Source organism: Tinamus guttatus, unplaced genomic scaffold (genome assembly GCF_059628265.1).
Source record: "Tinamus guttatus ecotype Peru unplaced genomic scaffold, ASM5962826v1 Tinamus_guttatus_pri_ptg000492l, whole genome shotgun sequence".
NCBI lineage: Eukaryota > Metazoa > Chordata > Aves > Tinamiformes > Tinamidae > Tinamus > Tinamus guttatus.
The window spans coordinates 3,446,029-3,513,361 of NW_028289026.1; the positions used below are offsets into that span (position 1 = coordinate 3,446,029).

Below are 67,333 nucleotides of genomic sequence, written 5' to 3' on the forward strand. Positions count from 1 at the left end.
TGAGGACCATAGTCCTCACCACAATGCTCCAGGGGGTTGTTCCTAGATATATTAGATACCAACATTCTTAGCTAGGGACAGGCTCAACAACTATCTGAAAAGCCTCTGTACCCAGGAAAGGCACAACAGATGATTATCCCAAATGGAAATTTCTTCACAAAATAGTATCATCACCAGACTGAGGAACAGATTGCAATACCATTTGATTCTCTTGAAGCCTATGCAAAATCACGCACGTCCTTGTTCCGTATTATCTCATTTGTTTACAAATTGTCACAAACACTTGTCGGTAACAATTTTCTAGTATTCAGCAAAACCAGCCTCATTTCACGCTGAATTTTAAGCGTTTAGTATTAAAGGTGTTCTCCAAAATGATGGGGAGGAAGGAACTTTCTCCTACAGTCCATCCCGCAGCCTGACATGCTAAGCAAAGGAGTGAACTGGCACGCAGAGAACCTCGGCCTCTGCCTTGCTTGCCAAAGGATTCCCACGCTGAAGCAGCTGGTCCCTCAGAGCCTCTAAGGACACACACAGAAGTCTTTGTTACAAATGAGAAAAGTATTCATACGACAGAAGTTTCCTGGCAAGTCCTTAATTTCTAGGGCTTGGATATTCCTGAAGCATTTTTAAGAATTATTTGCAAGTAAATGCAAGTGTTCCCCTTTCTCTGGTAAGATCAAGTTTGCAATCAGTAATGTTTAGGAGGCCACTTTCAAAGCCTGACCCTTGCAGTTCCTCCTGGTATCAAAAGATTTGGCAATCCTTAATTTCCTTTGAACTTGGGTTTAATTTCAGGCAGATATCTGAAGTAATCAGGTTCCTTAGGCCACTAAGCACTTTTGAAAATCCAAACCTGACCCCAAGTGAGCCTCCCACAAGACACATTCACAGCAATTTCCAACTGCCTCGTCCTCCTCCCTGTTTGAGACCGTGACCCTTCCCTTGCTCTATCTCCAGCTCCAGCGCACGGCGAAGGCTTCCCCCAGGACCAGCTTGAGGCCAACAACCCCTGTTCTCACTGGCTGGGCCTCAGCCCAAACGACAAGAGCCCTTCCTGAGCAAAGATCACCCATCCCTGGAGCTGCCAGGCAAGGAAATGCAAAGGGATCACCCAAAGGTCTCTCCTGCTCACCTGCATCATCCTGCAGCCAGTTCATGGTTTTTAGTACCCTCCGCATTCAGGCTCCCTGCACAATTTGTGCCAGGTTTGGGCCCTGTTATAGGGAATTCACGGTGCCTCTTGAGAAGGCCCCTAAGTCCTAATCATGTGAGAAACTTGAAATCTAGGACCTGAAGACAGCCAGCTGGGGAGAGAGTGAAAAAGCACATTGTGCATCGTGTCACCCCCTGGTTTGCCCAGGGTCACCCTGGCTTTGGGTGAGGGTTTCCCCAGAACTAGTCAGCTCAGCTGTCGGGTGCCTCCCCTGCACCGATGCACCACATAAGCATTACACAGAAGCAAAGGAATAAAAAGCAAAATTATTCCAGATAATCAGGGACAATTTGCAGTTAAGTTTTTATTTGTTCCAATGATTTTAATCTAGGAGCTTTAAAATCTCTTTGTGTTCAAGACATGTGTTTCTTATCAAATATTCACATTAAGCTGATGACGTGTAGCAGCAGTTATATAAAAAACACTCTCCACTTTTTTGATTTACAGTAATAAATATATTCAGTAGGAAATTCTCTTCTCCAGCTGCAATCCCACAACCCACTCACACATTAATTATATTGTTAGAATGCTTGGAACCCAATATTACTATTTAACAGATGTTATTTTATAAGATCCTATTGCTAACATCTTTTTGACCTACATTACAAGTAGTACCAGTCTTTACCTTATACCCACCTCCAGGCAACCGTAAATTATATCTCTTCCCAGCTGCACTTTAAACTATAATTTAACACTGACGCTTTTTGAACGTGGTGAAAATAAAATTCTTTAGCTTTCTTGCCTCTTCCCTCCAGACAACAAGCAATGCCCACTCCTGTTGCTGTTGTCTGCATAGCAGAGAGAAACCACAGTCTGCCAAGCTGAAGGGACTAATATTCTCCAGCACTGATTAGAAAACAACTGTTCTCAGGAGGAGAACAGCCAGAGGGCAGGGATAAGGTTAGGTGGCTTCAATGAGATCAACCTGATTTGCAGGAGGAGAGTTACTTTGCCCCAAGCCCTGCAAGCTATAGGAGGATCAGGCTGCTTTTCTTGCATGTGCTCCAAGTAACTCGTTCCGCAGAGAGCAGCTTTTTGGCTGGCAGACCCTGCAGCTGTTGTAAGCCCAGCCTGCTCACAGAGAGGGCTGACGTGGAAAGCAAACAGTGTATGAGATACACATTAAAAAAAAAAAAAAGGGAAGGAGAGACACAAATAAGCAGCAAATCAGGGATGCATTTAACAAATAACAGAGACACCAGTCCCGTTTACTGCAGAAGAGGCACAGCAGCTCAGCAAGCTCTTCTAGGAAACCCCTCCAGATGTGCCATGTCACATACACACATAACTACAGTGCGCACGGCGTGCTATTTTCAGAAGCTTTTCTCTCAAAGGTCACTAGGGGAGACAGTGTCAACAGCTTGCTAAGAACAAGTTCAACAACATCCCCTTGTCCGCCAAGCTAGTCATCGCACTGCAGTTTACCCAAATTCAGTTAGAATTGTTGTGAAGTGGCACATATGTAGCACAAGGTCAATGGTTACCATCTTAAATTTCAATTAATCATGTTTCTTGAATTGTAACCCAATTTGTATGCTCATCTAAAGTAATGTATAGTCATGTTTCCCTTACTAAGAACTAATGTAACGCCCAAGTGGAGTATTGCATTATGAAGAGTCAGGTGAGAGGCTGCTCTTCTCCATGCCTCTCCAGGAAGAGTACACTAAGTGGAGCTTCAAGAGGTGTCACCAAGAGAAAAATGCTCTTCTCTTCTGTGAAAGGTGTATACCACAGCCATTCATGTGCTCACTTGACCTTGTAGATTCTTGCCTTGAATTCATCATCTAGGTTAAGACTGCTCCCTTAATTAAGTAGATTAAATATGAGCTCTGAAATAGGCATGCTAATGAAAATGGTCCCATTTGAAATCAGTTGGAAGTGGAATTTGTTAATTTCTATCAAAAAAAAGGCTGCCTGCCTTAATGTCTGTAAAGCTTTTAATATAATATAGTTGGTTTAATATAATATAGTTGGTTCATTTGATAAGATTCTGAAGCATCACTTCTTATCTCCTCTCAGTTCCTTAGAATTAAATTCCTAATCCACCTTCATTCCCTTACCTTCTCTCCTATTGACTCCTCTTTTTTTCACCAACAAACACCATTTTTAACACCCAAATCTTTTTTATTCTCACACACTTTCCTCCTTTGAATCCGGCCCCCGCTCCACCACTGGCCTGTTACCCTTGTTAATTTTGCCAGGTGACGACTTCTGCAAACATTCCCCCCTCCCTCCTACTGCACTCAGCATTCACTGAAAGCAGCTGGACTCAGCACAGTGCTGAAATGGCACCTATTTTCTTGTCAGCTGCCAAACTGATTTTTAAAAGCATCACAGCTCCCCCTTGCTGGTGTGAACCCAAATATCTCTTGGCGCCAGACTTGGCTGCAATCAGCCCCTGACCATCACTGACGCTGACAGCTCCCAGTATGAACAGGTTTCTCCAGCAAACCCCTTCACTCCTATAATTACAGGCTAAACCACCTGATTAATGAGGGGATCTGCAACCATGAGAGGACACCTGAGTGCACCAGGTTGGCAGGAAACACACGGCAAGATAACAGAGAAGGAAACCTCATATGGTCTCAATATCATATGATTAAGAAGGAACTGCATTGGAATCTATCATGTTTCTGATAGAAAAGCCATCTTTCCTATGTTGTAAGAGAGAGCCTTCTGTCTACCCTTGATGCATAGCCATGCATTCATATATGTGCTTCTCACATTGTACAGAACGACACCAACAGCCACTGGCCTGAGGCTCTGTCATTTTTTCAAAGATTTTCACAGAAGTGTTGAAAGAGTTTTCATTGTTAATGTGCTTGGATACAAGCAGCCAGATCTGCTTCAAAGTGCTCAGAAGACTTGACATGCCATTACCCATATCTGTCCCAACCTGGTGTCCCAAGCTGTGCAGAGCAAAGACTGTGACAGCAGCTTAGCAAAGAACCTGAGCTGCTTTTCCTAAAGTCACTTTAAAAACACTGGGACAAATCCCCAGCATAGATGATGCCCCATGTTATTTCAGGCCAAGAATGCAGCAAGTTCCCTCCTTCTCCAGTGAAAGACAGCAGCTTTTTTGCTGCTCGCCAACAAAAATATAAGACTGCAAATCTCATAGCACAACCAGAAATAATGCCCTTATTTTTATTTTAATAGTGTCTAGCCTTGAAGGTAAAAGACATTATTATAGTTTTAGGTTTGCTCCAAATGTAAAAAAGAGTAATGTTAAAATAAACTGTCTCATTTATCACTACATTCATCTCTTCACCATCAGCACTGCAGGTCATGAATCTTCCTCAGGTATCAAGATGATGGTCTTGATAAGATAGTCTTGATAAAACAAAGAACGACAGCAGTTAAGGAAGAGGAAGCAGGACAGCCCTAGGAGGTATCAGCAGATCTGCAGACGCCCAGTTCACTGGGCTGGGTCACAGCATGACCCACAGGAATGACCTTTGCTGGCTCCTTTCGTCCCAGGATTCACGTTTCCCGGCAGCAATCCTTGGGACACAGCACCACAGCAATCACGCACTGCATCATGAAGGCACCATCCAGTTTCAAGAAGCTAGAAAGCTGGCCATAAAAGGCCAAAAATTGGCAAGTTTGGATCTTCCCTTCCTACACCTGCAGTCTAGAGGTTAGTGCAGAGCTTAAAGTTAGTTAAACTCCCTCTCTACAAGTGAAGAGACACAAATACCTTCTGGCAAAGTCTGGCTCTCTTTCTCAGTGGCTCAGAGAAATAATTTATAGAGAGCCACAGTTAAGAGAGACAAGTCAAAACCTTCAAACAGATTGACAAGCTGATGTGCTGCAGGTTCTTCAGCAAAGTGAAGTGATGAAAATGCCAGTTTCTATAAATTGGTTCACTATTCTGTGGTCAGCAAAACCAGGCAGTTTCCTCTTGTGGGTTGAACATGTAACAGTTCTTGAAAATCATGCAAAAATGCTAGAAAGGACAAAAAAAAAAAAAAAAAAAAAAAGGGAAGAGACAATAAAATAAATACCAATGTTAAGATACAAGCAAATACACTTTTTCCTCAACTATTACTACCACTTCTGCTAATACCAGGATGCTAAAAGAAGAAATTGAAAGGGGTTAGGAGAAATTCAAACATTTTAAATTAAAATTAAAATCTAATTGTACACATAAGACAAATCAGAAATAACTACTTAGTGTTAGAAGTCAGTAAGACTGGAAGCAGCATGGCAAGAGAAAATGAAGAATATTTGCACTGTGCAGTAAGGGAAAAGTAGAAGCAGTAAAATTCTCCTATTCAGTATAGCTGTCTTGTGGCATTACTTGCCATACTCCAGCCTGTGATGACGTGCAGCTCTCACTGCAGCACAGGCTATGCCTGTGCTTTCTGGCAGGCACAACTCTTCGTTAACTGGTTCCCAATTCACAGCTGGGCTGTGGTTTAGCTGTTGACTGGGAGCCAGTTATGTCGGAGCAGCTGAAGTGCAGCCCTTGTCAGCAAAGAGAGCTTCCATGGGCAGAGATAGTGCCACAAACTTCATTTCAATGTCATGTCTAACCCGCTGCTCATCACTGTGTGATGAATGTACATGCTCTATTTTCAGTAGCATGTACATTCATCACACAGAGTGCTATGGCACTATGAAAAGCTGACGACTTTGCTCTGTGTTATACCCAGCCTTACTGATTACACATGGGCACCACAGTCGCAAATAATTAACTCATGGAGCTGGGCCGGATGATTTAAATACAGTTCATCTCCACCATTTCTGTAACAAACTACATGAAAAAGGTCTCTGCCATAGCACTTAGACTCCTCCACCCCCAACATGTGTAAAATCAATGCCAGTATCAGAAAGCAAGAGCAGGCTGCATGCTCAGTTCAGGGAGAGGCAGCTATAGGAATAAATATGAAACCAGCGTGCGCACAGTGCACAAAACTGCATGAAGAACCAGCTGCTGCACTGTCTTAACAGCCTTTATCCCCCTACGAATGATAGTCCCCCTACATGTGATATTAGTTCAAAAACTTGCTGAGTATCGTTTTAGCACATAGTAATAAAAATATACTCCATCGTTTTCAATAACCATTTACAGTGACAAGTACAAAAACAGAAACAGCAACTGTTGCTCTGTCACAGGCTGACTGCACATATGGGGATGGCCAGAATTTACCAAACAAGAAAATATAATGATCAAGAAAAGATATGTGCAAAATTCATCATTTCTATTTTCTGCCTTGTCAGCCTAAATTAGAGTGAAGTCAGTATAGGACATGCTCCAAAGTGATTTTCATCAGCTGGAACATGGAATAACCACTTTTCATCTTAAATGGGATTGCTAGGATGAAAGATACTGGTTTAGATTGAAAAAAAATGCTTTTGTACTTTTTTCAATATTTTAACGAAATTAATAACTGTTCTTGTACCTCTGCAAGAGAGCGTTCCTCTCCTTTCCAACCTCCCTTCTTCCACAATTACAGCAATTACATCCATCGCCATCTCACTGCACGTGTCCCACAACGGCAGGAGAACCCCACATGACTGAGGGAGGAGGAGTCGCAGCTAAGAACGGCCCCAGAGGGGCAACTGCAGAAAACTCACCCAAATCTTCATGTTTCTTTAGGCCAGAACTTTCAGCACCTTCAATAATTTCGATTTCACTATTTGCCACTCAGAACCACACACCACTGGCCTTTCTTCGGGCCCACCTTATATCACAGCAATATTCAACACCACCAAGCCAACAGGATTTAATAACTCGGTAGTTAGAAGCACACTACATGTTTTTGTTGGCTGTAGCTCACACGGCTCAGGGAAACAGTTCGCTTTAAGTTTCTGTTCTTCAGGCAAAATAAGTCACAGCAGAGAGCCAAAGAGCCCTGCTGTTGTGTCACTTGTGACCTCACATTCTGTGTCACAGCAGCTAAAAGAAAAACAAAAAGTTGTAATTTGCTGCCCACGTGCAGTGTCACGGAGAACAATCACCAGAATTAAGGGATTCTTCCCTGCTGGAATGTTTCTACGGAAGTCATTTGTTTGCCTGTCATCCCGCTCACTACCAGGCTACTCCACTTCCAATTAAAGTTCTCGGCTTTCTTTACAGCAGTAAACAGTTTTACCAGTCCAGCTAGCTATATTTCACTTCCAAATAAGCCTTCTAATTTCATGCCTACTCTAATTTCCACAAGTAACTATTGCAAAGGTGACAAACAGCAGGCTGGGGAATCAAAAATTGCACAACCCTTGAGCAGAGACAGGGAGGGAAACTACAACGCACCCCAAAGTGTCAGCATGGCACACAGAATGTGAGAGAACAGTAAGGATTAACATAAACACTGTACTTTTGGCCCAGAGACGGTAAGCTGGTCACATCCTGACCTTAGCATCAGCTAAGAGAGAAGGGAGGAGATAGAGGAAAATTGCTGATCCTTTTTTGTTTCCTGGCATTCTCTTCTACTTAAATATTAAGTAAAACATAGCACAAAAGTGCCAGCCAACCAACTACAGAAGTCTCAAAAATTCCACCTGATGCTCAAAGAGGCGAGAGTTGAGTTCATCTCACCTACTGTTACAAATCTATATTCTATTCCTCGGACTCTAAGCTACTAAATCCAAGCTTCAATTTTAGCAAGCGGAGATACATTGGTGTTTGCAGAGTGCGACCAATCTCTTCCTGAAATGGAGAGCCCAAATACATTACAAAAGTAAGTGCTGGACACAGAGGGGTCATGGGTTATGTAATGAGGATGAAGATGTCCAGTTACAGCAACTCAATTCCCAAAACATCTGTGAAAACAGCCCTGAAGTCCACAGCATGGCCTGTAGAAACACCCTGTGAAATTAAATTTTGGGCTGGCAAGGACTTTGTAATCTTCAAGCTTGGAGAGAAGCCACAGATGTCCTGCTGAGGTTAGTGGATAGTTATCCTAAGAGATGCTATGGTTTCCAGTGCGGACGTGAGCAGTGAGGAGCCCCCGCCTCACTGCAAAGCAGCTGAAGGAATTTGCAAATCAAGATCACACTGCCTCACACAGCATCACTGGTATTTTCACTGGGGTATTTTCTACAAGAAATGGCCCAGCTCCCTGTCCTGCAATTCCAGCGCTCTCGCAGGGGGACAAGGGGTTCGAGTAGGAAAAGCAACATTCTTGGCGGTTCCCACGTCAAGTGAGGCAAGCAGTTATCAAGGGAAAACCAGGCAACAGATAGAATCACTTGCAGAACTGCATTAAAATCTATACTGAAACTTCACAGAAACAGGATGTTTCCCTTTCCCTTTTAAGATATAACCTTTGATAACTAGACAGTTCTATTGCAAAGATGAACCACCTGCGATAATTCTCCATCCATTCAAGGGTATTCAAAAAACCGACTATTTCGCTAACATTATCCTCCAAGAGTTGCCTCTAGGTGAGGATTATTGATGGCTCAATAGCCAAGAGGCATCGAAAAGCCAAGCTGGGAGAGGGAGTCCACACCAGCTCGTTCTTCCAGTCTCCTAGAACATTAAAAGAACTTGGAGGAAAAGAGAACAGCAGCAAAGCAGAACAAATACAAACCTCAAATCCTGCTTTTTCTTTTTTAACTGATATTCCATGCAGTCCCACAAAGGGAAAATGAGACAAGAGCACCACTCCTCTCCCTTTCCTCCTTGTTCGTGCTAGGATGTAACCACACGCTGCTTCCAGCAAAAACAGCAGCACCGCTCTGCAAACAGATCACCAAGGCAAATCCAAGCGGAGCAGTGGGCAGACAAGAACATGCTCCATGGCCTTGCACACCCACCAGGAAAAAGCATAAGGCCCTTCTCAGAATCAAGGCTATAAACTAGCCACTTTCTGAAAAGCACAAAATGAAGAAAACAAAATGGAGTGACAACACATTAGATTAAAATCTCAATTTAAAACGTGTATGACTTTTCATAGCAGCTTAGACTTCGCATGCTACTTCTTGCAGTAATAACCATTAACAGCCACAAAGAGGTGTTAGACATGACGGTACAACCTGCAGCAGGAAGCTATTAAATGGGACTTGATGGATGGACACAGGAAGAGCTCGGTGTCCATCTAGTGCCCTTCTCCTCAGGCATGAAACTATGCAAAACTCTGTTCATTAACTGTCAGTGTAAAGTGAAAGTGGATGCCAGATGCATTCTCAGTGAAATTACTATTAAATCCTGAATTTTAAGACTCCACCTTGAAAATGAACAGCACACTTGACTTCTTGAAAAGAAAAGCCACTCACCAAACGCTAACTAGCTGTTTTTAACATTTGCAGTTGGAGACAACTCTAGCCTGGACCATAAGTAGATTCTGAAACGGAAGAACAACACAAGCAAACAGATCCAGGTTTCAAGTCAAGTCTTTGTGACTCCAAGAACAGGGTCAGAAAGGACATGCCCAAGCTTCTGGGTGGCAGAGCTCAGAGGGTGGTGACAAGCGGTGCAGAGTCTAGTTGGAGGCCTGTAGCTAGCGGGGCCCCCAGGGGTCAGTCCTTGGTCAAGTCCTGTTCAATTTAGTCATCAATGACCTGGATGAAGGCACAGAGTGCTCCCTCAGCAAGTTTGCTGATGATACCAAACTGGGAGGAGTAGCCGATACCCCAGAGGGCTGCGCTGCCATCCAGAGGCACCTGGACAGACTGGACAACTGGGCGGTGAAAAACCTCATGCAATTCAACAAGGCCAAGTGCAAGGTCCTGCACCTGGGGAGGAGTAACCCCAGACACCAGTACAGGCTGGGGACCGACCTTGTGGAGAGCAGCTCTGCAGAGAAAGACTTGGGTGTCATGGTGGATGACAAGTTGACCATGAGGCAGCAGTGTGCCCTCGTGGCCAAGAAGGCCAATGGGATCCTGGGGTGCATTAAGAAGAGCGTCTCCAGCAGGTCGAGGGAGGTGATCCTGCCCCTCTACTCAGCCCTGGTGAGGCCGCATCTGGAGTATTGTGTCCAGTTCTGGGCTCCACAGTACAAGAGGGATGTGGAGCTGCTGGAGAGAGTCCAGCGCAGGGCCACAAGGATGATCAGGGGCCTGGAACATCTGCCCTATGAGGAGAGACTGAGGGAGCTGGGCCTGTTCAGCCTGGAGAAGAGAAGGCTGAGAGGGGATCTGATCAGTGTCTATAAGTACCTCAAGGGAGGCAGTGAGGAGGATGGTGCTGGCCTCTTGTCACTGGTGGCCACCGACAGAACTAGAGGAAACGGCCACAAACTGAAGCACCAAAAGTTCCACAGGAACTTAAAGAAAAATTTTTTAACAGTGAGGGTGACAGAGCACTGGAACAGGCTGCCCAGAGAGGCTGTGGAGTCTCCTTGCCTGGAGATCTTCAAAACCTGCTTGGATGCCACCCTGTGCCACGTGCTCTAGGTGACCCTGCGTGTGCAGGGGGGTTAGACTAGATGACCTCTAGAGGTCCCTTCCAGCCTTAAGCATTCTATGATTCCATGATTTTAATGTAGCTACAGCCATAGCATCATCTAGATGATTGTTTTTGCCAGAAAGGAGAGACTTCTCAAGTATCTTTGTTAAAAATATGGTCTCTTATCATGAAACTGCCAGACAACCAAAGGAGAACCCACTGGCTCCTTTTCAAATGGTGTACCAGACATCAAAGGAAGACACTCCCTTATATTGTAGGAGTTTAATTCCCAACATAGTAAAAAAGTCTGATACAAATCAAAGCCTTCACAAGACTCAGTCCCAGGGACAGCTGAGCCATTAACAGTATCTTTGGATCTCTCCTTTCCAAAGGTCTCTGCCAGAGTAAAATTCAGAACCAATCCAGGCAACAAACTAAAAAGTCCACTATCATTTATTCCTGAATGTACAGGGCATCCCTGAAGGTACATGCTGTTGTAGGGAAATATAGCTTAAATGAGTACAATTTGATTTATACAGAGGCAGCACAAGGCAACTTCAACAATTTCTATTGCTTTTATAAGCTCCCTGGGGACAGTGAGCAATATTAGGCTCAATCAGGAGTTTCCCATTCTTCTAATTCCTATAGCCAGCTTCACTTGGAGAAGACCAAGAAAGACTTTAGCTAGACTTGCCCAGAACAGTCAAAACAAAAAGGAATGCTATTATGCTTTTAACTCGCGAATGCAAGGGTAGACTGTACCCTAACAGCACAGGTCAGGAGAGCTCACTTCTTACAAAAACAAAACCACATTTATCACACTGAGGCTTTTGTCTCCTCTTCCAAATTCTTCAAGGAAGAACATGGGGAAAGGCTGGTCAGAAAGCAAACTAATCATTCCCCCTTTTTTTTTCGGTACCATCAAAGCTGTTTAACTGAAGAAACACTATGGAAATAAAATGTCATTAATCACCCCTCCTCTCTCCAAACTTGCTGTGGGAAGGCTCTAGGAAATCCAGGTGCATAAGAAAGACCCATTTCTGGCCATCTACCTATGCTGAAGTTGATACCAAATCACCTGAGCCTTTAAACTGGTAATCATTAACTAGTACCGCTAGCTACCACGCTTGGCGAGCATGGCAATTAGGAGGAAACAGGCAGCACCATCGTCACGAAGGCCGGTGGGAGTTCTCATCTTCACAGCCATCTGTAGCTGTAATTAAGAGCACACAAAATGCTGTGGGTCACACTTGGGTCAGAGTTTAATCAGGTGAATCCATTTCTTTTTTGCTGCAAGAGGCCCTACTTTAGCATCATCTATTTATGGGACCATGCTACGTGCCAGCACTCCTCACAGTCTGCTGCTACTCAAGACTACCGGGCCAGATTACACATGTGAGGCTCAAAGATTGCTCTGCTCACCTCCTAATGACCACATCGCTCAGCATGGATGACAGGGAAAGGCGGGCATGGGAAAACACAGTTCTGTCCAGCCAGTGGGTAGGATTTGAATAGGAGGGTGCATTTAACTTGGCTTTTAAATTCCTGTTTGCTCAAAACCCTTGTTTCCCTCCACACAAGGCTGTGTTGAAGCTCCATTCCAAATACCAGCAGTCCTGGCAAGACCTCAATAAACAATAAATAAACAATTTAAAACAGGAGCTTGAAGTGGTGTTAAGAGCATAACTGCAACACTGGACAAGCTCTAACTAGTCTCTTAACATTTCAAGCTAAAGTGTTACAGAGCGATGAGGTTGCTCTCAGAGCAAGACAGTAATTCTTCAATTCTATTAAGGCCTGTAGTTTAGAGAGTGTCCTGCTGCCAACTAATCATCAGAGCACATAAACCATGAGACAGGGAAGGCAGCACGTTGGCAGCAACAGACCATTTGAACGGCACTTATGGAGAGTTCTCCTATCCAGTGCAGTCACAACAGGGGAAAAATAAAGGTCAACAGCCCCATGTTGTCAGAAAGAGGTTAGACCATCACTGCAATACTGAGATGCTTTACTCAACTCTTCTTTATGAACACCCATCCATGAAACGGTTTGAACGAGCCCCCAAAGTTCGCAGGGAGTTCCAGAAGCCTTAGTTGGGATACAAAACACAGTTATTACACACTACTAAGTGCAGGTGGACTTCTGACTAATATTAATCACAAATGCTGTCATTTTTACCATGCAAACATTTTAATTGTTCAAGTTGTTCCTCTTCCAAGCATGGAGAGAATTACATTACCAGAAGGACTATTCCACAGTGGTACCGCATACGAAATGACCAGTGACTTCCTATAGCTTCTGTAATAAATGTCTGTTTTGTTAACTGAGGTTAAATACCCACAGGATATTATTAACATTTGCCCTCCAGCAACTGGTCTAATAAAGAAACACAGAATATATTTGCTGTAGTACAAAAGTTTACAGAAAGTTGGACAATTTAATTGAAGACAATACAAAATATGTTGTCTGAATTCAAATAATTTATGCAAAAGTACATGAATGATGAAAACATTGGTGAGAAGATTTGGGGATCCACATTATCAGATGCATGTTCTTTACTTTCTTTCCCTGCCTAGAGTTCACATACAGTCAAAATACATTTATATTTTAAGTTACAGTAAAAGACAGCATTGCAAAAATAAACACAATTTCAGGTATATCAGCCCTTTAACATGAATATTTCCTGTTAATACAGGACGTACTTGATAGAAAAATCCAAGTGCAGTAATACTGAAGTCTCTGAATAAGCCTGGTCGTGTTTGGTTTTTCCTTTTATTGGGTAGGGAGAACAGTCAACAGAAAGCAAAGAGAATTTTAGTGCTCAATTTTTCAATTTCGTGTTTTAAATAGCATATCCAGAGCATGGGTTGCTTTCACCTATTTACCCGTGGAAAAAACAAACAAACAAAAAAACCACCGACCACCTTCCTTGCCTGGAGACTCAGGGTATGGAAGAGGCACAGATCTCCCACAGGAAGCGTTGCCACATCCATACAAAGGTGGATCCTGCAGACAAAATGAGCTACCCCAGCTGTATTCCGGATGGCACCTTGGCCCCAGCAAGCACTTTCTCCCAGCCTCCAGCATAGGCACAATTCCACTCAAATCAGGGGTTACTTCCTTATGCTTGTCAAATACTGACACCCAAAGAGTCACTTTCATGACTAAGACATCAAGCAACAGGCTGAAACACCCAAGATTCCTTACCACATGTCACTTGCCCTCCACATTTTTGTGGTCAGCTAAACGGTTAACAAGGAAACACATGATTAATTTCTTTAAAGATATTTTAGTTGTTTCTTATTAAAAGCATTGGTTGCAGTACAATAGTTTGACATACAATAACAAAAACATACTCGGTTTACATGCACAAGCCATCAAACAATAACAGTGTCTGTCCTATAGGCGTTCTAAAACAGACCCTACTATGACAGCTGACACTCAGCTCTCTGATTGTTCATATGAGTTCTCAAAACGTGATGAAAAGAGTGTTCCAGTTAACAGAACAGCAAAGAACAGAGGTTTGGCCATTGCTGGAAGATTCCATAAAGATGCCAGTATCATAATGGGAGGCAGTGTCGGTATTACTATATCTACAACTACAAAAAAAAAGGTGTGCAAAGTTGTTTTAATGTTTATCCCAGCTTAAAAAAATGCATGGGAAATACTTACAGCTTTGAATAGAAACATATCGGAAAACAAGAATACATACGCAGCAGAGGAAAAGTTAGAGTTTAAGGCAAGACAAACACATGCAGTGCTTCAGTAATTAGGTTTTTAAAGAATCCATAAGAGCAGCAGTCAGCAATTCATTGGGGTGCATTATTTTCCAGCAGGATTTTTTTTAAAAGCTTCCAAATTTGAAAATGCTAGTGTTCATGTTCCACTCTTTCTTGCCTAGATGAGAATTTTTTAAACTTTACAGTTTGGTCCAGATTGTCATGGTTTAACTTACAAAGATCAGTATTTGCTATTAGGACTACTCACTGCAAGTTTACAAAATCTGCTTTTCAGAAAACAGATGCAAGTGTCACCTTTATTAAAGATGTTGAAGTTTCTGTACTGCTGTTATGGTGCTTCTAGAAATGATGGCAGTGAGATTTATGAGAACTCAGATTTATGACTGAGATCCGCTCTGTTAAACAAGTGCTGGGATTTTAAAAACAACATTTCTTTCTAGGTTTCAAAAGAGTTAATAGCTCTAACGATAAGACTCTCAAAGTGCCCTAGCTGTGCACTTGCTTCTGCTTTTCAGTGGCTTTTCCAAGTGGTATTCAGACAGGCAAGAAAGCCTCTCGTCTCTAATCACCAACCATCAGTTTAAAATTATACTATTGGCAAGTCAGATCTGGAAATAATATGAATATTCAACATGATAGTTATAATCCTAATTCATTCATGATTATATAAAAAAGCACAATTATATGCGACCTCACTGTCAGATCTATGATATACCAAGTAAGACTGCAAAAATAAAAGGCAAAAAAGGAAAAAGGCCCCGAGTCTCCATTTCTTTTCTTTCCAAAATTTCTCACAGCAAAAATGTAGCAAAGATTTAATCTTGAATACAAAGTTATAGTCTGAAAATCAGGTCCTCTAATCCAGACTGCTGGTACTTTTTACTGTATTATCATTTCAACTGAGCCACTTATTATAAACTCTCAATGCCTGCACTTATTTATACCCTGTGTTCCCCAGCCTTGTCCACCTATATCAATTATTCACACTTTATTTTACATAGAAGAATAAATAATGCTGTGGTTTCTGTTTCTGAATAGGAAGAGGTCTCAATTATTGTAAACCATGTTACAAAAAAAAAAAGAAAAAGCTCAGGAAGAATAACTAAGGATGCTTCAACTGAATTATCATTGTTCACAATGGGAAAAAAAGGTATGGACATGATGGAATAGGAGGTATTAAGACACCAATCTGGTTTTGTCAAAAACAAACCTGTTGAAGAGACTACACTGGAAACACTTACCTTGTAAAAGCATTTAAATGATGATCTCAGAATTAGTAAGAATTGTAAAGAAAAATGAAAACTAAACTGTAATTCATAGGTGAAATATCCATTTTAAAGGCAGTGAAAAATGGTGGCTGGTGAGGGGGCAACCAGTCATCTTGCTGGCTTCAAATCGTCCTCCACTGACCCCCTCAATACTCTGCATTAAAGGACCTGATGAACAGCAGTGAAATTTCTGCCATGCAATTACAACTGCTAAGCAACTAATAGACAACTCAAGAGTGATACTGTCATCTATGGTAGATCATTAAAATAAAAATCCATTAAAGAACAAGGTCAAAAGGGGAAGTGGTAAACATTTGCTGCCATAAGTGAAAACACTTCAAAAATTTACATTAAATAAAAAGCTAAATGGTTTCTTATAAAAAGAAGTACTGAACACGACAAAGCCACAATAAATTAGTGTTTCCATAAAACGACATGCTGAAGGTTTTGATCCCAAGTCTATACATTTTTTTTTTTTACTGTCTGGTAATTCCTAAATGTTGACGGCATAATTGAATAATTGAGGTACATTAGTTTACATTTGTATATGTCTTGTAAAAACGTTAATTTTTTTCTTCCAGTTTTTCTTCCTCATCGGCAAAGAACAACAAAGGAAACATTCCTAAAATGCAGCCAATGGTCACTCCAATAGCTTTACCCTAGAGAAAGGGGGAAAAAGAGAACAAGTTTCTCACTGATCATTTGTTACTTATTTTCTGTGTAGTAGCACCACAACCAGAAACACAGACCCTTCTTTCTAGCTTTTGGTTGGGAGCCACATTTTACTCAGCATGCAGAGTACAAACACAAGGGAGGCACAGGTAGTTATATGGAAAAGTGACAGGATCAGAAACAGCATATGCTATGATAAAAGACAGTTGCAAATAAAGATGATGGAGATGATGGGCACGACCCACTGAGAGTTGATTAAGAAAAAAGAAAAAAAAAATCCACCTCCAGAAAAACAATCACTTAAGGTGTTTGTTGTTTAGAAATAGATTAGAAAAGATTTCACAACTGAATGTAGATGTAAAGGTGAAAAGAAACAAGAAAAGCAGCATCCAAACCACACCTCTACCAGCAGTAGGTGGATGGCATTGAAAAGCTTAAGATAGGCTAGGGGGTAAATATTTAAAAGACGAAAGAAAAAAAAAGTATTAAATAAATAAATAAAAGGGTCATACGGGCTAAGCCACTCAAAAGTCCTTACAACAGAGGCCTCTCCCCTGCTCCCTGCCTTGCTATAGCACTGCTAAAAGCAAACTTTTTCCCTGAGCCTTTCCTGAGCAAATGCTATTTCTCTTTCTCCAAACCTGCAAAGAGATTTTTTTCTCCCCCTAGAAATTTTCACTCTTGGAAAGTGAAAGAAATACCTCAGCACTAGACATCATAGTGTTTATTTAACCACAAGTGACTTGGTATAAAAATAAACCACCACGCTCATTGCTGAAGTGGGACTGTTCAAATGTTTAAATGTTAAGGAAGCAATCATCCTGAAAATGTATCCACAAGATGAATATCCCATAAATAAGCAAGTTGCTATAGATCTTGGTAGTATTGAATATTAATTTATCCAGATAAAAGTTAATTTAATTCCAAGCTAATTATAAAATATTAGAAATGAATATATACTAGTACTGATATATTGCTAATAAGTACTTGATGAAGAATATATAGGATTAAAACTGCCAAGGGTGATAAGAGATACATACTGTCATAACTTTCAAATTCACTACCTGTCCACTGTAGCTAAAGTTCAACCAAGGGATCTGCACAGCGTATGTCAAGTCAGGGCAGAGATAATCCACACTGCCAGTTACTCATGGCTTGTCTGAGACAAAGCCACCCATGTCCAGAACAGACCAGTCTCATAATGCTCCCTGAATAAGCTCATAGCCAAACCTGCCAGCAAATCTTCAAAATTTTAGTGGTCTTAAGTATTTGAGGGCAAAAAGAACGACAGCAAAAAATCACTAGGTATAAACAATAATAGATAATAATAAAAAGGAGCAAAAAAGCATAGCTCCACATAAATAATCCTGAAAAGACATTTACCAAATGTGCACTGAGACGCGTTTGCCACATGTCAGCTTGTTTGGGTGTCAGGTCAGGAATTGACAGACCCAGCCTTGAAGCTAAAGCTTCTACATAACCTGCAAGACTGGAAAGACAACAAAACAAGAACATATGATTTAGGATCTGAAAATGACTTAAAGTAAAAATTGTTAACTGTTTGAAGCACTGAACTTCAATAATCAATAGCTTTTCCTTCAGCATGCACAATGATCAAGCCATCAAAAGGCAAATACAGGAATGTATGCAAAATATGACTGAAGGCTGAAATGTAATTTAAATGTAAATTAATTTTCTCACTAATTTAGTATGCAATACTTCCAGAAGAACTTTATGCAGTATGACAAAACTGGCCTGAATGCCACTGCTTTAGCACTGCTTGCAGTAGCTTTCCGCATAGCAAACATCCTATCACACACACACACACACACACACACACTCTTCAGCAATAAGCTTTGCTACAGGCAGAAAAAGTTGAGAGAGAGTAGAAACAATGCAAACAAACCAAAATAATCTACTGCATTCCTTTTTACTTAAAAAAAAAAAAAAAAAAGAGAGAGAGCTCAAGTGTCACATATTTGCTCTTTAGCGCTATATGCTCTCCTAGGGTCCGAGCTTGACGTTTAAAGGAAAGTTATATCCTCTGTTAGGTGCTTTCTTGAAAAGGTATTGAACTACAGTAGGAAGCTGAACTGAATTTCTCTTATCTGAGCACAGGTTTTCACCCTCTACTCAGAGACATTTAGCACATTGATATCAACTCGGTGCCTTCAGAGCTGAGCTTTCAGGTGATGTTCTCTCCTTCACAAACGTGCAAAATAAATGCATACAAGTGGCTCACCTCCTTTTAACAAACGCACTTTTTAAATGACAAATTCCCAGTGCTTCTTTAAGAGCAACCAATACCTACTGAGTACATTGACTCAGATTAAATGCCATTGCCACTTTTATCAATTAAAACATGTAAATTCCCCAATATATTTGTGAGAATATATTGGAATACTGAGAGAACTATTCTGTTTCAAAACTATGCCACTGTAATTTTCATCTCAACAATGAATATATTTCAACATTTTCTTTGCAAAGACAGAAATCTACAGTCACACGGTTTACTGATTGAGAGCTGGGAAAAAAACAGAGCAATTTCAACAGCTTATATGAAACTAGTCTGTTAGCTCCCACTAGCAGTATTACTTTGTTTTCAAAGCAGCAAGAAATCAATATACGCTTAAAAATAAATAAATAAATATAGAGACATACCCCAGTCCAGCTAAATCTGAAACAAGGTTTCCCAAAGCAGCAGCTGGAGGGAGGAAAGGGAAGAGAAGGGGAAAGGAAACAAGTATTATTTTAATAACATAACCAAAAAACAAAACAAGACAAAAAAACACACACACAGAATCAACCCCCAAGTGACTTATTTTTACCAGCTTATGAGGCATAAAAGACTAAAAGTTTCTTTTTTACAGCTAATCTTCTAACTTTATTGCAATTTGTAATAACTGCAATATGACTAACAATAGTAGGAAGTGCAACTATTTTTCTGAACTTGTATTGAGAAGTGACACTTGGGGATCAGTATAAGAGCTTTTCAGATCAAAGACAACAACAGCCACCCAGAGTTGCCAGTTTTGTACATTTAACACTGGACACCAAAGAAAACCTTCCAGTGTCTGAAGAGACACAAAATCACTGGAATTGGAAAGAACTGCTACGGGCATATATAACTTTGATAAATATTTTAAAAGCAGATGAGCTCTGTCAATTTAGGGGTAAGTACTGCACATGCAGTTAAGTATGTAATGTATGAGTATGTAATACTTTAAAGTTATATTGTTAAAATAAGTGATTTCATAGCCAATTTTAAGATAGTCGCAGTGACTGTCTTACACTGCAGAGGTTGTAAAACTTCCAAATCATTCATCTGTTCTGCAATACAAACCTTCATTTAGCAATTATAGACCTTCAGATCAGTACTACACCTGCAGCTGGAGTACTGGTTGTGCAAGAAGCACAAAATTTCTTAGCCAACAATGTTTTGGTCTTTTTCCCCCATTAAACTTTGTCCCAGCATCAATGATGCAGGGAGGACATAGTACAAATTCTACTCATTTACATAGCTATGCAAAATATTATATTCTCATTTTATTACACTATTTCTTTCACATTTGAGAGTTCCTGTTGCAGGGGAACACAGTCACTCACTCACTAGCAAAGACCACAAAAACCTATTTCCTAGCAATAAGCATTTCTGTTGCCCATGAGCCACTTGTCTCACATATTAAGCCTTCCTTTCCTGCAGATGCAGCAAAGCTGTTGAGCTGGCTCAGGACACGGTGGGGCAGGGCTCTTTCTGGGCCATCGCAGGGTATCACACCAAGGCAAAGAAGCCACGAGAATGTGGGACAATGAGGTCAAGTGGCACAGGATTTGTATTTATGAATTAAAAAACAAAGGCAGAACAAAAAAACCCACACCACAACAAAAGCCAGCATTTCAAAAGCAATTTAAATTGAAATTCCATTGGATTCTATATAGATGGAATACAACCTTCAGCCAAGGGTTGCTTTTTTGTTAAGATTGTCAGCTCCAATAAGACCAGAGCTATTTCAAGCCCATTTCCAGACTAAAATATAGGCATCAGCCATATTAGTCTACATTTGTTAAACTTTTATTACTTGCCTGCCATAGTTGAAATTCCTAGAACAACTCCAATTGACAGTTCTATTTGGGTTCCCTGAAAAAAAAGATTTTTTTTGTTACTTGATAGATTTGGAGTTAAAAATAGATGATAGCACTTCAACTGACCTAGGTAATGCTTACTGCTTGTTTATGTTAAAACTGAAAGGCAAATGAATGTTATTTCTAATGTATCTGAACAAATCCTATCCTTTCAGCATACGCATCTCTCCTTAGAACAGGGCCTACTTCAGATACTGTTTTAATATATCATCTCATAATACATCATTTTGTCCCACCTAGGGGGCAAAACAGTAATCCCTATCTCTGCACACCTCCTTCCCACTACAGTTTCTACCTGAATGCACAGTTCAGAAAGGAAACTTTCTGCAAGTGCTGAGCAAACTAATAAAAATGCAGCATCATACCTCCTTATCTCTTCAGTTAAAGAAATGGAAAACCACAGGATGATACACAGGAGGATGAGAACACTGGGCGTAAGTCTAAACGAGAGAGGTGCCAGGAGCATATAAGGAATATTTTTTTCACCATGAGAGCAGTCGAACACATGGAATAGGTTGCTCAAACATGATGTGAACTCTCTACCCTTTGAGTTTTTTATGGTCCCAAACCCAGGTCTGGCCTTATTGTGGACCTGCTTTAAGCAGGACATTGGACTACAGACCTCCTGAAGGTCCTTCCAACCTGAATTATTCCAGATTTAAGATGAGGACATCAGTAACTATTTGGCACAAGAAACAGCATCTTTGGCTCTTACTCCTCTTCCTGTCCCATGAACCCACTTCATCTTCCAAACGAAAAAGAAAATATTTAAGTGTTGTTTAGCCAAGCCAGGCTACGCAAATCCAAATGAGCACCACTACTAACCATATCTGCAGCACCCAGAACAGAGGAACATAATAATGAGGAAGACCTAATTATCAAAGGATTATAATTATATTTGGCTACCAGTAAAAAGAAACAAGAGAGTATTGATTATGCAATCATGAATGTGTCTTACAGGGCAAATTAGAAGAGGAAAGCAAGTTTTTTGTCAATCTAGTAAAAGTTATTACAGTGCTTGCCTTCAGGAGGAATGACACTCCTTTGAAAACATTCTGCTAAATCTGAACATAGCACGGAAATTTTCTACTGGAAAATTAAAATAGAAATTAGTATGTTAAGGCAGAGGAAAAGGACTCTTCCCAATGCTCTCATTTGCTCAGCACAAGGAACACTTGAAGAAGATGAAGCATGTTGACTTGAGGAATTAAAAAATGAACTTACCGCAGCAATCATAATTGCGTTATCCAAAAATCCAAACCCTACAAAAGGTAATGCATTGTGGAAGAACACTAAAAGAAATAAGTAACAAAGAGATAATAAACATCTATTTGAGTTTACTAGTTTACATGAACAACTGACATACCAGTTTAGTGAGCAGATATTGCCTTTAAGAGAAACTGAAAACACAGAAAATCCCTTTCCTACTATTTCTGTTAGTGACCTGTTCTTACTTGCAGCAGGTCTGGTAAACCCTTTGCTACATCTAAGTGCTATTAAAGGCTTCTGAAAAAAGTTAAACCAACTTGTAACGATTTGGATGGAAGCCACTAAGCCTGCTAGTGCATAAGAAATATTTAAAACTACACAAATTTTAATGCTACTTACAATCCTTCCAACTGACGCTGCAGTATCACAGGAGACTGCCAAACTCTGTCTCAGACTCTTTGCCTTCTTCTCTCATTCTAGGAAGCAGCTTGAAATAAAGCCCTTACTTTCTCTGCAATTCCCTCTCTATCCCAGTGCAAGAGATCCATCTTCTTCAAACATTCCTAAAAATTCATTTATTTTATAAGAGTATAACCTAGATCTATGCAGTTTTTAATCATATAAAGCAGATCACACCCAAAGACTCCTTCAGCAAGGCCTGCAAATGCTCCTAAGGTGGTTTTCACTAATGTGTTAATTACTTCTCTATTCAACCCAAACTTCTATATCTTGACTTTCTTGGGGCATGGTGTTGAATACGATTAGACTTAAAGAGGCTCCTCAACTTATTGCTTAAAGAATCACACGCTATCTTTTCATTCTTGAAACTCCAAATGAATTCTGTTTGAAATATTTTCTTTTGCAGCAACTAGGAACGTGCTGGTCTGAATAATTTCTGACTAAAAGCATAACAATACTGTATCTGTCTCTTTTCTCTCAAGTTTTAGCTGAAAAACTTACTATGGAATTTGCATGGCATTGCTTCCAGCTGAGTCTTAAGGTGCTACCATCGTAATGCTATAAACAATACTAAGGACAGACTACTGGACTAAAATTTCACCTTAGAAAATCAGTTCATTGCACTTTTTAAACTTTTAAAATATACCAGCTATTTGGGGCTTTTCCACTTCAGATGTGATCATCAACCACATTTTATAAACGTACACAGACATAAACATACGAGAAGGAAGGGAGAAGAATGTGTAGGAACTTCAGTCATGAAAAGAAAGGGGTAGCTCTTCCTTTTGGCTCTACTTTCCACAGGCAGCATGAATACAGGATCTCATAAAAAAGCAAAATCTTCAAGAGATCTTTCATGCTCAGATGCCGAAACATGTCTGGCCTTTGCGAGCTACTTCTTCAGAGTACAAGCACGTTCTTAAATGTAAAGATGTAAAGCAAAATGCAAAAATGTAAAGCATGTAATTTGGGAATCTTTTTTTCAAAAACTGTAACAAGACAAAACAAACAAACAACCCACCTCTCCCCGCCCACAACACACACACACACGCAGAAGAACAAAAAGCAAAAAGGGACACAAAAAGATGCTCCTGGTTTCCAGATCTGTTTGCCTAACTGTGGATCTGCAGAGGGGACTCAGATTCTTACCAAAGTTGACAGAATTTTGGAGCCCAAGAAATAAACAGAACTTCAGTCACACACACACACACACACACACACACACACACCAGATACCCAGAAGATCTGCATAACTGCTCGCTGACAGAGCTTAAAAAATATTAAAATACACTGATTCGGAAACTAAGTCAGAATTTAGCATTATAAAGGAGGACAAACCTATTTCCAAGTTCTCTGTAATTTTATTTCACTTTTCAGCCCATTTAATGTTTATGTGACAAGAGGAAAGTTAGTGGTTTTAAGCCGCACACAGATCAGTGCAGCGTGGCTTAGAAAAAGTAATTTTGTTACTGGCTTTGAAAAATGTTCTTTCCTTTGGGCTTTCAGTCTTAGTCCCATTCTCCCTCCAACTGACGCATTATGAAATAAAGATGACACGGTGATTGCAGGTGCTTGATTTTGCTCATTTCTGTACTATAGGAATGAGGACAGAGACACTTTTTGGAGAAAAAGATGAAGCAAATCAAATGCAAAGACTGCACAAGTACTGAATTACATTTAACAGACATTCTTGTTTTACCATGTCTCAGTTGTCCTGGAGATGGTGGCGCAACCTCCAACTTCTCTAGAGAAGTCAAAATGAAATGAAAATGTTAGCAGTTCATGACAAATTAAGTTTATTCTAATACATTAAGCTTACAGAATTACCAGCAGGCAAAAAAAGGTAGTTATGCTGATTAATAACTTTAAAAAATGAGGAACAGAAGTTTTATATATATTATTTTTATATTAGATAACATGGTATTACAAGACAAAAAGTCTCCCAGATTGATATTACAAGATTAAAATTATAAACAGAAGTGATTATGCAAAATAACAACTTATACACTGGAACAGTGTATAGCCATCTTTGTTACTGGATTAAATAAATTAGGAAAAAAAAACACACTAAAATTAGGGAAAAAAAAGAGGACATCTAATTAATATAGTCATTTACTGTTTGTTTTTAGAGATATTGTAAGCAGACAGCAGACAACCTTCATTCCTCCAGGCAGTTTGCAAAAAAAAGAAATCCCTACCATTTCTGTCCTGCCAGCAGACATCTGTTTTTAGCTAGTGCAAGGATAAAAGAGAAATACTACGACATTAGAGACGTGGGGCTTCAGTCACAGCAGATCAAGTTTGGTCACTTGCTGCACGTTGGGTATCCTGGGCTCAGACCCTTGAGAGCTCAGGGTAAGGACCCCCTTCCCGGATTTCTGGAGCAGAGAAAATCTTTATGCAGAGGTTCTCCTGTAAATTTGGTGGTGCTACCACAGCAGCGAGTGTAGGAAGATGACGCTACCAGCGCAGGCCGTCAGTCGCACAGGCACCGTGTGCGGCCCGTGTCAACCGCACGCCTCAGGGAGCCTCCCGTGGCAACCGGGGGTGCTGCTGTAAGCGAAGCTACAGTCAAGGGGCCACCTGTAAGTCCACCTAAACTGACGGTTTTGTTTGGCAAAGGGAAGACCAGCCGATCCGCAGATGAGAGCCCCCTAAGAACCAGTTTGTGCCCAACAGCCAGGGGAAGCGATGCTGAAACACTCACGTCGTAGCCACCTCCCACCCAAACCTCCTCATAGGTAACTCCCAAGTCAAATATTTTGGGTGCTAACACAGAAGACTGAGGCCTATTCAGTTTTACTGCACAAAGTTGCAGTAAAATTGACACAACTCATGCGCTAAAATTGATCCTGCGTTTGACGGCACCTGCCATTCCACATAATTATATTCTATTCAGAATAGCCAAAAACTGTTAAAAAACCCAAACTTTGTAAGTACGCAATTTTAGAAACTTATCACTAGAAGGAGGAATTGAGGACAAACACTTGGTGGGAGTACAAATAAATAAATACTGTATGAATAATGCGAGTTTCAACAGTTGCATTAACTGGAAGGGATATAAACCTCCCATTTCAGTATATAAATCAAAGACTATCTTGGAAAGTTTTTAATAGGATGCAAGCAGTGCAACACTATTTTGGAGGCAAAAGGGAGATGAATTGGTGCAAGTTAGAAGAAAATAAGGAATCAAAGCAAGAAATCAAATACAACTTTCCCAAAGCAAAAATTATTCCATCTTTGGTGTAAACTGAGTAATGTAGAACATCTGTTTCACGAAGCAAGGCACCCAAGATGAGCACTTCCTTAAATAACACTAGTCAAATAAGTGTTTAAGAGCGATCGTAGAACTGTGGTTAATGGTTGGAAAGACCTTCAAGATCATCGAGATCCCTAGGGACAACATCACGGAAGGCAGGGGCAGCCCGCTGCACAGACCACCTCCCTTATCTAAACATCGGCCAGAGGAAAAGCTTGTTTGGGTAGAGGTGTCCTCCTGCTGCGTTCATAAAAACCTTGCTTTGTAGAGGAGTCTTGCTTCAACTCTTCCAGAAATGTACCCCAAAATACAGCTTCTCTCACTGCTGAGATAAGAATTAACCTGGAAAAAAAGCAATTGGGGATCACTGACGAGATGGGGTAGGAGTTCACGTAACCCAGCACAGGTCTGCCCTGTGAGCACTCCGGAGAGGGACTCCCTGGTCCTCTTTACCCGAGCCAGGGACACAGGAGCCATGGAGCAGGGCCGAGGCTGGAGAAGACCTCTAGGCTCAAGGCAGGGTCAGCCTAGAGCAAGTTGCTCAGGACCTTGCCCACAGGGTCAAGGGGAAGCCTGGTCACTGCAGAGAGCTCCAGCCAGCCCTCATGCTTACCCAAAGCACCGACCACCAAAGGGGATCTCGCGCGGGAACCTGCGGTGCGGGGCAGGTTACAGGCACAGAGCTGCAAGGGCTCACTCAGCTCTGCCCTCCGAGCCCAGGGCTTAGCTTAAACCGGGCAGACTGGAGAGGGAAAAAAAGAAAGTTTAAGGAGGAAAGAATTAAGAAACACCATGGCATGAAAGCCAATAGCGCTTTAATACAAACACTTCCAATATCATCTCTTTAAAGCCTTACACCTTTAACACCCTGTGAGATATGCAGTCACAAGAGGATATTTTTCAGGAAGAATGAGGAAAATAAAAAGAACTTTAAAACAAATTAATTATTTAATTTTAAACTCTACATACACTATTCCCAAGCACACTTCACAATTTATTCAGGGGATGCTATTCTGGCTTTTGAATTTTTAAGGCTTAGCAAAGAAAGAAAGAAAAATACTTCAGAGAGCATAGCAAAGGAAACATGTCCTTCACTTGCGTTACTGGAGGAAAGAAAAAAGAAAACAAAAAATAAAACCAAGTGCAAAACCTAGTTTGAAGAATTGAATTCACTCAGAATTCAACACATCAGAGTTTAAAAGAACAGAAAACAAAGTATCCCAGTATCGCATTTCAAGACAGACATTTACCAGCTCTTCAAAGTCCAGCCCCCAGAATTCAACTCACAGCACAAGTGCTAAAGTGAAATTAGAGAACAAGGAATACTTTTATTTTAAACTTGCATACCCAATCCTAAATTAAGTTGGAAACCAAGGATAAGTGCAATGCAGTCTACAAGCCCTGAATTATCAAAGTCTAGGAAGCAGAAAAATAAATTAGAATTGGTTCTTAAATGTCTTCTTGAGCCTTTGAGTTTATAGTATCACTTTTCGTTAACTACACATTTCCTCTCCATTTTTCTTTTACTAGCAGATGAGATAAAACGCAAAGGGGAATATGAAACTGTCAACATAAATAATAATGTTATCCACAACTTGGGCCAAATCCAGCAAGTCAAATTAGCTCTGCCAAACGTAGCCAATTTACACTCCGAGAGTATTTAAATTTAGTTTCAAGTTTATTATTTTTAACAATGAATATGAAGAAGGTAAGGGCAGAAGAACATGAAAAATACAAATAAACTGCATCCACTACAGCCCTCCTGAAAAGTCTGGATGAACAACTCTCATCTGGGAGTTAAAGGAGGCTTCACCTCAAATCCATCCTCGCAGAACATTACCTCTGTCCAACCTCCTGTGCAGGCAATTCCAGCAACTCGCTCTGATATTCGTCAGAAAGACAACGGCTTCATATACATGAATGAGGAATCAAAGTATTTTTTGTTTCTATAAAATAGCTACACTCCTTTCCAGATGTCTTCATAAAAGGATAAAAGTCTGTGGAGACAAATGCTGGACTGGAGCACAGAAAAGAGAGGGGTGCTATTGCTTTCTGCAGTATCTACTGATGGATCTTTAAGAGTGAATTCTGATTATGAGGCAAGAGTTTATTCATGGAATAAGCTCATAAGATGCATCCTCATCCCTCTTCATTCCTCTTTTTTCTCCTCAGAGCTTTAGTAGAAGCTGCAAAAACCTCAGCACGAACAGCAAAACAAAGCTGAATAACTATGTCCATTGATTTTCAATTGCCTTCCCTTAATATTCCATACAGCAAGAGCCGAGTCACGAGCTGACAGCAGAAGGAAAAAAAAAATCTCCATCACTTGTTATAACTCACGGCCCGTTTCCTGTTACTACGGCAAGGAAGGGCTGCTGACTCGTGCAGTGCTAAATATAGGTGCTACTGTTGGCCGCTTCAGTCACATGCACAGAGGGAAAATAAAGCTTAGCAGAGCACCAAGGAGCGATGCATAAACAGAGGACACGACGGAGTAATTCTTCTCTACCACTAGTGAAGAGATAAATGTGTCCAGCAAAAGTGGGAAATCCAGACGGGAAGTCTAAGAGAAAGCATCAAACTGGTATCTAGTCACCCAAATCACTATCTTCATCACTAAGAAACTTTTCCTGATCCATTCCAAATTTGTTTCACTTAAAGCTTATTAACTTCGAGCTCAACATTCCATTCCCATCCACGCAGATTCATGCCAAAACGTTATCTGTAGTGGTTCGTTTTGCAAGATAGCAAACTGCAGTTGCAAAATATTAGAAATAAAGTGACTGCTACAAGATTCAAAGGAGTTAATTCAGCTAAAATGAGGACAATGTAGAAGGACTTTGGGGTTTACAACAGAGATGCAGGGTAATGATAGAACTATGGCATTTGAGCTGCTTAGTTGAGAGACATGTCAGAAAGAAACAGCTGAAGTGTTTACAGAGAAATGCCAGGGATCCAAACATGAACAATAACATGGTCTTCTAATCTGTGCATTCGGACACAAATGGATGCACATTACCAGCAGAAATCAAAAACAAGGTGCTAGGGCAATGCAGAAAAGTCACTTGGCTGCAGCAGCTGCCCAACAAGCGAGTCCTTCACCAAGTCGAGACCACCTCAGAAAGGCAAACTCGTAATCCCCGTAGTCACGGATGGAGATGGGCTCTTCCCTCCCTCCTCGCCCCCTGCCCTCGAATGCTCGGGGACCGCAGAGAACGCAGACGAATCCCAGGCCGGGGGTGGCAGAGACCCCACTCATGCAACAAACTCCTCTGTCTTAGCACGAACAAACCTGCCCTGGGGATTAGGACTGCCCTCCCCATTAGCTGGGAAGCTAGACTAGATTTAAGGCTAACATCAGAGTGGAGATAATATCATCTAAACATACACTGGGAGCTGTGTTTCAGTCATAGGAGGTGTTAACACTTCCCTGTCAGCACTGAATTCCCTTGGGCATCTCTGGTTTTGGTGAGTATCTGTCAGTGAACTCACTGGTTTCCAGGAGAGCACAGAAGCAGTTCAGCCACAGTGCAGGGACTAGAAGCGGAGAAAAACAGCCTGTATTTTATCACAGTCCGAGGTGAGGTTTTGTGATTTCCTTTGTAGTAGTTTCACATAGAGAAGACAAGGAAAACAGGTCTGAGTGTCACCACAAGGACCTCGCTAACAAGGTTCATCGCAGTCAAAGAGATCTTGTCTGCGCTGCCTCCCTCTCCTGGAGGGGGACTAACAAGCACAGCTGGTGCCACCTTTGAGTGCTCATGGAATAGCTAGGGAGGAATACGATTAGGACCCTTTATTTCACAGGGTTCCCACCAGGTCCTGCTTTTAAAAAGAAACCTGAGAGGGTGATAGATACGTTTGTTTCCCACCCTGCCTCTCCCTCACACCTTTTTCTCACCTGCCCATAAACACATTTGTCTCCCTAGAAACGGGGGAAAAATGGCAGTTTGTGAAGAACAGAGCTGGCTTCCAGATACAAGGGGAGCGTGCCATATTCCCAGGCAGCTCCAGCACCCACGCTCAGGCACACAGCAACACCCGTCCCTGCAACACCCCCTCCAACAGCCAACACCTCGCACAGGCGGCTACCGCTGGGCCGGGACAACCAGCCAGCAAGTTTCAAGGTTTTAGTTTGGGTTGAGATTTTTTGTTGTTTTTAAGAGAACTGTATAAAAACTAAAGGCAAACTGCTATTCAACAACATGCTGGGAATATTGGGCTTTTCTTGCACTGACAAGCCCTGAAGTTTATAGCCATGGAAAATTCCATTCCCTGCCGGAGGAGGAGCTCGGACGCGAGACTGCAGAAATCAGTCTCCGTGAAGCACTTTTAAAGACCGAACGCATGGAGATGTCACTGCTTTCTGAGACAGCATCCCAGAAGGATGGAGCAGATAAATCCAGCGATGCCCAAACTCTCAGTCACAGACTTGCAATAAGTGTAACTAAGCTCCCATTCAACTCTTGTGGCCACGAAGACAAGGACTTGAGGGCTGCACGTGCATTTAAGAAACTGTTAAAATACCCATCAGCAAAAAAATAACATATCAATCACTTCTAAAGTTAAGTTCCAGTGATAAATTACACAATTAATTTTTACCTCTATGTGTTAGATAACTAATGAGTAAAAAAAGTTCATTAGTTAGTGAGCATTGCTACTAATGAACTCAGTAGCAAAGAAGCTTTTCTCAACTCTTAACCCTATGTTAGCAGTAGCTGGATACCTTTCCTCTTCTGTTCAGCATGTAATTTATCAAGCTGTCTTGCTACAGCTGTGGAACTAGTCAGATTTTAATCCTTGACTCTTTCCAGAGGGGGAAGAAAAACCAAGATGCAATAGCAGCTTTGTCAAACAGCTGAAGGAATGAATGTTATACAGGATAATCCAACAATAGGTAAGAGAGATTTCATGTGGAACTCGACCTCAAAATGTTTTCTTCTGGCTTTTAATTTACAAAAACACAAATACTTGCTGGGTTGTTATGCAGCTGCATTATTTTGTAAGTTATTCTACACGGGAATCAAATTCTACTAAGAAATGTTTCAGTCTGTTCATGAGCAAAGTGATTTTACAATGGAAAAGCAGAGGGGAGAATAGGCTATAAGCAAACAGTTCTCACCAAGCTCATTTTTAACTCTCTGAAGCCTGGGCCTTTATTCTGCAGGGCAATGAAGGAAAAAAAATCTCCTGATCAGTGTTTCTGCAGAGACTCCGGGACTTAGGCGAGCAGGATGCACCCCAGGAGGATTAATTAGCACTGTGCTCAGGACTAATCAGCACCTCTCTGCAGCCTCTCCCCACAGAGCAACTCAACCTTCAGCCCTACTCACACTATTACAAGGTAGGGCTCTGCCCAGACTTTGTCTAAAGCTACTTGGAGACTTTCACAAAGTGCTACAAACCTGATCTCTTTATTTAACATCGGTGTTGATTAACCTTCCCTTGACACTCAGCAATGAACACTTTAAAAACTGGCTTGCAACATTTAACATTTTTGTTGCAACTTTGCATATTTTCCCCTTCTGCTTTGTCACTCTCCGTGGTCCTTTCTCTGGCAGCAGCAGGTTCCTATGTGAGAGCACTGAAGTTGCACGTGCACTGCACAGAGGGCTGCACTGCACGGACGGGGCCACTGATCCTAGACAGAGGTAAAGAGATATTTTATTCAGTAAAGGTCAGAGGAATTTTGAGGTCTATAAGGCCCTCATATACAATTTTGAGTACCAAAACGGCACCATGGGAGATGTGAACAGTGTTGCTCACTAGTTCAAGTCACCATATGTGACTGAGAGGAGAGGATGAACCACGGCCCGAACCCACTTCCCATAAGACAAAAGGAAAGGCTGAAGCTAAATACAAAACTGTACATTGAAATCAACTAATTTCACGGTGCTGCTGCAAGGAGTGATTTGACATGGTTTTGTTCATATTCCTAAATGCCTCTTGACCACGGATTCTGGACTCTTCCTTCATTCTAGCACTCATGCTCAGCCAGGAACACAGCTAAATCTACAAATCTACAGAGAAATGTGGTGGGACTGCACACCCGGAGCAAAGACAGACTGTCCCAGCCTGCTACAGCCTCACTTAGCCCGTGCAGCACTCATACAGACCTCAGCCAGCCTGTTTTCCTGCTTGGTTAGGAGAGAAGAATTAAATGAGCTCAAGTTTTTACAAAAGGTTGGACAAAACCACAGTGGAACTCAGCCATGTGCAGTCTCCAGCTCCAGAAAAACTAAATAAGCAACACTGAGGCGAGACTGATCTGACACATTCCTAGCATCCAAGCCAGGGAATTAAATTAACAGTGAGAAGACAAAAATCCAATGAAAAATATGCAAAATACAAATAGATTTTTCTTCTTCCTTTCTTGTAAACTATAGTACAGCAACTATTGTATAGTCTAGTAAACTATTTGTATTTAAAAATGAAGTTGTAATCAACAAGCAACGTGTTTTTGACAGTTGAACATGATTGGCACTGGCTATTTATGCAGTATGCAGACATACACCTTGGCTACACTCACCCTTTCAGAGAACGTAGGAAAGTTTGCAGTCTCTGAAAAGCTTCTCTGACCTTTCAAAGAGGAAAGGTGATCAAGCTGCTTATTTATAACACCACTGCCACTTTTGCAGCTACCGTGTTGCCTTGCTGCCTTCCCTTTTTTGATTAAATAAAACAAAACAGGTAATAAAAAAGAAACTTGGCAGGGGAGGGAGGGAAGAAGAAGGTCAGACTCCTCTCTCACCAGGTCTCTGGTTGAAATCTTTATTTATTCAGCAAGATGACTGTAGATCAAGCTGGCAAAACCCGTGAACAAAACAGTTAATTTTACATTTGTAAACACATCTTTCCTTGTGCTATGTTAAAAAAAAAAAAAAAAAAATCAGTCCATAATGAACACACCTTGTTCCATCCATATTTCTCTCCAGTCGTCCATGAAAGCTAGCAAGAGAAAATTTCTATCTGTTCAGCTGGACACAAGTGCTGGGGTAACACACGAACGGACAGTGATGATTTACACACCTCATTAACAAGAGTTATCCAGCGCTGAGCACCATGAGGAGAGGGACAGGTCATTGCACACAGTCAAAACCCACAAAGAGTAACTAATGAAAGGCACCAGCTCAATATTTTTAAGGCTACAAGCAACTAGAAACTGGTAATATTTACCGGCCCTGAAATGTTACAGGTTTAAGGCCAACAATTACCTGTTGGTCACCAGAGCTTCAGAGCACCTCAGCCTTGCTTAGCCCAGCACAGCAGGCAGCAGCTCTCACTTTCCTTCTCTTTGGAAAAAATAAGATTTTTCAAGAATATTGCCCCCTTGTTCAAGCAAGAGCCTTACCTAGCAGATACTGACCATGGTAAGGCAGATTTTAACTCTGGGAATGTCTGCTCTCACACCTGGCACATATGCACCAGATTTTATTTCCCAAAATACAGCACAAATGTTAAACAGCAAATTACAAAACAATCTGTGGAAATTTGCCAAAATATGGAGATTAAATAAAAATAAATAAATAAAAATCAAAGAGTACTCCAAAAGAGCAGAGAGCACAATGAGTTCATCACATACAAGTGCAAACTGGCAAGTGACGCACAAAAAAGGTGCAACGAGTAGCAGGACTGAACAACATGGATTACGCTGGATGCTTTATTAATCATACCAATATCTAAGTATCCAAAATAATGCAAATGAACATGTGAAAAATGCCTATGGCTTCTTATCATGTTGCTTTGAATGAAATATCCATTCTGGAGGATTAAAGTGTGTATTTTCCGGGCTTTGCCTTCCCAAGCTCACTTTCGGAGGAGGAAAGGGTTTAGTTTCAGGCGTTGTTAGTGCCAAGCGCTGCCAAGATTTCCAGCAGATGCTTTAGGTATTAAAGGAAAACACAACAGCAAAAGGGAAACAAGAACATTCACTTTCAACTTTCTGAAATAACATCACGCTAATTTAAACAGAAAGAAGGAAAGAGTGGAAGAGAACAACTCTGATCCTCAATCACTTCCCTGCCTGCAAAAAATTAACAGAGCCAGAGAGATTCAAGACAGCTTCCGGAAGTAGATCATGCAAGCAGTGTAATTATCTTGTTTTTCCATTTATTTATTTATTTTTATAAAATGTTTTCTCCTATTTACTTTGCCTTTTGTAAGAGATTTTTTCCCAGAGACACAACTGACCCCATAGTTCCATACCCACATCAAGACAGAGTAGAGCTGAGTGTTTAGCAGAAATGAGTGAGCTTTGAGCAATTTAAGTAAACTGACTGAACTAAATGAAACTTCATTTTCGTCTTCACTTTTGTCATCTTAAAAAAAAGGTCTCTGTATTCACAGAATAGACATGCTGCATTTTATTTACACCTATAGCACAGAGATCAAAATGTTTCTATTCTAAAATGTTCAAGTGCCTAAGTCAAAAGTACTCCTCAAACCAGGAGAGAATTTAAAAACAAATAATAACTAAATTCTGATGGTCATAAAATGTATTATTTTACACGTGACCCATTTGCATATTAATGGATCAAATTTTGGTAGTTTAATTCAAGATCTTAAAAAAAAAAAAAAAAAAAAAGCTTGTGCATGACAATTACTTTGCTTAAAAACATGCAAAATTTGGAAAACAATTTTTAATTTGAGCAATACTCTTCTTGCCCAAGAGACTAATTACAGAGTGGGGCAAAGACAATTAACTAAATTCTGTTTTTAAATATAGCATTATATATAGCAGTAATAGCATTGCTGTATGGCACTTGGACCACGTAAGTTAATGCAAAGCACTTTCCCAGGAAAAGACAGTGACACTGAGCTTAGCCAAATGCAGATGATGCTGAACCTTAAAGTGAACACAGTTATCTCAGTAAGCGGTGTCTGATTTAATATTTTCTAGAAACTATGGTATAGCTCAGAAGCAGGACATGAAACACATACCAAGTCCCCAAAATATTAAGGGCATCACTGACATGGAGACTGAAGTCTTTATGAATTCCAGTAAAACCCGTAAACTTTATTTCTGGTAGCAATCCATGCCAGCTGCATCAAAACAAGCAAGCAGAAAAGCTGTCAAGCCAGCAGTGTGCTGGCCTTATGCAATGCCACGTCGCAGCAAACAATTTATTTTTATTTTTATTTATTTTACTGTACCAGAAGTACTGGTCGCCTCTGGTGATACTACCTCCTTCGCAGGCTTCTCAAATGGTACCCATGGTTTAGGAAATCTGGATGCTAAAATTTGTCAAAAGCAAGACAGCAGTAAGTCATTACTCAAAACATCCCAATTTATATTGGAGCATCTGTCAGCAAGGAAAGAGCCCTTGCAACCAACAAGGAGACTGGGTTCTCTTTAGTCTTCCCCAATTTTACTGCTCGATCTTTAGATGCTTCCAGGCTTTCCTCTGCAGAAACACATGGCCGAGTTCCTGCATTTAGGCAGAGAATGTGACTAGAACCTACTTTGTTAAGCAACCTAGATAAGTAAAACTACAGCAGGGGGAAGAAAACTAAACCGCAAGAACAAGAGGAACTTCAGCAAATAGTACCTTGCTTAATTTTTCCAATGTTTTCCAAAACTATATGTAGCAGCACAGGCAGAGTAAGACTCACAAGCAGACTTCAAGCACAAACAGAATGCTCAGGAGTTTAAAATAGAAAAAGACAATAAGCAAATTAAATCAAGTTAAAACACATTGAAACTATTATATGTCATTAATTTCTATGAAATATTATATGTATGCTGAGGTGGGAAGACAAGGAAAATTGTAACCTCTCTAGATAGCCAGATTTGCAGTTTTATTGTTACATTAGAAAGGAAGTTCAAATAAATCATGAGCATTCAGTTACACAAAAGCTTAAGCACAAAAGTCTATCAGAATAAAGATACCAAGTGTAGAATTGAATAATCCAGCACAGCAGAATTGGATAATGGAAATGGGGATTTTCTGCTGCGCGAGAGCTCCTCTTCTCTCACACAAGGTGGTGGGAGACACGACACAATCTGTCGGGGTAGGTTGTTTTATTCTGGTTTGGTTTTCTTCACAATTTCTCTTTCTCAGGGGTTGAGAGCATCTCTCTCGAGCAGAGTTCAGGATGGTTAAATCTCCTACCTAAGGTGCTCTCAGGGGTGAGACTCAGCCTCCCGGGCCCAGCTCCGGCCTGGATCCCCGAGCGGGGCAGAGGGCAGCGCTCTGCTCCTCAGCGAGGAGGCCCGAGAAAGCCAAATGCTGAACACCACAGATACAGATTCATGCGACAGCTGAAGGCCTCGTGATTTTTCCTTTTGAAAAAATACCGTGTAAAAACAGCTACAGCAGAAACTAACTCATCATTTCACCATTCTTATTTTGGGGGCAAAAATACCATTAATTGCAAGTAAATGGTTAGGGTTTAATATTAACTAATCTTTGGCGGGGGGGGTGAAAAGTTTAGAGGAGGGTGAAAGTTTGAAAAAAGCAATAAGCAGAACATACTCCCATGTGAAACACCTTATTCCGGTCACCCCCGAGCACTTTTGCCTCGGAAGCGAGATGAGGAGCCGCCCTAGCGCGCGCTGCGGGGCCTGGGAACACAGGGGGGCTGCACAGGGGCAAGCTGCGACGTCTGTCATTTTATCAGCTTGACGGGGCACTACAGCCCGCCAAACTGCACGTTTATCAGCACTCTGCCAGGGCAGCTTCTGCTAGAATGGCAATCAAACACCAAAGCTGAAAAGAAAGAGAGAAAAAAAAAAAAAAAAAAAACCCACAACCACACACCCTTATACTGATCCTTCTCCACAAACAGCTCGGTTCACCTGCAACCATGACACCCCTACGGAGGGGACCAGGTCACACGAGCAGGACAGTGCCCTCCGCTCCCCGTCCCAACCACTGGTCCTCCCAAGGGTTCTACCACCTGCACTGTAAAAAAAAAAACTAGTCCTTAAACAACATAGCAAATAACCCCGGCAGAATCAAATTCCGCTTTACCAGGTTAACACAGATTAAGTTCTACCAAAAAGAGGTACTAAAAAGGGTGATATCCAAATCATCACCACAGATAAACTGGTTTGTTTGAATCAGAAAGAGGTGTCGGACCTACAGAACACAGAAATCATTTTCCGTCATGCTTAAAGAGACTAACAATTTCAGTTAAATTACTTTTCCTTTAAAATGTGACTGGAATAGTGGCATCTCAGCTCTCTTATTCCTTAGGCTACTGCAATAAACAGGAGCAGTCATTAATTTTACACCAGACAACACAACAGAGCTGGTGATTCTGACACAAAATAAGACGTCATGTAACATTAGCTTATGAATATTTTTCCATCAGAACGCACCAGTTTGGTCAGATTATTAACATGTACGTGACGTGGTCACTGCCTTTAAGCTCCAGATGTTCAGCATAACCAGCTGCCAGAATTGCTGCTTGCTGCTGAGCTCCTGCATTTTCCAGCTAATGAAGAGTCTCAGCAGGAGAAACAAGCAGCTACAGTTGAAAAAGCCTACGGTTTCTTTTATTTAGTGAATACACTACACAAATTTCCATTAAATGTGTAAATGCAACTTGCTGCTTTCAAAAAACTTTGTGTTCAATGTACATATGTAATTCCAATGAAAGTTGTTCTCCTACCTTTGCAGCAAAGATGAGAAATAACTAATACTATCAAGAGCTGATATGTATAGAAACACCGGATACCCACTGTGTTAGTACTATTAGTGCAAAAGTGTTAGATTTTAGATTCTCTAACCCAACACACACTTAAGAACACCAGCACCTATAGCATGTCTACCTTGTCTGCATTTCCCTATTTTAATATTTCTTTCCCAAGAAAATCAAAGCCTTCACCAAATTCCCTCCATGTTACTGGGCTTACTGTTCTGCTTAGGATTACTTCTATGAATTGCTTCGCGACATATGCTGGAAAATTAAGGTAGAAAACCCGAATGTAATCATCTTTCCTTAAAAAGAAATCATACCTTCTCTCCAAAACTCTCCTCTTATAATGGAAAAATGCTAGAGAAGGATATAAGCATTAAATCATTCTCCAGACTGCCAGGTAGTTTTTTTTTTTTTTTTTTCCCCACTTTCATCTACCTCACTTAAAAAAGTAAGAAAAGGAAGGAGGATTTGACTTTCTGTTGCCAACAAAACTAAACCTTGCTCATGGGGCATCGCCTCTCCGAAGAGGAAAGCTGAACTGCTAGAGTTTATCTTAGAAGGAATTTGTCAATTTACCACTTCAGTGTTTCTGTAACTACGGAAAAGGAAAGCAAAACCTATTTGTATTCAGGTCCACCTGCATTGTCCTCACCTGGCATCACTGAAAGGCTTACAAGAAGCACAAGGTGCTTCTTGTAAAACTCTACTTTAATTCTTTTCTTGGGAAAACATCCAACCCTAACTGTTCACCTTTCAAAGATGGGGAAAAAATGAAAAAAAAGCCTACAAGAAGAAGAAAAAAATAAGTCAGTGTAAGGACTGTAGCTTCCCTACTGAACATAGCAATTTAGTTATGCATTGACAAAAATGTAACATTAGATGGAAAGATAGAAATTATAGTTTAAATTAAGGCATCTTGAAAAAAAAAGTATTAACACACTTCCCTTAAGATTCAGTTTTGCACTGTTAACCCCTGCCTTTCCTAAGCAAAAAACATCTGTTATTCCAGTCTCACCTCCCGGGTGAGCGCTGCTTCACAGCCACCCTGGAGCACAGGCTCACAGACAGACGCCTTCACGCTTCAGTCAGGAAACTAACAGAAGAACCTCTGTTTTTATTAAAACGTCTGATTTCAAGTGCTTTCGTGAAGCTAAACTGATCAAACCAGCTGCTGGGAGCTGTAAATAAGTTTTCCAGGTGAGACACTTCATGACACTTGAGGACAGGAACGCGCTGCCCCGCGACGAAAGCTCTCCCCGCGCGCGGGCTTCGTGACCGCAGCGCGCACAGACGCGGCAAGTTCCCCAACGCTTCAGACTCACCTAACTGAGAGATCAAGAGCTGGGACTCACCTACCTGAGGACCGATCTCCAGCGTGGGAGCCGCGGCAAGCGACGGGTTTCCCTGCAGCCTCTGCCATTAGCGGAGGCCACAGATAGTGGGTCCTGTCATATTTCGCGCTAGGGCAATTAGGTGGTGGAACTGCGTCCTTCGGGTGGCCTGGGGAACAGGCCCCTTTGGGTTCTTGATGTGCCCAGGTCTCCCCATATTGCTGACAGCTTCCCCTAGCTGATATGGGGTCTGTTAGGGCACAGAAGAGGTAGTGAAGGAAAAAGGTCAAAACTTGCCCCAAAAAAGACTGTGTAAGAAGGGGATGGGCTAAGACCTCCCTTTCCATATAGAAGTATGAAAAGATCACAGGGGTGAAACAAGCTCCAGCGCAACAGAACCGCTTACACCTTCCACCGCTGAGGAGAGACTCATCACCCAGGCTCCAAAGGGATGCAGGAATTTCCTCAGCAGATACGTGAGTAAATTTGGAGGCTGCATTTGGATCACTGTCATGCAAAATCAACACCAGAGCACAACTCATCTGAAGAATCAGCCACGCAAAGCTGCAGCATGCTGTCCATTAAGACGACAGGCTGAAAGCCATCATCAGATTCATTTCATCTCGATTGAGCTCAGCACTTATCAAAACCAGAAGTGACATAAGCAGATTGAAGACAGCACTTGGAAAGTGAGGAACAAGGGTTTCCCCCCACCCTCAACTCCCATTTACCACCACAGCCAGCACCAGTTAAAACAATGACTATATAGTAATAATCTGATTACACAAAACAGTATCTAGTCATAACAAAGCATACAAACTATACCAGTATACCCCTATCTACTCAGGTAGTCGAATCATTTTCCTTCTAATGCAGACCTGCTATCCCTTCCACACACATTTGTCACTGCTTCACGTTTAAGCTGTGATTTTAATACACTGGAAAACTGGAGAATGGCAGCTACCCGAACTGTATATATTGAACTGTCCTCACATAAGATCTGAATTCTGTCAATACTGACTCACTTGAGAAAACAGCTATTGCTAAAACATCCCAGAGAAGCCTCCTTTTAGCACAATCCCCTCTTAAGCCTTGAACAGCTCGAATATACGAATGTCACGGGAGAACCCAGTGCTACGATGGGAGCATCTGCTAAAAGCAGAGCACTTGTTTCAACAGGGGGCAATGATTCCCGTGTCAGGTGTCCACAATAAATGTGTTTTTAGTTCTCAAGAACACCAGGAATGTACAACAGGTGTTCACTGCAGTCTAAAAACTAGAGATTAGATTAAAAATATATATATAGTTCACTGGACCTCCTGCATCTCTTAACTAAGATTGGCTTCTAGGAAGTCCATTGATTGTTTTTTTTTTTTTAACATACCAAGAAATATCATTGCTTAAAGCTGACAGTAGCTATCACGGCAAAGGCTTCACTAGAGCTGGCTAAAAGAAAAGTTAATTCTCAAGGCAGCTCTTTGGGCAGATCACGGATTTGGCTGGAAGGACTGAGGCCTCACAGAGTTACTGCAGCTCGTGCAATCCTTATCAGTGAGAGCAGTTCAGGTTTTGTTGAAATGATCTCTGATATGGAACGATAACTTCTGGCACTAGTGAACTGGAACTTCTACTACTGAAATAAATCTGCTGTTTATGAATAATGGTCACAAGCAGTTAATTTTCTCTTGTTACTCAGTCTCCTAAATGCAAAATTAGCAGGTAGTTGCAGTGTTTTATAGAAACAGGCTTTCAAACTAACAGTATCTAACAGCAACTGAGCAACAAGATATTAAATAGGACCATCTGTTTAATCATCTCTGTGCAAAACTTGAGCTGTTCTCCTAAAATACACTTCAAAGTTCATGTTGAAGTTCACAGCGAGATCCTCCAGGTGCACAGAAACACTGTGAGCAACCGGTTTTACCCGAGCAGTAACTGCCGAGATGGAAACCCACAGAAAAACCTCGTGGCAAGAAGCCTTCCTAGGCTGATAAGGATCTATTCTGGATGAGTATTAGTTGTTAGTACTCAAAAGTTAGTGCCAACTTACAGCTTAAAGAATACTGCCTGCTGTGCTGGGAAACAGAGTCACTTTATACATCACTCAGCTCTGCTGCTCCTAGAAAACAGGGTGTTTAAGTGAACTACTCTCACTCTCGCTGCTGTTTCTATGCAATAGTGCACTACAAAAAGGGAGAAGAGGTACCCGAAGGGTCATTTTCCTCCAGACAAGCAGCCTTCCTGTGGCTACAGCAGGGAAGTGCTCCCTGCTCCCCCCGAGCTTCTCCACGGAGCCGCTCCCAGCCCCAGGAATGCCCTTCCCAAGGACACGCTACCACCAGGGTCACACGGAGGCCTGGATCAAACACGCGGCGATTCCCCACGTATCGGCTCTCGCCTGGGCCGTAGCGGCTGCCCGAAGCGGCAGCTCAGGGGCAGTTACGCCGGCTGGTAACTAGCGGGATGGGATTTTCTCTGGTGTTTGCACTGGAGCAGAACAAGTTTGGGTCAAAAAATAAAAAGAAGAAAATGATCCCCCTGTGAGCAGTTTTAGGTGCTGCTGTGCAGCACGGGTGTCAGTGACACCCCTGTGCCCAGCTACACCTGCACCTAAGTGGTGTCACCCACTAACGTCACCCACTTTGGAGCTCCGAGCGGCGGCTCCGAGCCCATTCCGGGCGCAGCGGCACCGGGAGGGTCCCGCAGCCGGGGTGCCCCGGACAGGCGCTGCCTCCCGGCAGGAGCTGGGCTTGGGGACCCGCTCGCGCCAAGTGACCGGGCGCCGCAGATGCTTCCAGAAGCCAAACCCGGTGCTCGTTTAGACACCAAAGTAGGTGCTTTAGCCAAAAACTGGCACTCTGGAAAGTAAACTGAGCGTCTACGGGCTGGGACACCCGCGGTGCTGCTACAACTCACACGGACCAGAGCGGACCGAGCTGGACCGGACCGGGCCGGGTCAGCACGGACCGGGCCGGGTCAACCCGGACTGGGCCAGAGAGGACCGGGCCGGCCCGGGCGGGACCGGAGCGGATGGGCCCGGAGCGGAGCGGGCCGGCGCGCGGCCCAGCCCGCGCGGAGCCCCGCGGCGCTCACCTTGCGCGATGGCGATGGACTCGAAGCGGTGCAGCTCGCGCAGGAGGCAGCTGCGCTCCGTGGCGTGCAGGCTGTAGATGAAGTCGCGGGCGCCCTGCGCCGTGTTCAGCGCCTCCATGGGCTCCTTGCGCGGGTGCGTGCCCAGCGCGCGGCCCGGCGGCGCCGCCGCCCGCCGCAGCGGCGGCCCCTCCGCGCCGCCCGCGCCCAGCAGGGAGGTGCCCAGGCGGCGGCGGCAGCAGCAGTGCGGCGGGCCCGGCAGCAGGCGCAGGCAGCAGGAGGCGGGCGGCGAGGCGGCAGCGGCGGCGGCGACAACGGCGGCGGGTCCCGCGGGCCGGCCCAGGCGCCGCGCCGCGCGGCCGAGCCACGCCGACATGGGGCAGGGGAAGGCGCGGCGCTCGGGCCGCCCGCACGCCCGCGCCGCCGGCTCCGCTCCCCGCCTGGGGCGCGGCCGCTGCTCGCGGGCCGGGCGGGGCGGGGCCGCGGGGACACGCCCCCGGGAGGCCCCGCCCTCTGACAGGCCCCGCCCTCCGACAGGCTCCGTTTTGTTGTCGCCGGGACACGCCCCCTCGAGGCTCCGCCTCCGTCCCGCCTCCAGGCCCCGCCCCGCCGGGCGCGCTGGGCGGTTCCGCGCATGCGCAGCGCGCGCTCGCGCCGCGGGGTTAACGGTCGGCGCCCGCGCGGCCTCCGGCGCCCCCTCAGGGCTCGGGGCGGAGGCTCCGCGCCTCCCTTTGGGGCGGCTGTTCAGGTGCCTTTTTCTTTTCAAAGCGCCGTACAGAAATTATTAGGTTGTTTAATTAAACCACACGCACACACACAAAAACAAATCCCACAAAGAGCCACAGCTGGAAGCAGCTCGCTTAAACTCCCTTGTTATTTCTCTATTTTTAGCACTGAGGTAACAGACTCCCGTCAGAGGCGTCTCCTGTCCTCGGAGCTGCTTCTCTGTGCAGCCAAAAGAGGTTAAGGCAGTAATAGCTAAGGTGGCCTTTTCTCCCAGCTCCCCGGCTGCCACTGAGGCAAAGATCTCTAAATAAATCGAGATTTCACCCCTTAGGGTGTGTGCTCAGTGTTATGGGTGCCTATGTTGAGCGTGTGAGAGGGAGTGAACAGCGAGAGGGAGAAAAAAGTGAGTGCAGGGATACAGCAGGCAGATGGTGAAGATCTGTGCATACAATGCCATAATTTACACCATCTTTGGGAAACACCAGACGGGTGTTGGTCAGTATTTCCAGTTAAACACGTTTTCATCATGCAGGGCACCCATACTGAGCCCGAACTCTTCTCTGCCTGCAAGACAAACCCTTTACAGCACTCTGTGTCTTCCAGGGCTCACCCTGATTCACAGACAACTTTTCTGATGCCCAAAACTTTAAAGCTTCAGTTAGACGTGTTTATAGTTTGATTGGAGTCTTGGCAATAAATTAAAATTAATTTCAACTAAAATAATCCTTCGCCCTCAGTTTCTTTCTTGTTCTCATGACTGTTTAGGTTGTAAAAAAATCAGAACTGAGCTTTAGATTTATGAGGTTTATCAGAAGCCTAAAAAGAGTTAAGAGGTAAAATACTCTCCACTTTATAAGAGCATGGGATGCTTTATTAGAAAAGATGAGGTACATCCTTAAGTCTGCTTGTCGGAGTGTAATGCAAGTTTTATCATATTGCAAAACAACGGTAAAACTGCTTTATTTTTACACAGCTTGACTGCATCAGGATACAAAGACAGAGTGAAGAATGAATGCCAATAAATGTCAAGAAAAGGAGACCTCCTGCCAGCACAGTCCATTCCAACTGTGCTATATGTCTGTTGCAAAAGCTGATTACATTTGGGTTATTCCTGTGAGGTTTTGACAGAACTGAAAGCATCGCAAGTATTTCTAAACACTCAGAGTATTTCTTTGTCCCAAGGGGCTGGCAGTCTATCACGCCCATCTAAAAGAATTCTTTTTTTGCAAGTGGCACCTTGTGCCATGTGTAGTGGTGTAGGAAATGAATATGAGATCAATGACAAAAAACAGAGAAATTACAACGGTGGATACTGTAGCCTTTAGGTGTTTGCAATAGAGGAAAACAACCTTACATAGATGTGCAAGGACATTGTTTGAGAAGACACGTTACATTAATCTTAATAAAATCAGTACCTGTATGTCAATGCAGAGATTATCTTCCAGGGTCTCACAGACTGCAAATTCTTCTGTAGGTAGAAGCCATGACTGACAACTTCCCAAGCCTTTAAAACTGCAGTGAACAAATTGTAATAAAAATGTCTCCCGAGGAACTCTGAAGCCTCCAGTGACAGGGAGTGGACTAAACCTGCAAAGACAGGGAGTAGACTAGATGCCCTAATAGGCTTTTTTTTTTTTCTCTCTCTATCCTTTGCTGTTGGAATTTCTGTTTTGTGAGAAAGTAAAATCGAAGCCATTGCCTAAACTGACACTTTAATTAATGGAACAGTGTTGATTCAGAAGCTCTTGTAGGGTAATTTTCATTAGTCCCTGATGCTCCAGCGGAGCTTGTGAGTCTGACAAAACACATATTTCCCACAATGTTTAGAAAAAAATGTAGGGGTTTCTCTTTATTCTTTTAATTTTATTTTCATGCTGATAGGTTATTTTTCTTCTAAAAGACTTAGTTTTATGAGTCACCAAACTAATAAAGCTGCTTTACAGACCATGTGACAGATCTAGGAGGAAGTTTTTAAAAATGCTATATGTGGAATGCTGTGTGTCAGTGTTCAGCCATAAAAGCTGGAAAAATGATTATGCAGGAATCAGCTGAAAAGGCCAAACCATTTTTGACAGAATTTCTGCAAGCCCTTCTAAAAATTGCAGGAAAGCACAAAAAGGCTTCCAGAAAGCTCCTGTATCTGTTGGTACAGATGGATTTTAAAAAGGCAGCGCTGACAGAGGTGGAAATATTAGGCAGCCCCAAGTCCCACGTAGATATGAAGTCCAGCTTTAATAATGATACTTTTATATGATGAGCAATTTCAGAAAAAATATTTTGGAAAATTATGTGTTTGCTAATGGAGCAACATGATTTCTCTGGGCAGTGTAAAGGTAAATACTGTTAGCTAAAGAGAGTTTAAGATTTAAAGACTGGTACATTTTTATTATCATAAATTGCAAGTATGCACATTTTTGAGTGGGTTTCACCAGCTAATTACTGTATTTAGAAAGACACACTTTTTCAGGAAAATTACAGATAAATAACTTTAGAGAGGCAGGCCTAACTTACTTCATTTAAATACTGCAAATGATCTTGTTATTATTAAACAAGATATCACAGAATCACAGAATGGTTCAGGTTGGAAGGGACCTCTAGAGATCATCTAGTCCAACCCCCTGCTCCAGCAGGGACACCCAGAGCTTGTGGCACAGGGTGGCATCCAGGGGGGTTTGGAAGATCTCCAGAGAAGGAGACTCCACAACCTCTCTGGGCAGCCTGTTCCAGGGCTCTGTCACCCTCACAGGAAAGAAGTTCTTCCTCACATGGAGGTGGAACTTCCTGTGTTTCAACTTGTACCCATTACCCCTTGTCCTGTCACCGGCCACCACCGAGAAGAGTTTGGCCCCATCCTCCCTACAATCACCCCTCAGGTACTTGAACATGTTAATCAAATCTCCTCTCAGCCTTCTTTTCTCCAGACTAAACAGGCCCAGCCCACTTAGTCTTTCCTCATACGACAGATGCTCCAGTTCCTTAATCATCTTTGTGGCTCTACACTGGACCCTCTCTAGAAGCTCCATGTCCCTCTTGTCCTGGGGAGCCCAGACCTGCACCCAATACTCCAGGTGCGGCCTCACCAGAGCTGAGCAGAGGGGCAGGATCCCCTCCCTCCACCTGCTGGCAACATCCTCCTGCTGCAGCCAGGATCCCATTGGCCTTCTTGGCCACGAGGGCACATTGCTGCCTCATGGTTAACTTGTTGTCAACTAGGACTCCCAAATCCCTCTCTGCAGAGCTGCTTTCCAGCAGGTCAACCCCTAATCTGTACTGGTGCCTGGGGTTATTCCTCCCAGGTGCAGGACCCTGCCCTTGTCCTTGTTGAACCTCATGCGGTTCCTCTCTGCCCAACTCTCCATCCTGTCAAGGTCCCTCTGAATGGCAGCAGAGCCCTTGGGAGTGTCGGCCACTCCTCCCAGTTTGGTGTCATCTGCAAATATTTTAATTTGTGCATTAAAACTCAAAGTTACAATAATCTTGGGATGTTTTAGGAAGAATCAGACTGTTGTACAATATTTCATCAGCAAAAACAACAACTGAAGCAACCTATAAGGGTTGTAGCAGATAATCTCTGGCGATATTGAAGTCACAATTGGTTATTTTTCTAAAAGATGCTTGATTTAAGACAGTGAAGTTCTATATCTTTTAGCTTAAAAGAGCTGATAGATGTTTACTATAATTCCTCCTAGTTTTATAATTTATGGATGCTCAACATTTCTTAAAATGAATCCTGGAGTTTTTCTACACTAAACACCTTGGGAAACGTAGCCCTATTCCTCCAATATTTGTATTTAACTTGAAGAAAAGATCAATACATGTTTTGAGTTAAATAACAGTCAACGGTTAATAAAATGGATAGGGTGACGGTGCTGAACTCTTCCAGTTAGTGCTTTGCATTAAAATAAATCTGCAAAAGTACAAGAGAACTTTTCCAACCTCCTGAGGGGCAGAGCGGCTCCTCTGCAGCTCTAAAATGAGGCGAACGCAAGGTGCTGCAAAGCACCTTTGCCTCCGAAGCAGCGAGAGCAGATAAAGCTCTCGACGTGCTGCTGAGCAGCTGGCCTGGGAGCTGGGAGACCTTGACGCTTTGTGGGGGGAATGGATGGAGTGACTTGGAGCTCCCGGTCTTGATCAGCCTTGCTGTGCCATTAAGTCCTCTAAAGCACTTCAGTCAGCATTAACTGCACTGCCCCTTGATCCCATTTACCTCTGGTGCGAGCTAATTAATGGCAGAAGATAAGAGCTAACTACTACTAAAAGGGCAACACAAGCAGTTGTTCAGCCCACTGGCCCCCGCAGTGCAGGGGGGTGATGAACACTCTGTTACCTCCCACAAGAGGTTTTCAGGCAGTTTTATACCTCATATCCCCCTGTTTTTCCTCTGCATCAGTTGCTTTCCTTCTCTTACTCCCTTGCTTTCTGCTCTCTTCGTTTCCCCCATTTCCTATTAACGCGCTCGACTCGGCTCTTCGCCCTTCCCTGAAGTGGAACCACAGCTGCTCTGTGGAGGCTTTCACCAGTCCGCTGTTGCTCCAGCCGCTCTCCTCTTTTCCCAGTTTGATTCTTGCCAACTACCCTGAAATCCTCCGGATCAGAAATTCTTGAAGAATTAAGCTCCCCCTTAAGCAACTCGTCTCACACTCCAACCTGTAAACTGCTTGCCCGGGCCTTTCTTCAGCACACGCTTAGTTAGATTTAGGCCTCTGAAGAATATACGTGGAGTTCTGAAGTTCATACCTTGTGCAGATCCACATCCATGCAGAATCCAAATGCTTCCAAAGCCTTCTGCAGGTTTTCTGTGGTGGTCAGTCCCTCTGTAGTTAACACTTCCTTTCAGGTCAATAGTACTAGCCCTTTTCTCATCAGGAAGGAAGAGAAGTCTGTTTAGGCCACATATTCCACCAAGTCTTCCATCACAGCATGTTTTCCTTAGAAGAAATGAGGTGGCTTTTCTTGCTTTGCTACAATTGAGTATCATGACAGCAATTGCAGGGAATATGTAGCAAAAGAAAGAGGAAAATTAAATAACGCCCAGGACCAAAACAGCAATAAGTTATTTTACCTGATACATCCCGATCAGATAGATCCTTGCGGGGCCTGGAACCCCCCTTAGCTCCTTGAAGAAAAGGAACAGTGAATATACTAAATATACTACCACCTTCTCCAATAAACTCTTAGGAAAAAATGCTGCCCCTTTACCTTTCCACTTTCTGTTAATTCTTTCCTGTAATTCATTTCCCTGCTTCTCACCACTGAAATCCTAGTTGGTTTTCTTCTCTTGGGGCCAGGTAGGTTTGTGAAACTCCTTCTCCCCCATTTCTAGGGATTTGTAGGGAAAACATCCTTTGATTTCATCTTACCATGATGCCCTTCAGGAGCCACGTGAGTTTGAATACCTTGGTACAAAGTTTTCAGCCTCCATTTGCTGATTTATTCTATTACCTGTTGGAAGCTGCCCCATTATACAAAAGCAGTATGGTTATATATAATGATAAATAATTTGAATGATCCCTTTTTTTACAAGTGTAGAATTTTACAGCCTTGAACTGTTTTTAAAACCCATTTGAAAAGCCACATGCTGTATTAAATTCTGTGAGCACAGATTAGGATGCTAATTAACTGATTCTGTCACATAGGTAAGATTACTTGTGTCCTCACCACCTGGAAGCTCCAGTCTCTTCTAAATCAGTGCATCCTCTTTTCTCACAAGGTGCCACACATGTATGTGCCCTTAAATTAAAAAACAATTCAATAATTAGATTAGAATCCATATATAGAATTTACCTGATAAATAGGCAGTGTGCAGATTTAATTGCTGGATTAAATCATTAGGAGAGTGGCAATGAGTGTTCCATTGCTGCATGTTTAAAATCCAGAATACTTGCACATTATTCCAATGATGTCCTCAACAGTTCTCTTACGTACAAGATGCTCCAAATATTTCATTGAAATTTGTACAGAGAGTGTATTAATCTGTTTAAAATAATGTACTCTAATGGAAAGGCGAAAAGGGAACAGGAGAAGAAATAGGATTTGTAAAATATCAATGACAATATTTCACTCATCAGTAAAAAGAAAAAGTTACAGCTGCCTTATAATAACTGCAGAGGTAGTGCAAATAACTGTCAGATGCCAAACTCTCCATCACACCAAGGAGTGATTTTAACCCTACTATTATGTTGTCTTTGTTTTTAGTTAATCACTCAATGCCTGCATAGATGAAGGAGGATAAAAACATTGAAAGCCTTAATTCTACTTTACAGTAAGAAAACCAAATTAAACTACTCAGAGTATGAATTACAAGGTAGCTTAGGGTTTTATTTTTAAACTGTCCAGCCCCAGGGCAGAATGTGGATATACATGTCTTTTGTGCAGATAAAGATGAGTAATTACAGCAGATTTATTTTAATTTTGCAGCCCCTGAACAGGCTCTCGCACCATGAGAGGGCAGGGCAGAAATCTGACAATATTGTAGCAAAGTGTGAAGTTTTGGCCGCTGAAACGTGGCCTCATTCCCCGTTTTCTGTCCAGGCCCCCTCTCCTTCCCTGTGTTGTGGCTGAAAACGCTGCTGTTAACAGCACCAAGGGTAGGACAGGAATCCTCATCAAGCACAAAATACGCTGAGCGAAAGAAGAATAAAACACTTAACAAAATGGCCATCAAATTAAACGTGAAAATTTTGGAATGAAGAACGAACGTTGTCAGTGGGGGCCAAAGCCAGACTCCAACCACCAGCTGTTTTATATGGACAGCAGGTTGTTCCTTGGCTGCCCGTTGCGGTGTTTCTTATATCCACGCGAATCTCAGATACTGGTCACTGCCAAACGTGAGATTTTTGAACACGAGGGATTGTCAGCTGGATGATCAGAGCCAAAGCCAGCGCTCTGGTCTCTCTAGCATCCGAAGCAATTCCTTCAGAAGTCATTAGTGGATGCACCAGCAAGTAGCTCTGTGTAACGAAGAGGAATGTTTGCTGCCACTCATTTGTACCTCACGTGGAAATCCAAGGATTTTGCTTTGTTTTAAACCCTTACGTTTCTCCTGAATTTTTCAACTTCCAAACGTGAGTTTCTCTCAGGTGGAGAATTGCCACTGTTCGTTTGCTGATTCTATTTATTCCAAATGCAGTAGAATATTATTTACCTTTTCTTTTGTTCTCACTCTATACCCAAGACTTTAAATCTGTTCCTTTTCAAATGTGGGTCGAATAAATTTACTGAATATGCATGTGGACAAAGTATGCGTTACACTAAAAGTGCCAGAACAGCTAAAAACAGGTTTATTGCTTTATTGACCTGCTTTTCCCAGTTACCTCACTGCCATACAAGAATTCTTTCCACAGAGATCTTGCTGTTGAAAGGGATAATAGATATGGATGGGGAAAAAAAAAAAAGCCTTCATAAAGGCAGTTTATTATTTAATGTATTACATAGATATTTCAACCTGGTAAGCAAAGAGTTTGAGCCAAACCTTTTGGTGCTTGAAGGTCAATAGGTTCAGTTGAGCTGCAACAGTTTTATTGACCAAGGAAGTAGTTCATAATCTTTCAGTCCATAATGTTGCTTAAACAGAACAACAAAAATATCAGGAAAACAAACTGCAAGCATTTATTTCCAGTGGTTTGCTTTTAAGTCAACTGTCCTTTTATATGTTTGCACAGTAGCTGAAAATAAATATTAAATATTATCCAGAGCTATATATTAAGATATATAAGGCAATCTACTCGAGTACCAAACCAGGATATTCCTCTCTTGCATGCTGAGACACCAGTGCAGATCATGAAAAAAAAAACAGCTATAAAAATAAGGATCTTATGTTAAAAAGCAGCCTTTGCCTCCAGTCCTTAGCATGTCAGACTGCTCGCTCGCAGCAAGGACAGTCGTACTCTATCCTGCTTGATTTCTTTACAACTATGTACTCCAAGAACCCATTGATTTTTGTTTTATTGCTATGTTTCAGTATTGCCCAGGTCTCAGTGATCTCTCCTGTTGGCAGCCCGTCCAGGTCTTTGCTTTCTTGCCTCTCAGCCTTGCACTGCTTCTTGGAAGCTGCCCCAAGGCTTTCTGAAGTCTGAAGTACCAGAAGCTTCACAGTTCTGACTCCTTGTTGCCCTTGCAGATTTTACACCAGTCACCAAACCTTCCTCCCTCTCTGAGCTGTGGTTCTCCCCTAGACTTCACTTCCCATAACCAGCAGGATTAATTTGCCTGAACTTTATTTGCATCGACTAGAAGAACCAGTGTGATAAGTTCAGCTGTACCTTTATAGATAGGTAGGGTGGCATTTAAGGTATAGGCGTCTGCACGTGTGGGCTCCCATTGCAGCCAGCAGAGCAGCTTGAGAGGGAAATCTGGGAATTTGCTTCCCGCAGCCTAGGGCTGGGCCTTACAACGAGCTTAATCCCAGCTGCAGGTGCCTGGGAGTCATCCCAGAGGATAAAGGAAAAGTTGTTTAACTTCAACATATATACGCTTCAGCAGATGAATCTCACTGGTGCTTGAAGGTGCACTACTTGACTGGTGCACTACTGACCTGCAAGCCTTTCCTCAGATTCTACTTCAGCAATATTTAAACTGCAATTTTTGGGAAACCTGATCAGCAAAGTGCTTGTTCTCAAGAAGGAAGAGACCCAGGGGACAGCAGCCATGGGTGCTGCGTGCGTGGCCTCCTCGCTAGCCTCGTGATCTGGGCAGAGCAGCAGGTCCTGCGGAGTGACCCCGGCCCGGGGCTCGAGGTAAATACCACAGTCCAGACCACTTTCAGCCATAATATTTATCCTGTCATTCTGCATTCCTCACTCTAATCAATCTAGAATATAAACTTCTTTTGTTGGTATAAATGGTTATCAGAGGAGCAACTGATTTTTTTTTCTTTGCAACTGCATATTTTCTCCAGAAAAAAAAATACTAGGCCTCTGTGTGTGAACTGTAATTGAGGGAGAACTAATTACTTTTCTAGCAGTTGCTACTCAGTCCTGATACACCATAGGGGCTCTCAGTGGATGCCAAACATGGATTTTTTTTTTCTGTTTTACCACTAGTAACAAATGCAACTTGTAATTGGTATACAAAATTATTCCTAGTAGAGTTTGCTAGTGCATTCTGCCTGCTAAAAATAGATGGTAACACTGATGTGATGTTAAGGACACAGATGTTCAACTGAAGACATTAGGGCTGCTGCATCCTCCAGGAAACAGCTCCAGGAAGGAGCCTGCAATGCCCAGGCCCTTACAGGCACCGAGGGGTTCATGAGCAGAAGTTTTGCTCTTCCTACTACTGTCAGCAAAATAAATATGCAGTAGCACAGCAGTGATAATATCACGGACATCGCAACGTTTTTCTTCAAGATTTCTGTCTCTCCAGGATGCAAGTTAACTACGTGATTCAGCAAGGAAAAAGAACCAGCTCTCCAACCAGCCTGACAGAAACATTCACTGCATATTTACATATGATTTTTGTGTGTATCACTTCTTTATTTCTGAAACTCTGTTCAAATAGCTTACTACTTCACAAGGATTTAGCTTACAAATAGCTTACAATTCCACAACCTACATATTTCACAAGGATATCAGGGAACTTGAGATCTGAAACTCTGCAGTCTAACAGGTAGTACCTAAGCCATAAAACAAGGATATGAGATGAAAATTGTAAGAGATCTGAAGTCCATTAAAGAACAAGGACATTTCTAGTAATTTCTCAATATATATCAGCACAAGAATGTGTGAGAATTTCAGAACAGGGGAATATTTGGCTTCCAGTGATAGAAATGGCCTTTTATTTCCACAGCACCGTAGGTTGGAGTCGTTGATGCCACAGCTGAGTAATTTCATTGCCCAAAGTCAGGTTGGCCAAAGAGACCTAGAAATACACACAAAGGATTTTGAGGGTAGAATACACGAGAAGGAGGTCATTAACACGTCTATAATCTGAAGCAGCCTCAAGTACTTTGATGGGATTTTTGTTCTGATCCTGCCAGACAGAAGTTCAGACAGCGCTTACGTTCCACATGTGGAAGACTTCAGACACTTTGAAATCAGCCTACTACCTCCACCTGCATCGGAGATTGCTTAAAAATTGTGCCCTTTCCTTTCTATAAAATATTTTTTCAGTTATATTTCTTTCTAATAATTATATGGGAGTCCGGAGTCTGTAAGGTGCATTCCGATAATATCTTCTATGTCTTTATCTTTGTCACAGGACTAGAAATTTGCATTAAGAAATCAAAAAAGGGAAGACTCAAGTTTACTTTAGACTTGAGTGTTCAAGAAGGAAAACACCCTTTTGAATCATAATAATCATATTAAGATTATTATGATTTGTCCAGATTAGAGTTTTAGTACAAATACGGAGATCTTGAAGCTGATGGAGCATTAAGGCAGGTACCCTTAGTGTTACAACCCTTGTCAGCTTCAAATGAAGGAAGCAAGGGCTACATATACTTTAATTTGAACGTGTCACATACATACAGAGTATTTTGATACTACATGTGCTGATTTTGACCACTGTTTTTGTAAATATTATTTCTTTATATTCAAATGAGTAAATTAGAATTCCTAGAAATACTTGAACCATATGTGCCAAATTTCCAAATATACCTACATATTAAACTTCTGATTTTCATGGATTTGTGGGTATGCCTGATCTTCAGTACAACTCTGATAACCAAGTAATGAAATGTGCTTACTACTACATTTACTAGGATGAGTGTTCGGCAAAGACAAGACCAAAAGCTTATTTTATTTATTATAAAAAGGCCACCTTAAGCCAGTCTGACAATGCAAAACATGCATAAAGTGGATCAAAAGCCCTATTATTCTGCTATTATGCAATAAAAGCATCTTATTATAACAGAAAAAAATTAGCTCAACAGTGTAATTGAGGAAAAATCAAATCTTCATGAGATCTTAGGAGAGCTCTGTGCAACTGTAACAGCCAGAGTCATCTGGAAATTTGCATAGTCTCCTATAAAAACATGAAATTATGGATTAAATGTCGCAAAACTTGTTAGAATTCTGCTTGTGTATATACCCACCTAGGCAGGTTCACTCTTGTTTTGGAAGATCAGACTGAAGTTTCTTTCTTCCACCTCGTTCTCAGTGAATTATCAGGCAGGGAACTGCTCAACCGCATATTTTACAACTGAAGAAATTTTGGAGTAAATCTGGAGCCTCCATAGGGTTCATTTCATGAAACGAAGGCAAAAATTGGCTCTGTGTATAGAAAGATGTTCTAAAAGGATCCAATTAAAGTGCAGAATTACACCAGATAGATAGCTACATTTCTGTGGCTAAAACTACAGCAGAATATACATATTCATGAGACAGAGTACATGCTAATCTGTAAGGTTTAAAATAGCCTTTTTTTTTTTTTTCCCATCGTCGGAATGGTTCAAAATAGCAGCAGCAGCCGGATTGCTGCAGCTGCTGCGGGCGCCATGAGGGAGTCATCCCAACTCCGAGGATCACAGGGTCACAGGATGGCTGAGGCTGGAAGGGACCTCTAGAGATCATCTAGTCCAACCCCCTGCTCCAGCAGGGACACCCAGAGCACGGGGCACAGGGTGGCATCCAGGTGGGTTTGGAAGATCTCCAGAGAAGGAGACTCCACAACCTCTCTGGGCAGCCTGTTCCAGGGCTCTGTCACCCTCACAGGAATGTGACCTCACAGGAAAGAAGTTCTTCCTCACGTGGAGATGGAACTTCCTGTGTTTCAACTTGTACCCATTACCCCTTGTCCTGTCACCAGCCACCATGAAGAAGAGCCTGGCCCCATCCTCCCTACATTCTCCCTCCCAGTACTTGAACACAGTGGTTAGATCCCTTCTCAACCTTTGCTTCTCCCGGCTAAACAGGCCCAGCTCGCTTAGCCGAAGTCGGGCCCTGGCTATCCTATCCCTGCGGAAACCACTGTGAACTGCTAGTGATAAGAACGTACGGCAACCAGGTATTCATAGGGACATTCTCCTCCTGCCCTTCTGACAACACATTTATATAGCATTTTATATTTTCAAAGATCTGGATAAGTATCAGTGAATTAAATCTCAGGGAAGTGCTTCCACTTTCTTTGACAATTCCACTTTTATTGGCACCTGTAGATTAACTCGGCATCGCGACTGAGCTGCAGGCTTTCCTCCTCGTGCAATGTGACCCTGCATGTTTTAAAACACATATTGGTAGGATTTACATCTGTGGTGAAGTCCCTGGAGCTTTGCCACAGTCCTGCACTGAGGCCACTAGAGGCCACCATATCTCTGTACTAACAAGGAGCAATGTTGAGAACAAATATATACTATATTACACAATGTTTTGGGGAGATTTCACAGGATTCCCATTCATTTAAGTGTGCTTGAACCTATGCATCAATGTGAAATATTTATGTTAGTAGTGATGCGCGACACACTTCTTCTATGCAAATATATTTTTACCAATTAAAATCTTTTCTAAGGCAATGATCAAGCAGGATAATGTCTTCTCTGCTACCTTTACAGAGGCTGAAAATTATTCCAGTACAGGATAACTGTGCACATTGGTCTTACTGGCAAATATGCAATCTATTTCCATGGCTGAAATAGCCCCTCAGCCAGTTACATGAAATCTGTAGCAAATTCAGCTCTGAAGCTGTTTTCCAGGCACTCATCCAGCTGAACTCAGTATGAGTTCACTTCGAAACACAGTCAAGCAAGAAGAAACAGGAGAGCTCGGTGGGAAAGGGTGACCCAGAGGAATTCACATGAATCTTTTCACTCATTTCCAGGGTTGCTGCAGTCTCCATTTAGTTGCAGCATATTCGTAGTCCATCCCGTGCAAGCACAGGGAATGTTCAGACAAAGCAGGTGCAGTTGAAGTATCCTTCAATAGAAGAAAATCAGAATATTAGAACTCTCTGCCCTTTCTAAAGATTATATTTATGTACAGGTGATACAAATAAATGGGCACATGCTGTACAGTAACAGCTGTAGCCAGGCATTTGCTGACACAAAGTTTGAAATTTCCCCTTTTTTTCGTGGGACAGATTATCTTCTCTTTCCTCCATTTATGTTATGCCCATGGTACAAATGAGGGATCTTTTGGAGAGAAAGAACACATGCTGCTCTTAATAGAGATTTTCCACTGCGTTATTTTTGTATAGTCACGTGATGGTGATTTGCAGACCACAAAGATCTGAAGATCATTTCCTCCACAGATGTTGAAGGAATCTACATTGAATTACAGCAACCTATTGTTTATGCACACTGATATCATTATTTCACTGCAGCTAAAATAGCTGCAAGCTCAGATATGGTGAACTGTACTTAGAATTTTATTTCCAAACCAACTAGTCTCTGTTCCTCTTTTATTTCAAATTAAAGCTGTTTGACCACTCCTAGCTTTCCCTGCAATCATTTAAAACAACAAAATTGCAAGTGTGCATTAGCTGATAAACTTGCAAAAATAAAATGATTTTTAAAATAAAAATCATAGATTATATGGATTTAGAAATTGTTTTCTAAGCCCCAAGAGAATTATCATACCAAACTGGGCCATACCAATTAGGCTATACCACTATATCACTTGGGTACTGTATCGTCTCGTCCTTTATTTGTTCGCCAGCAGTGAGGAAGGTATTACAGAACATGAAAAGGATAAACGTCTTCTCAGCAATGAGGCATTAATACTGGTCTCATGTTCTGAAACATTCATATCAGTTTTTAAATCCTCATCCCTGTAAACATTTTGCATGTTTGTTGATCTAGTGTCATCCAGCAGCAAATAAATAAATAAATAAATAAATCATATAATATTTACTAATAACACTCTTCTTTGACCTTTTCCCAGTTTTATCTGTTCCTGCTTGTACCTGCATCAATGCCTGTGTAAATAATATGGGAAGTTTTCTTTTGAGCACCTCCGAAGTCCATGAATGAAGACAGTTTTCTCTCTTTGACATATAATAAGGTTCTTTCACTGCCTGGCTTTATGCAGACTCACAGACGCACTACAATAGTAACTGAACTCAGCATCTTTCTTCACATACCTGTCACTTCACTTCTTTCATGTGTGACTAATGATGTTCCTAACACCCACACTTTCTAAATTAGGTATCATTTGTTTATTCTGTTTTTTGGAGCATTTCCTCTTTACCATCTTCTTCATTAAAACCGAATTTCTTATTCTCAGCTTCATAGCCCTGCAGAATGCCCCACTAGTTTTCTTCTTCCTTTCTTCTTAGTTCCGCCAACTGTCCCAGTTCTTTTATGTCTTCTTATTCTCACACTTCCAATGTCATTACTGATTCTTGAAGAAGAAACTTTACCAATCAACTATGTCCTTTCTCCAAAGACCTGTTTAATCTCTGTTTAGACTTCTGTCTTGCAGCATCAAAAGAAATATCTGGATTTAGAAACGTTTTTCAAATTTTGTGCATGGTCAGCCAGATACAGCAATAATATATCAATGGATATTTTATGTAGCTACAAATATTTTAGGAACAGCAAATCACCCCGAATTACTTGGATGTGGTGCTTGACATCTCATGTTATTTTCACCAGTTCTGGAGGAGGGAAGTTGTGAGGGGGGAGTGAAACCTACTGCCAGTATTTTTCCTGTGAAGGTTTGTGACACCTTTACCATTAACTGTCTTCAAATATTCTCATTTTTTTTCAGCCACTGAAATGAATATTTTAACTTTAGGTGGATTTGACCAATTATTATGAAACTCAGATTTTTTTTTTTTATTTTGTGGTACCATGTGATGGATTCAAACTTACTTTTCTCTAAATTTCCTTGCCCTAGAACCTATTGTGACATTAGGCTTTCATTGTACTTAGTTTTTGATGTTACATACAGTTTTATTAGCAAAGCAACTTAATTGAAACCCGAAGTAGGAATTTTGGTCATATGTAGAATTGAGTCTGTAAATTTTATCTCAATTCCTGTTTGCTTTTAGGAAGCCGCCAAGGGGAAGGAAGAAAGCAGTTTCCTCAACCTGTGCAGTGGACATTCGGTTCTTCAGATTCGGAATCCTCCCTGTTTACTGACCTACAAGATCAGTTCCCTCCAATTCCCTTATTCTATCATCTGGCATGAAGACCCACTGCCAAAGTCTGTGACAAAGTGTGATATTGTGTTAGCAGCATGAATGGCAATCTAAGATTACGGCATTTTATAATAATTCATTATTTCAACTTCAAGTAGTTTTACCTTTTTTTCTGGGAAAGCAACAAATATGTTCTACCAAGAAGCAAAATAAAAACCAACAGACTTACCTGAACATCTACTTAAATGTGTTGCATCATATATGACAGCATTTGTAGCAGAAGTGGAGCTGCTGTGTAAAGCTCTGTAGCAATGCCATGCATTAACAGTAAATTAAGTCATGTATAACAGTCTGTGTTATGATGGTGGAAGACCAGTCTACTCCGCTCTGTGATTTCAAGAGGCCAAGACTGTTCTGTGAAGCTGCTTCTGAGCAAAAGACTAAGCGAGCTGGGCCTGTTCAACCTGCAGAAGATAAGATTGAGGGGGGATCGTATCAATATGTACAAATACCTGAGGGGAGAATGTAAAGAAGATGGGGCCAAATTCTTCTCTGTGATGGCCAGTGACAGGACAAGGGGTAATGGGTGCAAGTTGAAACACAGAAGTTCCACCTCCATATGACGAAGAACTTCTTTCCTGTGAGGGTGACAGAGCCCTGGAACAGGCTGCACAGAGAGGTTGTTCAGTCTCCTTCTCTGGACATCTTCCAAACCCGCTTGGATGCCACCCTGTGCCACGTGCTCTAGGTGACAGTGTTCCTGCTGGAGCAGGGGGGTTGGACTAGATGATCTCTGGAGGTCCCTTCCAACCTCAACCGTTCTGTGACTCTGTTCTGATCCTAAGTGAGCAGCAGAGCAACAGGAGCAGGGAGGATTAGAGCCTGAGGTCCCTGGGACCTAACCCAGGACTGTAGCAGTGGCAAGAACTACAAAGGCCCAAGAGCTTGTTTGGGGCATACGTGAAGTGCTGGCAGGTCACTCCAGCCTAGGGTGTCTTCGGGAGCCGTCTAACAGACTAGTGAAGATGCTCAGAGCCCAGCCACGTGGGAGCCACTGCACATGTTCCTCGGCCTTCGTTTTGTTTCAATAGCAAGTAAACCTTCCGTAAGAGTCTCATTGCCTCTACGCTGACAGTCCACGAAGTTTTTGCAGCAAGGGGCAACCACAGGGCTGGGTAAGCGGCTGTGTGCAGCCATGGTGCAGGCTCTGAAGCCTCCCCTCCATCAAGTGACAGGGAGCACATGCGGCACCAGGCAGGAAAGCTGCAGCTACAGCCCTCTCCTCCTCCCCCAGGAGAGCTTCCTTGCCAAGAAATTCACTCCAACTTGGAAATGCCTCCATGAGACAGAATGAGTAGCAGGGATGGAAAGAGGCATTAATACACTGAATTCAGTAGCAAGAGTCATTACTTCAAGGGACCCAGATGTGAGCCTTTGCATTCAGCCATGGGACTGACTCTCCTGAAATGCCTCGGTGAGGTCCAATAATCACATTCAATAGTCCTTAATGAGATAAATAAATCCTAAAACCCCGCTGCTTCCTAGAACTGCATGCTTAAGCTAATCTTCCTGACTTACGTAAGTGAAGAGTAAAAGAGCATGGTAAAAAACAGCTAATGGCTCAGGAGAGTTCTTCTTTCTCTCCCTGGTTACAGTTCTACTTTTTTTTTTTTTAACCTTATTTATCATCTCTAATGATGTGTGAGCACATATGGAAGCTGGGGACATTTAAGAAACAGCCCTTGCTCCAACCACTTTCTGTGTATACAGCTGCTGAAGAGGTAATGTGTCCCAGAACAGGAGCTTAATGAACTTATTTAGTGGAATATGACATTTAAAAGACATTTAAGTGAGACCAATGGATTCAGACTGGCTAATTGCTTAGAAAATATGAAAACTACATGAATCTGAAGAACAGCCTCACTGAGAAACCGTGCAGAGGCCATGAAAGTACACGACTTCTTCTCTAGCATATTAGCAAAAGGCTTGCCAGGTATTTGGAGCTAGACAATAACATCTAGTGGTTAAATTTTGTTGTAATGGTTGATGAGAAGCTAAAACGTCTCAATGCATTATACCACATCTACTGTTGTATTCTGAATTCTTGCATATAAACAATCATGTTTGGCAAAAAAAAAAAAAGAGATGGAGTTCATACTTCCCATTTGCAGAAATAAAGCCGATATTTTCCTGGGAAATGAAGAGTAAATTATCTCTCCCCATAAATCACTGGGAATTTTTCTTGTAACTTCAGGAAAGCAATCCAAAGACATTAAGAGATGAAGAAAATTAGCATAATCAGCTCATGTTGTTTAATCCTCCCAGGCCAACCCAGGAATACTCTCTGTGTGTTATTGGTTAACACTTTTATCCAGGCCAGGTTTATATGACCTGCAATTTCCCTATTCCACTTACTGTTATAACTGTCAAATGTGCATCTCGGATTTTGTAGAAAGAGACATTATGTTTAATGTGTATTTTAAAATCATAATTATAATACACTAAGTGCAATAAAGGAGAGCACAGAACAATGTTGGAACTGCAAAAGAAAGTGCTTTCCAGTCTGTTTATATACACATAATACATATGTATTTTTGATTCCTTAAGAAAGCTGCCAAGATTTGCTACTGACAGCAACAGAGACCAGGATGAAGCTCAGTGAATGATGCCAGACTGAAGGACACGGCAGAAAAAGGACTTTTTATAGGAGATTATCTAGAAAGCTAAAGGTCCTTGTGAAAGCCATGAGATTTCTTTCAAAGCGCTTGAGCACTGAAGGCTCAGAACTACCACAGGTAAGAAAATCGGTTTCTGTTAAGCAAATATTTATCCTTTGCTTCAGTATTGCTTGGTACTTGTCGCTGTAATGTTTAATTCTATGTGGTCAAAGCCATGACTAATACAGAAATTTATTGGGATTTCAAATATTAGAGCTGAAAATCGTATTCCTCGGTTCAGTCAGCACCTAAACTTCCTCTGATCAAGGTGAAATGCATCTGAAATGATTGGGATATGCGTTGTCGACAGCATGCAGCGATTCCACACTATCACCGGGACAGAATTTTGACATGAGTGAATGGAGAATTATTAACGAAATGATCTCTATTACAGGGAGGGAAAAAAAAAAAGCAGCATGTTGAATGAGCTTTTTTCATCATTTTCTCTTCACAGATGAAGAAAATCAAACACTTTTAGAAAAGTTTCAGATACTTCTGCTTGATCTTGTGTCAGTAATAGTCACAGAAATAATATCAATTCTGTAGTAACTTTTCCCATTTGTCATGGGCTCAGATAGTCTAAATCAGTTTCAACTACGGTGCATCAACAATATGACAATTAAGGACAGTTTGGCCTTATGGCTTAATACTCTGCCAATACACAAAATTTGGATTTTATTCCAATACACAAAATCTTGAAGAGAAAGAGGTAAAGCTTAATTTATGGTATTATGCCAGTTGCTGGGATAAACATCCTGACAGCCAGAAATGAAGATATGATAAAATTTGACAACGCAACTGCAAAAAGAACAGATGGTTTTGAACGGTGCTGAGGGCCCTGAACAAGGCTGAAACCACCTGCCAACAGGGCAGGCGGGCCCTGTCTAACTGACTTGGGGCAATGGCTGCAATGATTTTCTGCTTTCTAGAGATTATTGTGACTTGGGAAGTTGCAAATTGCACACACACACATACCTATGAATCATTGCTCAGCAGCACATTTATATTCTTGCAGATGTTATCTTCTAACGCAAGAAGAAAAATATTGCAGTCATCATGGTTTCTATTTTTAAACTGACTGAGAAAAAAGGCAAACAAAGAGCTAGAGAAAATCTGCAGCAAAGAGACAGAAAAATAACGGCATGAGCCACTCAGTTCCTGACAGCCAAACAGGTTCCTGTAAGGTCCAACATCTCCCGGCTCTTTCCTTGGCTTTCTTGCCCTCCTCCTGCAATCACCAACAACATGTGAGCAAGTCAGCCCAGAAACACTTCTGGCTTTTTCTGTAAAGAGTCTAACCAAAAGGGATTAGCTTTATTATTATTATTTCAAGGTTTTGTTTTTGTTGTTAAAAATACCATTCTTTTACCCCAGGAATATTCCCCCCGCCAGTCAAATTTCTTGTGGAAATGTTTTCCTGTTTGAACAGGAAATCTCCTGATGGAGATTATTTTGCTTTCTAATTAAACATGCACATATCAAGGTATAAAAGATCCACCTACTCTTCTTTCTGCTGTGACGTTGTCAGTATTTTTTCAGATCACTGCTGAACTCAAAGATACTGAAGCTCTTAGGGTCAACAGGTCTGATCTTTATTGCAGGTGAACTGCAACATTTTGAGTCATAGAGTCAAATAATGGAAAACAGAGTAGTGAAGTTTTCAGAGGACGCAGTTCACTTGTGTTTTCAGGCTCTTGTCTTAAAGCCGCTTTAAGGTTCTCAGCCTGTACCCAAGTGCTAACATGAGATGATTTGGGCCTTACCCCTCTGCCTCTTGCGCACGGTGCCATCCTCCTCCTCAGGCCAGCAGTTGCAATCATGGGTTAAAGTGAAATCCAGGGAAACTGGTCCAGGGGGAAGGAAAACAGTTGCTCAGTCCCCGGTCCGGTTGTAAAACACCTGGAAAGAGGGGCAGGGGGTGCTCCTGGGCTCCTGAATCATCCCTCACAACTTGAAAATGCTTCCAACGGTGCCGAGCAGTAGGGAGCAAGTCCTATTTAATCAGCCGCTGGGTAGGGACCAAGAATTTGGCTCTCAGAATGGAAAATGTGCAATTTTTTTTCACTGACAGTGCATAAAGAAGACTGTTGTATAAGAATTGCCAGACGAATTTTCCATACATGATAGCTGCAGACTATTGTTTTTTTTTTTTTTAATCTGGGGAAAACTAATTATGGGTAATCTGAGGATGTAATTACCAGACCATGTCCTCAGACACGGCACCAGCACAAGGCTCGTGCCCAACATTCGAGCTGGACTGAAGAACTGTCTAGCTAAAAGAACTGAAACATTTTTTCTTCCATTTTTTTTTCCCCCAGAATGATCCCATTCCTAGTTCGGTTCATCACGAAACCAATGCTGAGGAGCTTTATGTAATACCATACATCATAATACATTTTTAAAAGGGAAAAACTCCATTATTCTGGGCATATATATTAATTATGAAAGTTGTTAAAACGCAAGTTCCAAGTTATGCAAGTTATTAAAATAGGCATTTGTAGCAATTTTGCTCCAGTTCATCACCAACCACTTGTACCAGAAATAGTGATGTGCTACGTTCCTTGAAATGAATACTGAAATCCATCTTCTTGCTATAGTAGGGTATAGAGCAACAAGACTATTCCTTTTAGTTATCCCTCTACCCTGCTGTTACAAAACCCATAAATGGCAGAATTTCCATAGCTCCCTGGGAGGCTCATCTCAGTGTTGTGCTGCCTTTATAGTTAGGAAGCTTTCTGTAACATCTCATTGTAAAATCCCTAGTTGCTTATTGGGTATCCTCTTCTTGTCCTGCTCTCAACGGTTATGCAGAAAACGCGATCGCTAACTGTTTTTTTCCCTCAAAAAAAATCACCTGGTGTTTTAGGCTATAGAAGGCAGTCAGCATTTATTTATGAATATGTTTTGTTCTGCAGGTTGAAATGCTTGTAACTGAAAGAGATAAATTTTATCTTCAGCATGAAATAATGGGGAAGAGGGAGCTAGGGGTAAGCAGAAGAAATATATCATTCCTGTTTCTTTCCTGTATAAACTTTTAAATGCTGTTTTCCATTCTTCTTTCTGCCAATTCCAGCTGCTCAGAGCATGCATATGGAGATAGGGTCAACAAAAGTTTTAGTACTAACTAAAAGTAAAAGCAATACATCCATGGATCTGAGCACTTTCTCCTCCTTGTGATAGATTATGTTTTGCTTTTATCAGCCTTTTTTTTCCCTCAAAAAAGAAAAAAAAAAAAAGGTATCCTGCTGTTCAGCTCAGCTGCAAGGAAAGTGATTGCTTAGACAGGAGAGTGTTTGTGCAGTCTCAGTGTGTGAATCTGCCCTGAGCAACGATGGGAAATTGCACTTTATGCAGGGACCCTTTCTCTGCCTGGTCCTGCTCAGTGCATGGAGCCCATGGGTGACCTAGGGGTGCATAGCAAATGGGACACGATTCTCCCTATGCCCTCACATACAGAGACCAGGCGACCTGGGCTGCAAAAGGATGAAGACGATGGTAGATCAGAAGTACAGTAGGTGATGCAAAAACGTGGATGATTGAGGCTTACTGCATCCAAAGCAAAAATTAGGCTGCTGGCAGGCAGGAACGTTCCGAGTCAGAAGAGTTTCCTCTTGGAAACCAATTCTGAGTATAAGGCCCTTGGGTCCCTCACTAGCAGCAACTTCTCACATCTCACACAGCTTCACGAGCGTCGCTGCTGCCACCTCCGTGTACACAGAACTTTTGTTCTGCCCTGGCAGACGGTGACTTGGCTTCAGCCGCTCGCACTGTGATGACATCTCGGCCAGGCTACAGCAGTACAAGCCTGGCTATAGCGCTCTGGATGAACGTCTGTGTCATAAATGCCACGTGTTTGCTGATCCCTGTCCTTCGCTATGAATATTGTATAAATACAAAATTTATTAAGTTCAAGATTTCTGTCCTTATGTTTACAGGACCTAGTAACCTAGGTCCCAGGATATCTGAAAGATCAGCTAAAGTCTTTGAATAAAAATCACATCCAGCAGTTTCATTTCTCTAGTGAAGTGGGGTATCTTGCAGTCAGATAAAGCTCCTCTGTGTGGAAGGTCACGTTTCTTGCAGTGCTCAACCAAAACTGAAACAACCTCGCACAAGAGACATTTTGCACATCAAGACATTTTGCTTTCAGCATTAAATGTATTTCTTTGAATTCTTCTTCTTTATGAACACAGGATATTCCCTCACCAGGGAATGCCAAGGCAGTGAATAGCTCTGAGCTTTGTAGAAACTGGAAGTTCAGCCCCTAAAGGGAAGCAAGTTCTTTGCTTTACTTGGCACTTCTAGCAAACTCAAAAATGAGCTGATAAATTAAGAGCCTTGTCCAATTACCAACAGCTGGAATGATTTCTCTGCTTCTGAGGAAATGAAAAAGGCTGTTTGTTGTTTTGCAAAGTGTCCAGAAATTGCCAGTCCTTGGCAGCTGAAGGGGAAGTGCCAGACAGTAAAGCAATATCTACATTCGTTTTGTGTTTTCCTTGTCTCTAGCCATGCAGAGTTATGGGAGGAGGGAAGAAATTAGTAATATTAGAGCACATCAAAAAATTAATAGCACATTATAATTAGGTAAATTCCATACCTCAGCCACGCACACATCCTGCAGTGGCGATGCCAGGGGGACCGCAGGGGCTTCGCTCCTCACTCCCAGGCCATCTGCAGCAGTAAATCCTGCAAACTTGCTCACCCTCTGTGATTTACGATTTAACCATTATGGGGATAATTAAACTGATGATGACATTTCAAGTCTCGGTCGTGAGTTACTGCATTCTTCAAACGCGCTGGCGCTGCTGCCTCTTCCCACAAAACACGGCTGCCATCTCCTGGCCAGCCCTGCAGGCCCCGGGCCGGCTGGAAGCGCGCGGCACCGAGCACAGCAGCCTGAAATTAACCTTGGTTTTGGGATGTCACGTTCCACCCATCACACAGGAGCGTAGCTTTCAAGTCATGCAAAAGTCCTCTCTCTTGCTTCATTAGGATTTGCATCAGCTTTTCCTTTTATCCTCAAACCCACAAATATCTGGAGGGTTTCGTTTCATCCAAGTCTAAAAAAGACTTTGAGGCAAACAATCATTATTCAACTGGCTTTACATTTAAATTTACATTTAAATTTTCAGTGGCCTTTATAGGAAACCGAGATGGGAATGACAGTTCTCCTGACCCTATATTAACCACCAAATTTGCAGAGGAACTTGTAGCTGGGCAGAGTTCACAGGCAGTGTCAGGTTCCAATGCAAATAGTTGACGTGGCTCTAATCAAAAGCAAGGCTAGAGCTTGATACCACCCGAGGAAACTTCAAGGAATTTTCTAAGTAAGAATAAAAACATTTTTAGAAGGCAAGCGTTAAGTTTTGACTGCAATTCTTTGCTCTTCAGGGTCTTCAAAACAAGGCCACGTCTCTTGCTGCAGAATGTAATTTATTGTAGGTGCAGGGACGACTGCTGGCAATTTCCACAGAGCTTCAGAGTGGATGTGCCTGATGACTCCCTTTGGGTTTAAAGACTATGATTAACCCACATGAGCAGACTGACATTTTTTTTTCAGGATAGAGACATTTTGTAGGAAAAATTAAATCATATGAAAAGAAAACCTTCACAAAAACATACTGCACTAATAGATTTGAGAGAAAATGAAAAAAGTTTGTGGCAATCTGTTCCAAAGAACACAATGATTTAGATTTCTTTTTAATTTAGTAATATTTTTGGATTTAGTATATAATATAGGCTATAATATATGTAATGCATGCATATAACACACATGTGTATATTATACACATATATATTATACATATATATCAATGAAAATATTGAATCTTAAAAACTTGAATTGCTCAGAATTTTTATATTTTCAGTGCCTTGATTTTAAAATATCAAATGAGTTCATAAAATAGAAATTCTGCCCTCCACATCACTTGCAGTTCAGGGGGATAGTGGGGGAACTGAAACACAACCATGTAAATTCAGCTGTGCGAGTTTCAGCACCCTCCAAAACTTCAGGAATTCCAGGATGCCCTTTGCTACATCAGGGGCACAGCCTGTGCTGTTCACCCCGCTGGAGTCAAAGGAAGGGTTGGGAAGTGTGAGGATTCCCAGAATAGTAAATGGGAAGGTGCCTTTCCGGGCATTTCCAGACAAGGGTTCCACCTGTCTGACGGTAAGTGTCTAAAGCAGTGGGTGTCTCTGTGGACCCGAAGTTCCACAGGAACTTAAGGAAAAAAATCTTGGCAGTGAGGGTGACAGAGCCCTGGAACAGGCTGCCCAGAGAGGTTGTGGAGTCTCCTTCTCTGGAGATCTTCCAAACCTGCCCGGATCCTGCCCTCTGCCATGTGCTCTGGGTGTCCCTGCTGGAGCAGAGGGTTGGACTAGATGATCTCCAGAGGTCCCTTCCAGCCTTAATGACTATGATTCTGTGACTATTCAGGAAGCCGAGATAATGGATTTAGAGCTGGCTTTTCCCTGGCAGATAACTGGGGTGAATCCTGCCCAGGCTGTACGCAGACACCGAGAACAGGTTCAGTGAGCACTTTTGGTGCCAGCAGTGGCACGTCGCCAGGCCCATTTGCAGGCTGGCTTCACCCTTCCCACACAACTAGATGCATTACCTCATTTTTTTTTCCCAAGCCTTAAGCCTATGCTGTGAAGATCAGGATAACCTCTGCACTGAGATGCATCTTAGTCTAAAATTGCAACCCAGTACATCTAGCTTTAGCTTGTAGGTCAGGAGCCATCCTAAATTAGATACCCAGGCTCCATCTGTAGTAGGTAGAGCCTGACAAGCAGCTCCAACTGAAAATTCATCCTCCTTGTCACTGATGCAATCTTCAGATGGGAGAAATTGGTTTTTGGACTCTCTTTCTGCTGACTGCAGGTGATGTCTCCAGTTTGGTGTAATCTTAATCTGACTTTATCCATCAAAAAATTGTTACATTACAGAGCAGTTCACACTTCCAATCAGTTTTTATGAGTTTGGTATTAGCTAAGTGATGTTAACCAGCTACAAGTTGCCTAACTGGTGACCAGCAGCACACTGCTGGCCTGTGGATGGTTTCCAGTTACCAGGACTAACTAGCTGTAGTAACCCACGGATTAGCCAAAACCAGGCTAATACTGTAATAATAATCAAATACATATCTAGTGCCACAGCCGTAAACACAAAGCATGGCTGAGGTTAGAGACATGGTGGCAGTGTTTGTGCGCCCGCATCCTCCACAAAAATAGATATTCCTCTCTCTAAACCAGGCAACATCATTTCTGATTTTTTTGCCTGATTTTGAAAGATGCACCTGCCCCGAGGGTCAGCCTTTTACAGCTGCCCACCTATTTTAGGAAAGACATTTCACTGTAAACAAATGAGAGAAGTAATAGCAAGGAGCATCTACAGAACAGCAACAACATTAAAATCTAGGAAAAAAAAATACTGAATATCAATTTCTAAGATGATTTTCTAGCATCTGCTCTGAGATACCTTGACGATATTTTACTCCTGTACC

At 42.1% G+C, this 67,333-nt stretch overlaps 1 protein-coding gene across 2 annotated transcripts; it reads right to left on the bottom strand.

Moving 5' to 3' along the window:
• Positions 1-15,757: 15,757 nt before the first annotated feature.
• Positions 15,758-41,746, bottom strand: TMEM65 (transmembrane protein 65). 2 transcript variants are annotated; one of them, XM_088533330.1, is made up of 8 exons: positions 41,374-41,746; positions 38,306-38,530; positions 23,744-23,788; positions 21,601-21,668; positions 20,317-20,371; positions 18,895-18,937; positions 17,617-17,722; positions 15,758-16,220 (listed from the first exon to the last, which is right to left on the bottom strand). In XM_088533330.1, the coding sequence occupies exons 1-8, from the start codon at positions 41,744-41,746 to the stop codon at positions 16,125-16,127; spliced, it is 1,011 nt and encodes a 336-aa protein (XP_088389456.1). In that variant the 3' UTR covers positions 15,758-16,124. The 2 variants fall into 2 exon arrangements, with proteins under 2 accessions (XP_088389456.1, XP_088389457.1); XM_088533331.1 differs by lacking the exon at positions 38,306-38,530.
• Positions 41,747-67,333: the final 25,587 nt, after the last annotated feature.

Bases quoted from the DNA above. Each gene is read 5' to 3' on its own strand.
- TMEM65 (XM_088533330.1), bottom strand. From the start codon at position 41,746: ATGTCGGCGTGGCTCGGCCGCGCGGCGCGGCGCCTGGGCCGGCCCGCG. The intron at 21,669-23,743 runs GTAAAACAAGAA...TATTTCTTTTAG, and splicing joins TCCAGGACAACTGAGACATG to TGTTCTTCCACAATGCATTA. The intron at 20,372-21,600 runs GTAAGTTCATTT...CTTTTTTTTCAG, and splicing joins ACGCAATTATGATTGCTGCG to GGAACCCAAATAGAACTGTC.